Genomic DNA, 72,089 nt, shown 5'->3' on the forward strand with positions numbered 1-72,089 from the left:
TTCAAAATATGCATTCCGGATTCAGAAATTCATAATTGAAAAAAATCATTTCGGATCCACCAATCCATAATAGAAATTAGGCTTCCGGATTCAACAATCCGGAAATCAATAATTTATGCAAACTTTGCTTCCGGAACATCCCCTTATCCAAAATGCAACATGATTCACTTCCGGATTGATGAATCCATAGCACACTCCCAGATCCCGAAATTGTGGGGTCAGTTTCGAAATTTACAAAATTGTGGGGTGCAGCAAGAAAAATGTAGGGGTGCAGGAAGAAACTGCCACAAATATCTGGTGGTTTCTTTCTTCACCCCATAGTTTTCATGTGCACCCTATTGGGTGATTAAAGGACAAAAGTGCCCCTTTACTGCATCATCGTTCCCCTGAATTATGTGATGTGGAAATATCTTTTAACAAATTAAAAACTATATTTCACACTGTTATGAAAAACTATTGAAATTAAATCTGTACATTCTTGTTTTAATTCCAAAACCATAAGTCAGTTACAAAACCTCTATTATTCTCACACTTAACTGCCTAAAAAGCATTAATTCAAAATAAAAATTTGATAACATAAAAATTGCATAAGTGCATTGCATTCTATGTATATGTTTCTTTCCTAGCAAAGTTGGTTCATCAAGATGTCCGCTTCAACTACTTGAGCTAAGAAAAAGAATTAAGTTTGAACATGTCAGTGAAAAAAATCTTTAATGGCTAATGAACCTTCAACACCAACATTTTTACCTTTTCAAAGAGCAAGAGTTGGTAACCTTTAAACTTTTATCACATCAAGGAGAAAATAGGTATGTTTTTTTAAGAGATGAGCGGGAAACACGTTAAGGTATCTAAAGATTTTCAAGTTCTCATGGTTAAAGGAAGAAAAACTTAGAGATATGAGGAAACTATTGCAACTCCAAAAGTTACAAACATTTATGGAATGATAGGTCGAATATATCTTGATTTGGCTAGAGTATTTTTCACAAACTCGAACTTTGAAGGTTTTACTATGAGATATCAAGTTAAAGGCATAGACATTAAGATCACTCTTGAAATTTTGAAAGTTTTTTCTAGTCTGAAATATGAGGGTGTTTAAGTTAGCAAGGGAAACACCGAAACTGTTGAAAACTTCAAGAAGGTTTAGTACTTTAAAAGTTGTTTGTGGAATCTTCCTGTCTCTATCAAGGACTTCCATGCAAAAGGACTCAAACTAGAGGAAATGTTATTTGCTTTCATTATGGCATAGCAGATTATACCTAGGGGAGCAAACAATCATGTTATGCTAAATGAAGAATATTTTATTTTAATGTACGACATTCAGAACATGATCAAGGTAAACTGGATTTATGTTATCAAGATCATATCCTGAAATCTAAACACTTGACAAATTATATATTTCCCTATGTTGTTCTTATTTTAAAATTTCTAAAATATTTGGTGTGGATCTTGATGGAGAGCCATTTGAGGTGATCAAATGAATAAATGGCATCAACAATGTCACTTTTCATAAGATGAGATTCATTAAGGTTGATGATCACTTGGCAAGCAAAGAAGATGATGAAGGTTTCACAATACCTGAAGCAAATGCTTATGATGAAGTTGGTCAAAGTAACACTCAAGAGGTTGAAACAAGAGTTATTGATATCTTACCTTATGTTCCTCGTGTTGATCATGGTATTCCCCTATCTCCATTTGAGAAGTTGCTCTTGATAAGAATGGACAATATGGAAAACTAGACAGAAGGAACACTATGAGTTGTGTGTTGCATTCTTTCAATATTTGGATTATCGAAGTTCAAGAATAACTTGATGAACTTAATTTTGTAAGGGAATACTAGGTTTTTCATGCTACATTTTTTCATTTTTATTTTATTATTTCTTAGTTTGAACTTTTGAATGTGTTTGAAACAATGGTTTGTTTATGTTGTTTTTGTTTCTACCGTTTTTTGAAGACATCAAACTGTGAGAAAATGATATTAATTGTGTGATGTTATTCATTGCTACTATACCAGTTGTGCTATTTACCATTATGATGGTGTGTTGTTTTCTTGTAATTTTCTTTATTCTGCCTTGGTATAGGTTCTTTGTATCAATACAAATCCATACACACAAACTCAATTGTTTTCAAATATGGAGATTTTTTTGGAGTGGTGCCAAGTGTGATAAACTGTATGATATGACTTGCATTGAACATAGACACTTTAGAACTCTTAAAAACAACATTATAGGAAAAGGATAACAACAATTAAAGGATCAAAGAGTGCTTGAATAAAGGAAAACGAAATCAGAACCACAAAAACAACAAGCTGAAAACAGAATGGTTGCAAAGAAGCTTAAGGAGTCATCAATGGAGACCAAGCCTTCCAAAATGATGATCCAAACTCATTATGAGTGCTATTTCCTTGTACACAACCTTAAAACAAGATACAAGACGTAATTGAAAACAGAAACACCAAGAATTGAACAGAAATTGAAGAATAAGCTAAGAAACACAAATTCAAACGGTGAAAAGGATGAAGAACACTAAAACATTGGAAACTACCGATTGAAATTGCAAGAGATGAAAGAATGAACACTTATTGAATGAAGCTTGCTGGATTTGAGAATTTGGAATTGCATTCACGCCACTTGGAGTCTTGTTCCAAGATAAGTGAAAGGTTGCCGCCACTTGAAGCTCACCATTGGCACACAAGATAAGGCAAAGGAAGAAGAAGACAACAAGACTCACAATTTCTCTCTAAACTTGAGTATAGTTTCTCTACTTCTAATTTCCAATTCTGAATTTTACAAAGGCAAGCACCTTATTTATAGCCTAAGAGGTGCTGAAAAATAGGTGGGAAAATTCAAATGAAACTCATTTGAAATTCCCATAAAAAACAAGTCACATGGGAGGTGTGACCTTTTTCTACTATGACACCTCCTAAAAACTACACCTACACCCCCTACTAAGTCACATGAACAATGTGACTCTCTCTAATACATTCACACCTATTTATTTAATATCCACACCTCCTACAAGAGTCATTCAAATGATGCTATTTTATTTAATGCCTGGCCTTGCCCCTCATGGTTTGGACTTGGGCTTCTTGGGCTTGGGCCTTCTTGGACTTTGGGCTTGACCCTTGTCCATTTCTTCTATTGATAACATCCTTTTGATTCTCATCACTGTATTTGATGAATTCATCTCTCAAAGCATTTAAAAAGAAGATTGAAGACTTAAATGTATCTCAGTGTGTGTTTATATCTTGATATGTATGTAAGTTTTCCTCTCTAGAGTTGTTTGATCTTTATTATGGTAAAGAATGTTGTTTTCAAAAAACTGTTTAAAACTTATCTTTGACAATATAACTTTAATTGATTAAAAAATATATTAATCCATTAAAATGTTATTATTTAAAGTCTGAAATAACTGTAATGAATATTTTAATAAATTACTTTATCATATCAATCTGTTAACGTTATTTAAAAATCTTGAATTATTATGAAGGTTTATTTCAATATGTTAAAATGAGTTTTTAATAGGTAAAACTTTCTTGTGATTTCAAAACAATGTTATAAATATTTTAACATATTAAAAGTGCGATTTAATCCAATATTTCATTATTAAGTGAAATCTACAAATTAAAAAGTAGTTTTAATATTAAATCTAACAAGATATATTTTATGTAATTCTCTGATCTTCATCTCATTCGACACAATTTTTTTAAATATGAGTTTCAAATCATTTTAAATACTGATAGAGGGTTTGCATTGAGAAAAAAAAAAGTTATAAATGTTTGATTATAGTGTGAACTTCAAATAAATGGATGTAGTTTTAAAAAAAGAGTAAATCAATATAAATTTTGAGTCTTTCTTATTCCTCCACTCTTTTATTTTTCCAAATCTTTCTTTTGTTCTTCTTATCTTATAGTTTTAACGCATTAAAAGAACAACAACTAAATATTTAATTATAAAAGTTTTTGATTTTTTTTTATAATTTAATTTATCTTCTCTTAAACTTAGTCTTTAATTCTAACCATATATAAAGAGTTGAGTTTAAAAATAATTCTCCTTTTTCATAAACATAAATATAACTTGATGTAAATTTTAACTAAGACTACAACGTAAATAACTTCATATAATAAAATTAATTTATTATTATCACTCTCAAAATTATAATTTTATATTATTACACTAATTCATATTAAATTTAATAAGTGATTAAATTATTTATATTTTAAAAAGTATATATTCCATTAATTTTAAATATATATATATATATATATATATATATATATATATATATATATATATATATATATATATGAGATATCAAATTATGTAAATTTGTGTATATATAATTTATATAAAAAGAACTTTTAACCTAAAAATGAGTTTTTAAAAATATGAGTTAATAATTAAAACATGTTAAATGATTTACACTTATGTAACTAGTATGCATGGTGTAACTTTTACTACTAAACATTACACAATTAATAACTTCATAAATATATTCTTTTCAATCTAACCCTTAAATTGTAATTGATATTTTTCTACATTTTGGAACCTCTCTCTCTCTATATATATATAAATAAAGATTGGGTTTTTATTTATTTTTTCTTTGCCCAACTTTGGTTTTTGCAATGAACAATGAATAAAGCAGCAAAAAGTGCAATCCATCTCCAAAAGCTGCAAATGTGACAAGAGGGTGATGACAAAAATGCCAAATTTCTTTGTCAACAAACACTATAATGGGAAAAAGGACATTATTCTTGATGAAGGACCTTATGAGTCCTAGTCAACCCTAAGTTGGTCTCACACTTACACTTTCTCATTGGTCCATTGCAACACACACCAATGCTACCTCATTTTTTTTTAATTTTTTTTACACAAATATATAGAGTTTCTCTCATCAAAATAAATATTTCCTTCATTTCTTATTTTTTTCAAAGATGCTTATTTTGTTTTATTATAATTTTCAAAGTTCAAGATATTTGTTTATGATTTATATTCTTGTTTTTTTACCTACTTTTTAATTAATTTGCATATTTATTAGAATGCATGACCTAGTTTGTCATTTAATTGCAAATACATCCATGAATTTTACACCAATAATTAAAAATATATTATAATTATAATTATTATATTATTTTAAAGATAATATATCATAATATTACATCGTTTAAGAATTGAGATGATGATAAATTAAATATATTTTCTCTCCTAATTCATCACAACTTTAAACTAAATAATATCTAAAATACCTAAAATGGATGATTCACATTAATAATTTTTAATAATTTCTGATTTCATGTAGAAATTATTATTATTATTATTATTATTCATTATCTAATACTTTTATTTCTAAATCATTATAACCAACCAAGACATTGATTGTTTTTTTTGTGTCTTCATGTGTGCAACTGCTACAGTGAAGAAACAGGGACCCTTTTGGTTTTTTAGAGAGAGAAAGCAAAAAGCACAACACAGAAACAAAGAAAAGCGAAACGATTTGCGTTTTGGAGAAGCCATCACAAAGAAATAGAGGCACACACATACTCTATCTCTCTCTCTTACTCTTCTCGCGTATGTGTTTTGTGATCGTGCATGCTTCCTTGCGATTCTCCTCCCCTATTACCATAGATCTTTCAACGCCCATTTCCCTCTGAGATCTTTCCTTTCACAAATGATGAGAATTTTTTGCATTCTTCAAGTCGCAGGTATCAACACTCCGTTTTTCAATTCTCACTGCGTGTGTGAGAGAGAAAGTTTTTGTTTTGAAACGTTTGGGGTGTTGGGTGCGGAAGATTTGAAAACAGTGAAGGAGGGAAGGGGATGCTTTTTTTTGGGTGAATTAATTAATGAGATTGTGTAGTGTTTTTCTAGATAATTCAATTTCAATCTCTAAGGCTGTTTGGTGTTTTTCTGGTAAATTAACCAACGAAATCGTGTAGTGTTTTTGCAAGATAATTTAATTTCAACGTGGAAGTTTTTTTTTTCTTCGATGAGTTTTTGTGTTTGAATTTTCACGTGGTGTTGGTATGGGTGGATACTTGTGTGTTACTTGTAGAAGTGCCCCCTTTGAATTGGAAATGAAAAAAACGTTGAATTGATCAGTTGTGTTAATTTATGAGATGTAATAAATGCTCATACTTTTCACGCTCGTGTGTTTTTTTTTTTTTCTCTCTGGGACATTCCTTTTTTCTGATTCCTTAATGTTATTATCGTGTTTGGTTGTACTAGCAAGGTGTGGTGCAATGGAAATAGATTTGTTTTATGATTTTAGATTTTTAGAGTTACATCCCTTTCCCACCTGATCATGGGTTTTGTTGTATATTTACGTAATCTCTCTAATGATTGAGGAACTGGGACTTTGTGGGATCAGATTGGAGTGTGTGGGATATGTTATGTTGTGTAAATATTTTCTTTTTTCATTTATAAATTGCCTTAAGAAAATTTCTTTTGACTTTGGGTTCAATCTTACACATATTAGTTCCTCCCTCTTCCTCACAATTTGTTGGTTAGGATTGTTTAATCTTTAACATATATTAAGATATTTTGATTTCGGCATCCCTATCTTAAAGTTTGGAATTTTTGACCGAGTTATTTTCATTGGACAGTAAGTTATTATGGGGGTTGAAAAATGTATCAAAAGTTAGCCTTTGATCACATTTTGAGCTATTGTAGTTAATTTTGTGGCGAACCTTAGCATGCACTGTGCATATTATTTTGGGTCCAGATGCTGGTTTCTGAACCTTAGTGGATTTAAATGGCCGAGTTGTTTGCTAATGTATCTTTGTTTTGTGTTTTTATTTCAGATTTTTCTGCATCAACCTGTTGAAGATTTCTTTTTGGCCATTGATCTTGATTTATTATTTTAGAGTGGTGCAGAATATGAATGAAAAGGAAATTGGTTGGAAGTGGTGAAAATTGTGATTCAAGTGCTAGATGAAGACAGCAAAAGATTTGCGCCTAGGCATGGGCGATTTGCAGATCTTTCCTGGGTCTCGTCATCGTCCTCCTATGAAGAAGCCAATGTGGATTATTGTCTTGGTTTTATTCGTGTGCGTGTTTCTAATATGTGCTTATATCTACCCACCAAAAAGCAGTTCTGCTTGTTACATCTTTTCTTCTGGAAGTTGCCGGTCAATTTCTGATTGGCTTCCACCAGCTCCCGCAAGGCAGTACACAGATGAAGAGATTGCATCGCATGCTGTTGTTAGGGATATTTTGAAAACACCTACAGTTCTTTCAAAGAATCCAAAAATTGCCTTCATGTTTTTGTCACCTGGTTCTCTACCATTTGAAAGATTGTGGGATAAATTTTTCCAAGTAAGGAATTGTTACGTGTTATCTGTAACTGATTATTTTTTGATGCATTGTTTTAGTTCATGTACACATGTCTTAAAATAATCTCTTTTACAAACAAATATGTGAGCAAGTCAAGCATAGCAATTGTTTTAGCCAGGACAAGACAAGGACAGATGGCTAGCTTGTACAAGAGTTAGGATGTGCAAGCTCTTATTTCTCTCTTACTAAATCAACTAATGTGTTTTCCTTTCTAAAATATATTTAATACTTACTTTTTAAAACATTTGTGATTCTTCTAAAACATATGATCCTTGGGAATATAGCAGTCTGTAATAGTATAGTCAATGTTTAGTTTCATCTTTACTTTGACGAGTTAGAGAAATAACCTGCTGTTCTCTCCAATGACACTAGTGATTCCATTGGTTGTGAAACACTTTTGGGTTTTATCATTCTTGTTTTAAAAGTGCTAGGATGAGGGAGAAACATCAGGATGTCGGGAATTGATAGAATTTGGAAAATTTATTCCTACTGTTGGGATGGTGAGACTAAACTGGAATGACAAACTAGGGTAGTTGTTTATTGTACACTTATCTGAATACTGAACAAGTGCTTTGCATGAAATTTGTCAATGGTCTTTCGGGTCCTAACAGAATGCAATGAATAATGGGTTTACAGTTAGGTTAAGTGTTTGGAACTTAACCTATTAATATATAATAAATGTACGCCACAAGATGTAAAATATGTTTGATTCATAAATTCTTGATACATGCATATGGGAGAATGGACAGTTACAGTTTGTAGTTGTAAATCTGTTGGTTAATTGTCTTTGCTTCTGAACCATGCTAATTCAGTGTGTGCTTAACCTGGAATAATGCTTTTCTCTCTCATTTTTGGTAGGGACATGAAGGGAAATTCTCAGTATATGTGCATGCATCTAAGACTAAACCAATTCACGTGAGCCGTTATTTTGTTAATCGGGATGTACGAAGTAATCAGGTGCGTAACCAGTGTCACAATTGTTCTGTTTACTATCATCTGTTATTTTATTAATCAGGATATACATAGTGACCATGTGTGTAACAGGTCTCATCATGATTATTCTGTTTCCTATCACCTATCAATTGTTTTGCTCATGTTTATGTATTTAATTTAAATCGTTGTTTAATGTTGTTACCTCTTGTTTTTCTTCTTCAGTTTCCTTTTAAGTTCTTTACATGAGTCGGCTTTTGTTAATGTAGTGATCAAAACAAATCTCCTACTTTAGAGTACCCAAATATATGAAACCATCTCCTTTGGACCTATTATCAACGCTAGAGATTAACTGATGCTGTAACTATTTAATAGACATCGTGCATAGGAATGTAGTGCTGACTCTGTCAATCTGGCTGTCTGAAATGGCAATATCTTGCATTGGTAACATAAGCCCCCAATTTCACACTTTACTTCCTCTTAAGAGATTATAGTGTGCATGTGTTTACTTATATGAATAATGTTACAAGTCTAGGATAACATTATATATAAGCTAGGAAGTTCAGTCTAGTTTTACTTCTGTGACTTTACTATTTTTGAGAATGCCTTAGCAACATATCATTATTAGTTGGAATTTTGTTTATAATAAGTTATGAATTCAATTTGAAGTTAGACTATCTGTTCTAAAAGTAGCTGTTATGGTAGCTAGTGTAATTATCAGTTGTTTATGATAATCTTGTTTTGTAGTTAGCGCTATGTTAATAGTTGGTTACTTTATTGCAGGTGGTGTGGGGTAAAATATCTATGGTTAATGCAGAACGGCGACTACTGGCAAATGCTTTACAAGATCCCGATAACCAGCAATTTGTTTTACTTTCTGATAGGTAAATATGTATCATGATATTGCTTTTAATTCTGTTCTTATTTCCAGGTAACTTACGTTATGTATATATATTTATTTTAGTTTCTAATCCTTTTGTACTGGTTTTGCAGCTGTGTGCCATTGTATACTTTTGATTATATTTTTGATTATCTGATGTACACAAACGTCAGCTTTGTTGATTGGTATGTCATGCTTTACATAGAGTATACTACCGTGTGTTCATCTGTAGTGTGGGTTGTTCTTCTAATTTCTGTTTTCTACCACCAATTTGGTGTCCTCAACTGATCCACCCTTTTCTTTTTCTTCTTAGCTTTAAGGATCCTGGTCCTCATGGCAATGGCAGGTATTCGCAACGCATGTTACCCGAAGTTGAGATAAAGAACTTTAGAAAGGGTGCACAGGTATATTACCCCAAAATAGGCTGCTTGCAGGAAATTCTTTATTTCAAATAGAAACTTTGTTTGCTTACTAGAATACATGGAATGTGAAATTTGAACTTAGTATTTGGGCTACTTAATTTTGCAATTGCCCTTTTCAAAGAATATCAATTGGATAAAGGAGGTGGCCATGATTTATGTCAATAGGCTTTACTAAAGCATCAATTACAAGATACGGCCGTAGTCCAGTCTTTTAGCTTAAAATATAGTGGTGAATAGATTATCAATAACAGAAGTATTCTTTGTTCTTGCCTGAAATCACCCCTTTTTCTTTTTACTTTTCTGTAGTCCTATTTGCCTCCTGTTGTGCTTTAATATCACCACACATGATGTGATGGAGCACAATTGTTTTTATACAATATAAATTCTGGCTCAATTCATTATGTCATCTGTTTAGATGTCTCTGCCTAATTGTTAGATTCCTGATGCAGTGGTTTTCAATGAAGCGGCAGCATGCTGTTATAGTTATGGCTGACAGCCTGTATTACTCAAAATTTAAGTCTTACTGTCAGGTGCAGTTCTTAAATACTGTTTCCATTAAAATTTTGAGCAATTTCTTTTATTTATCATTATTGAATATTTTCTTAATTTGCTTTGAACTGGCATGGTCATCGAACCAAGCAAGTTTAAGAATTTCACTTTTAGGGTAAAATACATTATCGTTGATTATGTGCCTCTGGCATATGGTTTACATGAAATGTTCTTTTATACAATATATGTATTCTGCCGTAAGTTCCTTCTCATAGCGATGGGTATTTAGAGCTGGTTTGTAAACTTTTCAACAAACAATTGCACCAATAGGAAAATAAGATGAATCAAGGAAATGAAAAGAATAAAACTTCCTGCAAAGTTATGGTCAACTTGTGCGTCTTAATTCTTTAGGAAACTCCCTCCCTCGTGTAACTTCTTTACAAACACCTATTTAATTTAACCAAGCTTCGCATTCTTGTCTTAAAAGTTTTAATAGTAGGTTTTAATGTTGAAAACGTTCCATAAGCTAGAAGCTATCCTAAGCTAGGCTCTCATTCATTTTTCTCCTAAATTTGAAATGAAAACTTGATGCCAGGAGTAATTTAATATCTTAGCTCTTTCCCCCTTACAAAAGGAAAAGCATCAGTGGTATAAGAGAAAATGATAATAGAGATATTATGGTTTCTGATACAATTGGACCTATATTAAAGACAAAGCTAGTTGATTTATCAGTTGAACACTTCCAACAGAATTTAAGTCGGTCAGGCTTGGTAGCTTGGATCAAAAGTAACCGGGCAGGAGAAATACCTATCATGGGATCCTTGCTAAAGAGTATAAAGCTATGTGATAGAATATCTAGTGCACAAACAAACAATCTCCCACTTGAATATTAACATCAGCAATACTGAGGGATATCTAGCAACACATCACTGTTACCCAATATTGAGAATGTGTTGTGATTAGACATAAAGTTTTCATGACATATGTCTTTGTGCAACCTAATTCCCTTGTCCAAATATCATAATTGAACACACGGCAATGATCATGTCATCCTTGTATAGTTCAATTATTTGTTTTCTTAATACCAAAGGAAGAGATTAAAACAAATGAGATCAATATCCCATATTGATTCATTTAGCATGGCCATGCATAATTGTTCACTCTATCCAGATGGTTCACAGATATTACCTTGTTATGAAGCAGGAACAAATCCCATCTAGACTTCAGAACATAAATATTAGTTGAGTTTGCATTCTTCGTTTTAGCCAAAGTCTTGCATAATCGCGTGCATCTACTCTACAAAATTAAGCTTTATACCTCCTGTTATATTCCTTTCCTTGAAAGAGATGTTTGTTTCGTTTTCTTCAAATATAAATAATTGCATTCTATGGAGAAAACATTTCTGCCTTTCAAGTGTAACTATGAATAGTGAGAAAATTCACAATGCTGAAAAATACATTTGAAAAATTCAAGTTTTCAGTTCTTAATAAAACTGTTATTAATTTTTTGAAGTAAAATGGATGCTCCACTTGCGCTTCTTCTATTGTTACTCAGAATGTTTAATCATAGAGACCAGTTCTGGAATTCAAACTTGAAACGGAGCATCTTATTGTGGCAAGTAACACAATATCTGTGGAAATATATATACACGCACACACACATACACGTGCCCATTCAAATGTATGACGAAGTATGAATTTGATCATTTTTAAATTTGGCTATGCTCAATTATTAACGTGAATATTATGATATTGCAGCCTGGTTTTGAAGGGAAAAATTGCATTGCAGATGAGCATTACTTACCTACATTCTTCCAGGTGAGAATTTCTATCTGTAATCTTGGCCTGTTCTAAGAGTTTAAGACTATTAACTAACGAGATTCTGTTTTAGATTGTTGATCCTGGTGGAATTGCAAATTGGTCAACAACTCATGTTGACTGGTCTGAGAGAAAGTGGCATCCAAAATCTTATAGGGTTCGAGATGTTACATATGAGCTTTTGAAGAATATTACGGTACAGTGCTATGCTATGATACATTTATTTTTCAATACAGAAACAGGCACCTGTGATGTGGGTGTAAAGAGAATATCCAATCTTATGTACCATGTTTTCCTTGAAATCCAAACAATGAAATTTTTTATTAGAAAAACTTTGAAAATATCCTTAGGTACATGCACCTGGCACTATATATGATTTATCTTTATTTTTTTATGAAGTTGCCGCAGAGGTATTGGAAGTAGTCTCTGTAAAGTTGGCATATTTTGATTTTAGTGTCTGGTCTCATCGTCTTCTCTATATCTTGCTGCCATCAATTGTCTTTATGTATTGCAATCATGTCTTTTTTGAGCAACCTTTTTCTGTGTTGTGGGAAAAAATTTACTTGTCTACTTTACTCATTGAACTGCTCTTTCAATATATTTTGTAACTGAGATCATGGATATTCATTACTCCATATGATATTCGCAGTCCATTGATGTTAGTGTGCATGTCTCCAGTGATGAGAAGGTATGTTCTCTGAGACCTTTCTTGATATCCTTGATTGATTGAGAATGAATAATGCATTGAGTGACTTAACAAGTTATCACAAATTGCTACAGAGAAAAGCACAAAGTTGGCCTTGCTTATGGAATGGGATTCAGAAGCCATGTTATCTATTTGCTAGGAAATTCAACCCTGGAACACTGGACACTTTGTTGCAGCTTTTTTCTAATTACTCAGCACCTTGAGCCAGCCATTTTTGACCCATTCTTTGGTGGGATTTAGCTGTTGCTTTCCACCTCCTTCTTCTTGGTCTCTCACTCATAGGGTAACAGTTGTAAATTACAACATTTTTATTTATACTGAGTGCAAGGTGTACTGGCATCACAGTTCCCAGTGGCTTAATGCATGTTGGGTAGGAGGCTAACATTTTAGTGTTGCTTCCCTTAGGGATAGGGATCAATGGCTTGATTCATTCCCCTCTGCCCCTTATTTTCATTTTGGGTTGTGTAACTTTTCTGATTTTGGGGGAATCATATCAACTCATTTTGTGATTGCTCTTCTTTGTAAAACTTTGCAAATGCAAATTGTTAGTTAAAATACAAATGTTACCATTCATTCAAGAAATTCATGCTTTACTTTACTCCTTCATGCAATCTTCATAGCTTCTTCATCAGGCTTATGCTGTTAAATTAGGGGTTTGAAATGTATCATCAAGATCTGTAATTTTAACTTTATTGATATAGCTTCAGAAGTTTTATATACCAGTAATGGTACTTTCTGGTTTGTATAACTGAAACTTTATATCTTAATTTTCCATCTTATTAATGGGTCATTTGTCATGTCCACATTACTCTCTCTCTCTCTCTATCAATATATATAATAATAATAAAGGATTTTTTTAATTAATATTCACAATTTTTTTAAGTTAATTTCAAGTGACTTTTTTTAGGTATCAAAAGTTTATTATTTGCATAACTACATACAATATTTCACTATTATCATTTTAAATTTTTACATTATTTTTTCTTAAAAGAAGAGTTAAATAAAAAATAATGTGTTATTTCAATAATTCATGTTAAACGAAAACCATATTTTTTATAAAATTATTAAAATGAAAATGAAAATTTATTTTAATAATATATTTCATTTATATATTTTATATTCATATTTACATTTAAGTATATTATAAAATTATAATATTTTGAATATTATAATTATCTTATGTATCTTTAGTAGAAGATAATAAAAGAAAGGCACATAAACTCTTTCATCATATTCACAATTATTTTACTTTTCTTTTACCTTCAATGTTAATCTTTATTTTTAATATATTATAAAGAGGAGAGAAAAATTAGAATAATTCTGGACAAAATTGACAAGAGATAACTTATTGTTTCTGTAGAAGGATAATTAATATCTACTAATAAAACCCAAACTTATTAATGGAAGATAAATGGAAGGTTGAGATTGAGAATAATTCATTTCATTTTAATATTAGATGAAAAGTAAATGTATGATTATTAGAAAAATAATTATATTTTTAACTAAAAAAAATAATTAAATTGTCATAAACTCTAAAAGGACTATTAAAGAGAAATAAAAGTCTTTAGCATTACTATTAAGTAAAATGTATTTTCTGTGCCTAATTTGTGCTTGAAAGGTATTTTTTTTTCTTAATAATATTTTTTTCGTGTGATTATTGTTATTTGAGGTATTAGTATAACTGATATGTGAAGTTGCATAATGATACCTAGCATGAAAACTTTATAAAAAAAAAGTATTTTTTTCTAGCTATTACTAGTTTTTTTTTTCTTTTTTTAATAATATTTTTTTTTTTCATGTGATTGTTGTTACTTGAAATGTCAACCTGATATGTCAAGTTGTATAATAATACCTAACATGAAAGTTTTATAAATAAAAGTATTTTCTAATTTCTTTCTTTCTTTAGCATTTATTGTTGCAAAAAATTATTCAATTAACACTCCATAAATAACATTTAATACTATTTAAGCTAAAATTTAATGCGCATTAATTTTATTCCATTCAGAAATTATTAAAACAAATAAATATTTAAGTGATGTTTTTTTTTAAAGTAAAGCTCATTTTAATTTCCATATGTATTCTTAGTTTTCTAGTATATAATTTGTTTCCTTTTTTTTTTTAACTTTTCACCACTTCATTTACTTTTTCATGACTAGTTTTATTTTCACCATTTTTTTATTAAATAACAACTAATTTTAAAAAAGAAAAGTAGTCCTTATATTAATTAAGTTGGATACTATTTTATAAATAAAAAAATATTGGTTTTTGAAATAATTTCTATTATAAATATAAATTTATAAAATAATTTCTAAACTGATATTTAACATTAGCTATTAAGGTTTTAATTACTAATTACTTTAGATTCTAAATTAGTCATTAATTATAAATTAGTGATTAATTTAGAATATAACGTCGTCAGATACCAATTTAAAAACTACTTTATAATTTTTTTATTAATAATAAAAATTATATTACATATCAATAATATTTTTTAGTTTATAAAATAATATCCAACTTAGTTAATATATAATAACTAACTATTTTTTGTCTCTTAAATTAGTTGCTATTTAATTATTTTATTGTAGTGTTTCTTCTTATTTTTCTTATTTCTCTTTAAAAAGTACACCAATAATTCTTTAAAAAATTATCAATAACTTAATTTTTCAAACAAATAATGTTCATAAAATTCCATTTTAATTTTTTTTTGTTATATTGATCTTTAGTGAAAACAAATATTTTAAAATGTCAAACTAAACTAAGCTTGAATTTTTTACTATTATATTAATCATTATTAAAAAAAAGTTGTGATAAACTATTTTATCAATTATCTTAATGACATTCATTATTTTAAATACTGAAAAATATTTAAATAAAAAAATCCAAAGATCAATTGATAACGAAAGTTTTAAAAATTATAAGATAATAATATAATATAATTGTTTTATCATGAATACGACTGTGACTAACAGAAAATCATGAAAAAAAACCAAATTTTAGAGACAAAAAATAATTAGTTGCTATAATAACTAAATTAGAGAGACCATTTTAGGGACTAAAAAAATTTGGTTTCTAAATTAGTTTCTATTACTGTTAAATAATTTATAAATTAATATCTAATTAGCTACCAAAGTTTTAACTGTCAATTATTTAGATTCTAAATTTGATAGCAAAAACCTTGGTTGCTAATTAGATATCAATTTAGAAACCATTTAATAATAATAGAAACTAATTGAGAAATCAAATATTTGTTTAGTCTCTAAAATCGTTTCTAATTTAGTTACTATAACAATTAATTATTTTTTTCTCTAAAATTAATTTCTATTTCATGATTTTCTTGTAGTGTATTTATACAATAAGCATGAAATTCTTTTGTTTTGTTTAGGAATAAAGCCAAATAACTTATTCCATCATTCAAATATTCATCATTTTGTAATGTTTTAATTCATTAAAAATATCAATAATTAAGAGCAATAATAGTATATTTGTGCTTTAGCCAAACTGTCATTAAATTAGTTTTTAATAACCCTAATGTTGCTAGCCTCGAGTCAATGCACAATAACTCTTATTTATAGAGTTATCATCCTTAATGCATATCACATCAAAGTCATAAACAAAGAATACTTCTTTTTTATCAGAATGGTGAACCACATCTCTTGTTATTTTCTTCTCTTTACCATTTTCATTCTGCTGGTAACAGGTTAGTCTCTTTCTTAATCATCATTATGATTCTATTAAAGCTCTTTATTATAATTCTATTAAAGGACTCAACAGGCTCAATAGTTGGAGAACATTTGAATTTTGGTGTCACACAAATAAAATTATTTTTAAAGATGAAGTGTTACATCACTTAGAGATATATAAAATTATTTTTAAAGATGAAGTGTTACATCACTTAGAGATATTTTTGGTTCAGTTGAAATTTTGATATTGGATTATACTTCTAAATTATACTTTGTATGTTTATCTTATTCTAATTGGTGTCTTGATCATTTGACTTGTCTTTTCTCGATTTAGTTTGTTTTTGTTATTGTTAGTTAGACGGAAATTGATACGTAGTTATTTGGAAGATTTTGTGATGCACGATACATTTCGTATTTTGTATGAGTTGGATCATCGTTCATATGTATACAATTTTTTCTTGATAATTTTTTTTTTCATTATTCTTAGGGCAAAAAGAAGTGAAAGAAGATTCAAATGGTGGTTCTAGAGATTTGGATTCATCTGAGTCTGTGATAGAAGATGAAACTATAAGGAAGTGCACTGGTTCTCAGGGACTCTGCAAAGAACAATGTGATGAAGATTGTTGCAATTCAAAATGTGCTGCCAAATACAATATGGGTGTTGGAACTTGTAAACTCTATTCTAAGAATTACAACATGTGTATTTGTAAATATGTTTGTCAACCAAATTAGGGCAAATTTTATATCTTTGGGATCAATGTCTCATCAACTAAATTAAATAACTATATTTTGTTTTCTTTTTCAAAACTGCTTGCTTTATAATCTTCTCTTCTTTTATGATCTTTTAAGGAATTAATTTAAGTTTATATTTTTAATGTATTTTTAAATGGGTTACTTATGATATTAGTTTTTATTTTATTTTTTTAATGCATATTTATGTGTTATTATATTTTTTTAATCTTTATTAATTAATTAAATGTGTAATTAGAAAAACAATATTATCTTGGTAAACTTTGAAAATTAACCGATGGAAAGGAATAATATTTTTATCAAAGATACAGAGGAAATAGTTATTACATAAAGGGCTAAGATGAAAAGAATGCCAATTTAACATCTAATTTGAAATTAATGAAAACCCACCAAATACTATTTTTTTTTAAAAATAACAATCAAATTTAGAAAAAAAAAACTAGTCAATATACTAACTTTAGTTAATTATTATTTTAAAAATTAAAAATTATTGAAATTTAAAACATTTTTATTATTAATAAAAAATTATAAAATAAATTCTAAATTAATATTTAACAATTAATTATATCAACATTTTAACTACTAATTATTTTATATTCTAAATTATACTAATAAATTTTTAATTTATAAAATGACCTATAATTTAGTAAATATATTTTTATTGATATTACACTTTTTCTATCCACATTGAATGTAATAATTTATCTTTTTGTACAGATTAACCATTAGTATGTGTGACCTTTGAAACAATTTTGCTAAAATCTTATTTAAAAAAATAAAAAAAATACTCACTTCATCTTGGAATGACTGAAATTTTAGTCTTGTGAAATAAATTAAAATTAAAAGATTAATTGTTCAGTTCCTAATATATCCTTAAATTAAGGGTTTTATTCGTTTCAGTACAAAATGCATCATCAAAACAGTAGAGTTATTTTGTAAACCGATTCAATAATGAAATATTTATCACTATTATTAATGTATGTGAAAACAAATCTTAAATTGCACTAATTATTAAACGGATAAAACGCATTAATTTAACACAAACAAATAATTAATTTTTTTAAAAATAATACTTTAAATTAAACGGTAAGATCATATATATTTTTTTTAGTTCTAAGAGTTCTCTCTCTCTCTCTATATATATATTTGGTGATTTTTTCTTAATGAGTTAGTTGATAGAAAGAAACTTCTTGGAGAGATTTTAAATCGCAAAACACTAAGGTTTTTGAAATTTTAAAATTTTTATTTAAGAAATATTTCCTTTAGAAGATACAAATTTTCAAGTAAAACTAAACAAATTTCTAACTGAAATTTATTTGAAACATAACTAAATAAAAAAAATATAAAAGTATGATTTTTTTTTTAAGTTTCTTGAAACTGTTTACCATTGAAACAAAATTGAATGTGTTTCTTAAACATAATATGACACTTTGATGATAGAAAAAAATAGTACAAACATCACAAAAGATAGTTTAAGAAACTATTGGAGATGTCATATATTTATTGAATTTAATAAATATAATAATAATAATATATTTTGTAAAGATCTATTTTATAAGTTTAAAAAAGAAAGTTTAAGTTAAATGAAAAATTATATATCAATATCAGAAAATCATTAACTAGAAACTAAACTTAGATACAAAAAAATAGTTAGCTGACTAAATTAGATACTATTTTATAGACTAAAAAAATTAGTGTTATCTAAATTGGTATCTAATCAACCAAGATTTTAATTATCAACTTTAGAATCAAAATTAATTAATAGCTAAAACTATGATAGCTAATTAGATACCAATTTAAAAATTAATTTAATTTTTTTTATTAATAATAGAAATTACTTTAGATATCAATAAATTTTTAGTTTATAAGATAATATTTAATTTATTTAATATAGTACCTAATTATTTTTTCTAAAATTAATTTTTATTTAATAATTTTTTTAGTGTATATTCATTTCTCACTTATCTAAAATATTTTCCTTTTTTAAAATATAAAATCTTTCATCTTTTCTTTAGATTTCTAAACTCATTTCTTATATTAGATAAAAGTAAAATGAGAGAAGAAAAATAAATATTAGATTATGAAGGTTTTTAATGATGCTTTCGCTATTTTTGTCTGTAAATATAACTTTTGTCCCATTCATGCATTGGGCTCAAGATTGACACTTTCCGGATTTTTAATTCTGCACCTCCATAATTACTAAGTGCATCTCATTTAAGAGAAAAATATTAAAATAATCTTCCTGTTCTATCTTTGATTTTTTTTAAAATAGATAATCCGAAAATCACTTTCACAAAAAGTAAAATATTAATTAAAAAATTATAGAGACGACTTACAAATTATGGAAATACAAAAAGAAAAAACTCACTTTTAGACTTTTGCTTATTCCACCCCATTATCTGTTCAGGACAAGAAAATAAACATTGATGCAACATCCTCATACATAATTAAAATTTGTAAAACTGTGTTCCAAATTCCTACATGTTTATATAAAGCTTAGTACATAATATGTCCCTATTTCACCTTGTAAGAAATAAGAAATCTCTACCCTTTCACTTGTCTTATAATCATATCATGGTTAAAATAAATCACTGTATTTGAACTTTTATCCGTTTTAGAAGTTAGTGTCCCGTCACAGTTTTATCTTTAAAATGCGTCTCGATGGATTGAAGGAGAAAAAAGTATATAACTACCATTAATCTCAAATTCTGAATGATGTGAGATTATATTGAACATACTGGATACTACTATAGAAACACACTCTTTAAGTGCATAGAAAGGAGTAGCACCATTACTCACAGAAAACTCACTTAATCAACTTGTCAAAATCTAACACAGAAGTAGTTGATCTCACTTTTTTGACAACACACAAGAGTTCTTCTCGTCCCTGATGTATATAGCCACGATAAAACCTCACTCACCCATGTAAAAAAACCTGCATGACATGACATAACAAAAGACGTGTAAAAGACTATATCAGCAGTGTTATTCACCAAATGATCTTCATCTGTGTAATATAATAGTGAAATACACACACAAAAAAGTATCATCATCATCGTCCAATAAATTGTTAGCAATTTTTTGTAGTCTGACTTGTATAAATTGTTGTAAGATGAAGTTTGGCGTTGAAAGAATAAACATAGTTTTGAATATTTTTATAAAAGCAATGTTTTTAACAAACAGAAGTCCTGAAATAGAATCTTAAGAGTTAAATTGAGGAGCTTCTACTCTTTAAGAAGATAAGTTAGAAATAATAAAAACTATTATAATAAACAGATAGTCTAATAAGGCCAACAAACACTCACTACAATAAATTCAACAATTAAGAAGTGAACTTTAAGTCTAACTCAACCTCATAAAACCAACTTATGAGATCGCACCCACCTATATATTATGAAATGTTTTAATCTATAGTTGATGATGAATCTTCAACCAGATATATATTTGACTTTTGACAGCTTAATCAAATTTGCTGATATTTTTCCAACATCCAACATGGAATTCTAGTAATATCTAAGAACTCTTGAAACTATATGAGAGAAAGTCATGAGAGTCTCACATGAGAGGAAAAAAGCGAAATATAGCCAAAGATAACCTGCCGGAAAAACCAGGAAATGAAACCACCTAACTTGCTATAGTTTGGTAGGAAATCAATGCCGGCAAGTCATCCTTGGCTTCATTCCACTTTCAACCTCTCCATGAAAGACTCTTAGACCAAAGGGACTTCTCAAAACTTGTTTTTTCCTTGGCATATGAATTTGGATCCATAGCCAATTCAAGCTCTATATGTTGCTGTAATCAGTGAGTTAGTGTGGTCTTTTATAGTGGCAAAAGTTGATGCTCTCATGCAATGAACAATATTTTCATTTTGACTTTGTTAAATCTTTTGGAGAAAATTGATAGGTATTACAACTCAACAATTCTATCTGTTTGATAAAAGCATTCCATTTGAAAAAGTATGCTGAGATTTTCTTCCAAAAGCTTTCCTTCAGCATTTGGGTCGGCCACTTCTGCACAATCAAGATTGCTGGGGTCTCCACCATCCTTTCAAGTTTCAATCAATTGACCTCAAAATTGATTTTCTTTTTGTGGGTATAGCATCTTTCATAAAAGGGACGGCAATGAGGATTTGTGCCACTACATGCCCATGCTTTTTTCTTATCTGTGTCATGATCATTGCATATATAGCATATGCTATTTGACAAGTTTTTTTTTTTTTTTTTTTTTTTTTTTTTTTTTTTTAAATTTCATTTGCAAATGGACATGGATTGATTTAGCTGAAAGACTAGACATAAGTTATCATAGACATTAGATACGACATGAATATTTCGACTCGTGTAATCTTTAAAATCTAAAACATCGTCGGAACACAAATATATATATATATATATATATTATGAATTATATATATTGACAATCAAGATTTACATAAAGAAATATGATTGAGTTTTTTTCTTTGTGGTAAAAAGATGTTTTCCATAACTGATTCAATTTTTTTTATGATTATAATAAAAATTTATACAATAAATTTGAATAAAAGATTATTATTTTATCTTACAACCGTATTAAAATTATTAGATATCTAATAAATATTTTTTAGTTCAGACATTAATATATAACTAGGAGTTCATATACGTGTCCGATATATATGTTGGACGATATTTAAGAGGGTGGACATGAGTTGTGAAATGATATCTTAATGATTAGTATATAGGTGGTAAGGAATAATATAATTCATATATAGCGCAGAAAAGGGTTGTAAAAGAAGGTGAGAACTTTGACTTTGGAGATTTTCCAGTTAAGAAGATGTTGCAGCAATAATGGAATAACATCTCAGCCAATAAAAACTGAACAAAAGTTGCAGGCTATTCAGAAGTCAATCCCATCATGGAACAATCTGTCAATATTTTGGTCAAGAGAGATTTAACGTGTTAAAAACCGATTGCTTCCTAAAATTATTGTTCTATTCTCGAATCACTATTGTTCCTTATGTGTGGTAAGAGTACCTTTATGTTCACTTTTACAATGATGGAGACGGACTTTATAATATTATATTCATAATGCATTTAGTTTTGAAAATATATTGAATTAGTAGCACAAAAAATTATTTATCATTGGAAATTAGACGAAGTTTAAATTAACTATTATTTCATGCATTTCATAAGCATATTCTGTAGTTAATAGAGGGTTTATCAAATGTTATCTTAAGAAGTTTGATTTGAGGTTTTCTTAGAATTTTTCATGAATTTAAAATAAGGAGAAACTACAAAAACGAAGTTAAGGTGAACTACAATATGTCAAGTGAACTATGGTGAGATCTTAAATGTATAGTGAATTTTGTCTATGTTCTATTAAGGAGGGATCGTGAAGAGGAAGAGTTTTCTGTGTACAGAAAGTTGTAGAGGTGTAAAACTTTACCTTCTGCACAATTTACAGCTTGGAAGGTGTTAAAGAATATAGAAGATTGCTACTAGGGTCAATTTGGTAAGGCGTGGAGTAGTGGTTGAAAATTCTGTGTGCAGTTTTTGTGGGAAGGAGGAGGAGTCTTACCGCCATTTATTTTTTGATTACAAATTTGTTTGACTTGTTTGGAGTCAATGTTTTGAGTGGCTTGGTGTGATGTTTGTGTTTTACAACGATCCTGTGTCAAGTTCAGTCAATAATGTTTGGAGTGTTATTTGGGTCTGCGTGGTGAGTGAAATTAGGAAACATAAGAACAATGTCATTTTTTTTAAAGGAGGGTGGGTGGCTGACAAGTCAAAAGTAAAGGTTTGGTTATGAATTTTTTCAAAATCTAGTTTTGTTTTTTTTTTTCTTATTCTAATTGGTGTTTGTACCCTTTGACTTGTATGAGATTGATCTCTTGATGTCTTTTATCTGTTTTGTGTTTGAGTTTAGGTATGTGGCTTTGTCAGTATGGTAGATGTTTCTTGGTAGGATGAGAAGAAAGAGAAACTTTGTATAAGGGTTGAACCACTCCTAAAGTTGTTCATATTTATTGATTTTTGATTGCTGATAAAAAAAAAAAAAATATTTTTAAACTCTAAACTTTAAATCTATTTAATATATAAGTTGGTTCAATAAAAATATAATTTCATTTAAATTTTAATGATTTAACTCTAAAAAATTGAAAGAATTCAAATTATTATAATTTACTATTAAAAAATTATTAAATAAAAAATATTTAATTACTATATTTATTAAATTAAATAGTATTTTAAAGACTAAGAAAATATTAATATCTGAAATAATTTTTATTATGAATTAAAATTATAAATTTATTTATAAATTAATATTTAATTAATTATTAATATTTTAGCTACTAACAAAAATCTTGATAACTAGTTAGATAATAATTTTAAAATTAATTTATAAATTTTATTAATAATAGAAATAATTTTTAATTTTTAAAATATTATTTAATTAGTTAATATAATAATTAATTATTTTTTATTTTTAATATTTATTTTTATTTAATAATTTTATTGTAGTATGTATTAATTGTTCTCAGATATCTTCCATGGCTGCAGCTGCTTTTATGAATTTTTTCAAACATATTCATTATTTATAACAAGAATAAAAATCAAATCAGTCAGATATTAAACCTAATTAAGTTATATATATTCACCTTCAAAGAAAATAAAATAAAAAACATAGAAATAAAAGATAATATAAGGCAACAAGTAATCTTATTGCGAAACCTAATCTCTTGGAAGTTTTATATTATCAATTTCATCTTAAATATATTGTTTTCTTATTTCAATTTTTGATTTTCTTCTTTATTTTTATTTAACAAACAATTTCCACCAATATTATTATTTGGCCACGTGGACTTACAGTTTTCAGACATGAGTTGTTTAGTCATTGACATGTGTTAAACATGTTTAATCCACAAAAATTACGAATCAGATGCACCCATAGTCAAAGTCAATTCCATAATATTATATTATAGACAAATTTTCTAATAGTAGAAATCTGGAAAGAGAAATTATGTGATCAAACATTATTAATTAAAAAAATTATTTGTTTTTTAATTAGTTTTAATCACCACAAAAAGTTATTAAATTTAAAAATTAAATTAAATTAGTTACTATATTAATTGATATATTTTAAAACTAAAAAAAATTATTCAAATTTAAAATAACAATTTTTATATTATTAACATAAAAATTATTTATAAATAATAAAAACTAGTGTAAATATTAATAATTTTTTAACCTTTAAAATAATATCTAATTTAATTATTGTAATAATAACAATTATTTATTTTTAAAATTAGTTTCTATTTATATTTAATAATTTTTTTTAAAGAAGATAATCGCTCTTTAAAAAAGTAAAAAGTAAAAGAAAAAGTTGTCTTTATACTTTTTTTTTCCCCAAGGGACAGGATTACACAGCATTTTCTGACACACTATCGTCATTTAACTTTAAAGTTTTGCAAAATATTTATACAAGAATTTTAAAATTTAAATAAAATTTATCAATAAAATTAAATTTTTACAATTTAAAAGTAAATAATATTTTATTAGATAAGATAAATTAACAGTAATACTTAAAATTGAAAAATAAATTGTTTTGATGAAGATATTATTGTACTTTATATGATGTGGATAAAGTATAATTTAAAAAGTATACTTAATTCTATAATAGTTAAGATGACAACAATTTTAAAATTTAGTTCATCTAGCTATAAAAAAATATAATTTCAATTTGTTAAAGTTTTTCAAGGTTCAATTTTTAAAATTTGAATTAAATTTAAAGAGAAATTAGTTTAAATGATTAAATATAAAACACCAAAAACTAAAATAAAATGAGATAAAAAATTCATGGAGTTTAATACAAAAGAAAACAACTAATAAAAAATTCTTATTTATAAGTAAAATAGTATATTTATTCATCAATTTTAAAGTGCTCTTCCATTATGGACAAATAGGAAGGAAAAAAGAAATAAGTAATGATGAACTTTAACAAAGGCATCACCCTAATGTTGTTTACTTTTTAATTAGCAAAAACTGTAGTACAAAATGCATGAAACAATTTGGCAAGTGAACTAACAGGATTTTGTTTTTCTGAGAAATTAACTTTTAAAACACGACATGTACTAAATTGAAATCAATATTTTCATTATTATTTGTTGTTTATTTAATGTGTATTTTCTCAGTTCTTTATTTTTGTCTAATTAATAGTACAATTAACCACTTTTTTACTGTTGAATGAATACTATTTTATATGAATTCAGAGTAGTTTATGTTGTAGAATCATTCCAACACATGTTACCAATTTTGCAGTCAAATTTGTGAAATGAGATTCATAATAGCACATGGCTCATATATTAAAGCATTTAACTGTCATTGCTGATACATTCCTAGACTTGTTTCAATCTTTCCCCGTCTCTCTGAGTTCAAGTGGATCAAAAGGGTTATAAGGAAGAAAGAGAGAAAATGGATATTCTAAAACAACAGAAAAACAGAAAACTCAAGTACTCAACTAAACAACTTGATTATATATGTTATTGCACCGGTCGAACCCGATGTTATTGCACCGGTCGAACCCGATGTTATTGCACCGGTCGAACCCGTACGACACTCGGAGACCCAACATCCGATTAAGATCGATCCATACGACAAAAATCATTATCTAAACAGATGATTAAGGAGACTAATCAGTGATCAAACATCAGGTAATACAATCTTAATCATAATCTAAAATCCTAATTCGGTCCAATAACAAAAGGGGTCATCATAATCATATAAATAAACACAAATTTCAAGAATCATGTACGTTATCATCCAGTACTAATAGCATCGAGTGTTGAACACCGAATACTCTCTTGAGCATCAGAGTACCTTTTTCAAATACTATCCAAACTTAGAATTCACGAAGACAAGAAGTAGAGCAGCAAAAGAAAAGCACGGAGATCGTTCGAGAGGAAGGAGGAAAGAAAAGACCGACCGAAAAGAAAGACAATCATTGTCGAAAACAGTTATCATCAGAAACCTTAATTAACATCCAGTTGCATACATGTTTCACAATTTTCCCTCTCAAATTAATATTATGATCCAACATTCTAATTGCAGTGTAAATGTTTTTAATTCATTATAATCACAAAAACTTTCATCAGCTGCACATTTCAGGAATTCTTGTCAGCATATATAAAAAATCATGACAAAACTGCAACCACATTTTAGAATATGATTATATATATACACTTCAAGTCACATTCTTAGTATAGCTAATGTAGTATTTCTTCAACATGACACATTATCAAATATCATTCTTTCAATATGAAAGCTCTTTTCCAAGTCTCATATGAGAGGAAAGGGAGCACAAGTGAGCCAAGATGTCTTGCGAACAAAACCGTAAACCGTAAATCCTAAGAAGAGATCACAGTTATTAGTTTAGCCGGCAAGTCATCCTTGGCTCAAAAGCACTCTCTCTACCTCTTCATGCAAGACATTTGAGCAAACAACACTACTCTTCCAAACCCACATTTCAAACCCTTTGGTACCATGTGTATTTATATCCATAAAAAGAAACATCCCAAAACACTTTTACTTACTACAAATTCACCCTTCTTCCTTATCCAACACTCTTTTCAAATCTGCTACGTGTAGCTTTGAGAAATAAGCAAAAGTTGACTTTGGCTCATTTTCCTCCGAAAGGCCGAAACTGTTTGATAATTGTTGTGGGAATAGAATAATATGTGAAAAGTGAAGGCAAGGAGATAGTAGTATAGTGGTTAGTGGCTACACATGTTTCTGCAATCATGTGAATTTGTTCTCAGATTTTTGGTTCATCAGAAGAGTATGCGATAAGATTTTGACTTAATTGCGTACTATAGAAGTATGGACAGAGAGGAATGTATAAATTTGTTTGCTTCTGTTCTAGATATCATGTCCCTCTTATTATGCTGCAAATTCATCATGCAGATTCTCTATTACACTGATCTGTTCTTATCTGCTTTAAAATTTTGATAAAGAAATTACTTTTGTCTTCCCTTATCATTTTGTTGGCTTACTCGATTAGATGTACCAAGAAGAGTCACTCATATAGGTTTGGCTGGCCTTCTAATGTGGGATTTAGAGTAGAGTAAGGGCCATTATTTTATATGCAGGGAAATGGCTAATAACCCCACTTAATATAGAACAACATTTGTTCCTTTTTTTTAAGAGGTTGGAAAACCCTTAATATTTCAAATTTATTAATTTGTTTGCTGATTAAAAAAAATATGGGACAGTCAGTACTTCATCGGAAATATGTGGGTACGATGAGTCCGAGTAATGAATCAATCACTATTTACGATAAGTATACAGAGTTAGAAATAATAAGTTGTTCCTAAAGACGAATATCGAACTCACAAGGAACTATTTTAAAATCTTTCAAGTATAATATTCATTAAATATGAAAAGATGTGTCAAAGTTTGTTTGAAAGGTTGTTTGTATAATGAATTTGTAAGAACTTATATTAAAGGATACGGATACCAGAGTTACAAAAAGATTCTAATATTAACTGGGAGTCTTTTCTAATTATCAGTTATTTCTCTTTTATAGAAGGGAATAACCTTTATTTTATCTTTGTGAATTATGATTCTAGTATTTAATATTGATTATTTCCTTCTTTAGTTAAACCCTAGAATGAGTGTACTACTTGTATATATTCAGATCATTTGTTTTGATTTGAACAATAAGAAAGAAAAGATATTCATTCTCATATCCTTTGTCTTCAGTTTACTCTTTTGTTCATCTGTTCCCTTTTGTTCATCTCTGTTCTATTTTGTAATAAATTAAATAAAAGCAAAGAAAATTATTTGGATGAGTCAATTGGGAAAATTAGGACTGAGGTTCATTTGTCTCACTCGTTTGTATTTTCAATGAATAAAAACATATAACATTCCATCTTGATTGATATTGATGCACATATAAAAATTATTCATATCGATTCCTCGCAAGCAAAAATATTAAGAATGTCTTATAAATATCGATTCCTTGCATATTTATAAAAATGTCTTATCATTACGAACATATGTTATAAAACAATTAACATTTCAAATCTAAGGATCAAAATCATGAATAAAGATTCAAACTTTAATAATAAAATGATAATATCAATCATCAATTAAGAACAAAATATTATAAATAAATTTCACCTCAATACATAAGACTTTGAACATATTACTCCCAATTCCAAAGGAAAGAATTAACCACTCATATTGGTCATTACATGGAAATCAAGAAAATAAAATTCAAGTGGTTTCTCCTTGACGGGTAACTCCTTTAGGTTTTTCTATCTCTCAATATCCTTTCACTACAAGAAAAACGCGAATTACATACAGATTATTACATACGGATCAAAATCCGTATGTAAAATCAACATTACATACGGATTTTTACATACGGATCAAAATCCGTATATAAAATCAACATTACATACGGATTAAATTCCGTATGTAAACAGGTATTACATACGGATTTTTTCCATATGTAATTACATACGGATTATATCCGTATGTAATTTTTGGCGCCATGGAGCGGGAATCAAAATCCGTATGTAAACTGTTTACATACGGATTTTTTCCGTATGTAATTACATACGGATATAATCCGTATGTAAATATTAGCACCATAAAATAAAATTAGCAGTGAATGGGATTCAAAGCCAGGTTCCTTCAGCAATCTTTCAACAACCAAGTAAAATTTAACCACTACACTAAGCAAATTCTTTAGTTTTATTATGATTTTTATTATACTTATTATTATTAATAATACTAAGAATATTAATAATACTAAGAATATTAATAATATTAATAATACTAAGAATATTAATAATATTAATAATACTAAGAATATTAATAATATTAATAATACTAAGAATATTAATAATACTAACAATATTAATAATACTAATAATACTAACAATATTAATAATACTAACAATATTAATAATACTAACAATATTAATAATACTAACAATATTAACAATATTAATAATACTAATAATATTAATAATACTAACAATATTAATAATACTAAAAATATTAATAATACTAAAAATATTAATAATACTAATAATACTAATAATAATAATAATACTAACAATATTAATGATACCTATATAGCCATCTAACAAAAACTTCACAACTACCTATAATAACCTATATTTGAAAATAAGATATCAAATAATTTTATATTAATATATATATATATATATATATATATATATATAATATGAAAGTAAATTTAAATTTAACCATGAGTTTTAAAAAATTAATGATTAAATAAAGAAATATATTAATCAATATATATATGTATTTATAGTATTAAAGTTATATTAATATTATATAATTTCTTCCTTTTTCTCTCTATCTATCTATATCCGGATAAAAGTAATATTACTCAAGTCAAATAAAACTACTATACACACACAATAAATATCTAAATGTATATTTATATCAAAATTAATATTAATAATATGAATATAATATTGATAATATGAATATAATATTGATAATATGAATATAATATTAATAATATGAATATTAATACTAATAATATTAATACTAATAATATTAATAATAATATGAATATTAATACTAATAATAATAATATTAATAATAATTTTAATAATAATATTAATAAATATTAATAATAATATGAATATTAATACTAATAATAATAATATTAATAATAATATTAATATTAATAATAATGTTAATAATAATATTAATAATAATATTAATAAATATTAATAATATGAATATAATGTTAATAATAATATTAATTATAACATTAATAAATATTAATAAATATTAATAATATGAATATAATGTTAATAATAATATTAATTATAACATTAATAAATATTAATAATAATATTAATAAATAATAATAATATAAATATAATTTATTTTATTATTATTATTAATAATAATTATATTAATATGTATAAATTATATTAATATGTATAAATTATATTATATGTATAAATTATATTAATATGTATAAATTATATTAATATGTATAAATTATATTAAATGTATAAATTATATTAAATGTATAAATTATATTAATATGTATAAATTATATTAATATGTATAAGTATAATAAAAATGATAATATGACCAAAGAACTTGTCTGGTCTAGTGGTCAATGCTCTTGTAACATTATTTGGGGTTTGGTTTCGAGTCCTATGGGCTCGGGCTCGAGTCCCAGCCAGTGCAAAATGCCTCTAGGATTAATAAAAAATATAGATAGTGATATATAATAATTTGTAATAATGAAAAATTAATTTTTTTTTTACTTACATACGGATAAATCCGTATGTAATATCCGTATGTAAATTACCTACGACAGTTTTACATACGGATAAAAATCCGTATGTAAACCTGTTTTATATACGGATTTTGGGTCTTACATACGGATTTTGACTGTATGTAATTCCAATTTTTCTTGTAGTGTTTCAATAATGTCTAGGGTTATGTCTCATGCATTCTATTTAACCTAATTGGACTTGTGTTAAGTGACATTTAGCTTAAGTAAGATATTACTTGCTTAAGCGAGTTTTATGAGAAAAAAACCCAACTTCATTGAGTCTTGGGCGAGTTCCTCAAGAATAATCTTGTTTGGGTGAATTTTCAATGTTTCAACTTTGTTTTTTCATCTTGTCTTTAACTTGTCATTCTCCTTTAGTCATTTTATCTCAATTTTTCCATAAATTACTAAAATTAGCACAAATTTAGAAATAGATCATTCATATTCATCTTATAATCCAAAAACATCTTCAAAGGTTCAAATTCCTACATTAAGTGTTGAATGATAACTATTTTAACAATTAAACTCTATAACTATCTATCTTTTTTATGAAATATTATTGAATTATGATATTTATCAATTACTTACGAAATTTTCTGTGTGTAACACTAAAATAGTTTAACGACAAATTATTCTAGATACACTCTAAGGAAATTTATCCATGAATCTATATCATTAGATAATATTAATAACACTACTTTTATTAATAATATTTTTAATAATTTTATTAATTATAGTATTAATAAATGTTAATATAATTACTAATATTATTATTTTTATTAATACTACTAATGTTGTAACTAATATTAATAATATTTTCAATAATTTTTACGAGTGGTATTAGTATTATTATTAATATTATTACTATTATTAAATTTATTAATATTATTACTAATTTTATTATTAATATTATCATAATTGATATTAATATTATTTTTAATACTATTATTAATATTTATTATGGATAAAAATAAAATAATAATAATAATAATATAATCATTAATAATTATTATAAATAGTAAAAAAAGTTTAAAAAATATAAAAAATAATGATATTTATTTACGGATGGGTATGAAATGATATTATCTCTGAATAAAAATTCATGAAAATTTTGCCTACACCTTAGATTAGCTATAATTTTTAAGTCGTCGGTAATATGTAGGTAATGTATGACCATTTTTGTTATTTTTCTATAGATTTTTTTCATACATAGAGTCAATTTTTTTAGTATATATGATTAAATAATTCATTATTATTTTAATTTATAACTATTAGTTCTAAATAAATAACTTAGTTAAACATTTGAATGAAAAAATTGCGACTCAATAAGTTTCTCAATTTAAACATGATTAACCTCTTGTGGAAACTACTCGTGTAAAAAACTAAACTAATATTAATTCCTTCAAATTATAAGACTACCTTAAATAGGGAACACACTATATATAATGTTTTAAAAAATTTAGTTGTTATGATCTATTTTCTATATAATATAACTTAACGTTGATTTGTTTTTAAAAGTAAATACTTGAATGATTTCATTGAGAAAAGAAACTTAGTTAATGTCCCATTAATGGGGAGAAAATTTTCATGGTTTAGTGGTTTAGAGTAGAATTGATAGAATATTAATATAGTAAGATTGATAGAATATAAATAAGTAGTGGTTAATAGACAAGTCTTAGACAACTCTAATTTGAAGGACAAACAAAGTGGATATGGACCACATAGTTTAAAGTATTGGATGCTTGGTTATCTGTTAGATTATTATTAAGAATCAATGGGGCAAAAACTCTGATAAAGGAACAACATTATTTTATTTTTGAGAGAATTTAAAAAAATGAGACTACAAGAAAATTACTAAATAAAAATTAATTTTAGATAAAAAAATAATTAGTTATTATATTAATTAAATTAGATATTATTTCAGAGACTAAAAAAATTATTGATATCTAAATTAGTTTTGATTGTTAATAAAATATATCACTACAATAAAATCATGAAATATAAACCAATTTTTAGAGACAAAAAATAATTAGTTGCTATAGTGACTAAATTAGAGACTGACTAAAAAAAATAGTTTCTAAATTGGTGCCTTTTTTTTTTTTTTGATCAGCAAAGAATGAAATTAAATTAAGAGGGATACAAAAGGGATATCCCAACCCTTTTACATAAACCAAACCACATTAAGAATCTCCAAGAATAAAGAGATGAACAAACACCCCAAAAGCAATAGAAAGATAATGTTTGCTGCATAAGCTAGACATCCTATTCCAGCTAGCACCGTGCTTCTATTGGAATGCTATAAGCACTGCAAACTGCAGCTACAAAACCATCAAAAACACCAAAATATTGCCACCTCAATGACATTCCTTCTACCCGGTTTGCAGTGGCACGATTGTAGCACTTCTAAATTGGTGTCTAATTAACAACCAAGGTAATTAGATTCTAAATTTGGTAGCAAAACCCTTGATTGCTAATTAGACACCAATTTAGAAACCATTTAACAATAATAGAAACTAATTTAGAAACCAATTTTTTTTTAGTCTCTAGAACGGTGTCTAATTTAGTCACTATGACAACTAATTATTTTTTGCATCTAAAAATTGGTTTATATTACATGATTTTCTTAGAGTGTATAAACTAGTTTCTAAATTGGTATCTAATTAGATACTGAGATTTTAGCTACCAACTTTAGTAGCTAAAATCTTAGTAATTAATTAGATACCAATTTAGAAACTAATTTATAAATTTTATGAATAATAAAAACTACTTTAGATACCAATAATTTTTTTAGTCTTTAAAATAATATCTAATTTAATTAATGCATGGACTAATTATTTTTTTTCTCTAAAATTAGTTTATATTTAGTGATTGGAGAATTTAAAGCAATGGAATAAGGAAGGTTTGTGGATCTCAACTATCTGAAGCAAAATATTGTTTAAGGAGGTTTTGTTTGCCTAAATGGAAATGAAAAGAAATAAGGAACGTGGAACGCTATTTTAGATCTTGGTGTAACTTAAATGAAGCTAGATGATGTTCGCAATGGTGGTGGAGGGACTTTAGGAAGGTGTGTTGGGAAGATGAACATGATAATTCATTTGTCACTAATGTAGCATGAAAGGTTAGAATGGGTGCAAACATGAGGTTCTGGGAGGATAACCAAATAGGTTAAACTTCACTCAGTACAAGGTTTCCTAGGTTGTTTGCTGATTCTATATATAAAAAGGCAACAATACAAGAGTCAAGTAGATGAAATGATAATGGTGGAGAATTGGGTGGTTTGACTAGGATTTACCTTGATGAATCACTAAGTCATTTCTAAGGGTGTGACATATTTGGTGGGGTGAGGTAAATGTATTTGTAGGTCTCTGTATCCTGTCTGGATTTTTATCTTTGACCTGTAGTGCATTGTCTGTCGGATTTCCAGTTGGCAGAGTACTAGGAAACTTGGTGTTGGAGTTTTGTATAAGGGTTGAGACACTCCTGAAGTGTCTCGTTTTATTCTATTTATTATTTGCTGATAAAAAAAAATGAATCACTAAGTCATTTATTCTTTAGTTTTGTGATGATAATCATGAAATCTATATGTTATACATGAATGGGTATACCTACGATATAATATAATATAACTAATTTGAGTAAAATTTGTTTAGAATCAAGGTGATGAACTTGAATATCAATATAGTTTGGAGGCACTAGATTAATGTTTAATAACAAGTAGATAGGTTATTCAGGGTATAATTTCTTGGTTAGGATGCATGAAATATGTTCATAGGTGACTACAGAGAGTATAAAAAGTGTTTCACTTCCATCAATATAGTTTTATATCGCTTTGGAATCGACATCAAAGTAGTTTATATATACTTAGCTGATACAAAATTTTAGTGGTAATGTAGTTCTCATATATTCTCAAGCTTGCAGATTCTATTCTTAGGATCAATGTATGCAGAAGGTGTGTAGATCGGGTTGTTTCAGAGATGGATTGTGGCCAGAGGAATCCAACCGAAACAAATCTGAGGACACAAAGAAAGCATGTGTTAGTGATGGTGGATTCAAGAAGATTGTGCTGTTGTTGGATGTACAAAATGTGAAGGACTTTGTTTGCTGCATGAAGCAATGCAAAAACCACCACCAAAGCCTGTAGAGACATACACAAATAAAGTTGATGGAGTTTAAGTATACATATACATATATATTTATATTGATATATATGTACAAGTTGAGCAACATGCAATTGAAAAACCTAGTATTTTAAGAATTTAGGTTAAGTGCACAGTAAAATTGGGTTGTAGATTATTTGGTGAGTAATCAGAAAGGCTCACCTTTTAAAATATAATGCCAGAAACTAAACCTTTACCTTAACATTCAAACATTATGTAACAAAACAATGAAACATAATGTACATTTTAACAAGCCATAATTGAAATCTGCAACAACAAGGAAAGCAAGCTCTTTCTAGAGACTCATATGAGAGAAAAGAGAGCAGAAATGAACAAGAATATCTTGCCGGCAAGACTGTGAAAAGGAATCAGAGTTTTTCCAAATGCCGGCAAGCCATCCTTGGCTCAAATCCTACTCTCTCTTCATCTTCATGCAAGTCATTTGAGCACACAATATTCAACTTCACTCACACACTCTTCTGTGCTTACATTTCAAACTCTATGCTCTTATGCATCAATGTTAATTAACTTTGCATTTATAAGAAGAGGATGTCAAAGGCTGAAATTCCTAGCCAGGAACATTTGACATGCTGTTCCTGATCCAAAACCCTTTTTTGTTTGGAATCATTATTGTTCTTGCTACTTGCAGCGTTGAGAATGAATTGGCAAGGAACAAGCCAAAGTTGACTTTGCGCCATTAATTTTTGAGAACTGTTTGTTGATTGACTCATTAGTACTGTTGTTGTGGGAATAGAATAACGCAAGGGAGTGCAATCATAGTACCCATGTTTGTGTTATGGCATTGTCAATGAGAATTTGTTATCTCTTCTCCCAAATACGTGGATCAGAAGAGTATCTGATAAGATTTTGAAATTGGTTTCCAAAGCAACATTGACAAAGTGGCTAATTAACCTTTCTAATCTTTTCTTGCATATCTTGTTTTGTGTTGGTGCTTTTCTTGGTAACTCTCCACTAGAGTTACATACAAATTCTTCACTTTACACTCTACTTTTATCTTTATGCCTCAAAAGAAAACTTTACTTTTCCAGCTGTGAAGAGTTTTTGAATCATTCGGGTGATTATATATATATATATATATATATATATATATATATAATATGGATTTTTCATGCGTGTAGGAAAATGGTTGGATCCCTCTTTCATGCTTCAGTGCTTTGCCTTTGTATCAGAATTCCTGTTAATATACGTGAAACACCTAATTTAATTTTGAAAAGTGTGTGAATTGCGATAATAAGTGAGATTTGGAAACATAGGAGTAAACATATTTTTAGAGGTGAAAAAATTGATTATTCTTTCATAGTTCAACTTTTTGTAATTGGTGTCTGGATTTTCTCGTTTGTATGTATTCGATTAAATATAAGTGATCTATTTAAGTTAGTCAAACTCTATTTGTTCTAGTAAAAAGTTAGTGGTAAACTTTTAAAAAATGAATTGTTTGTTTCTGTTTGATTTTGTACATATGCTAGATCATCTTTAAATAATTTTTATTTATTTATTTTTTATTGCCGATAAAAAAAAATTATATTATGGTGTTTGAATTTTCAAGAGTCTCTTCTTCAAACAGATAAAATGTTTTTCTATATGTAACTCACGAAATAATATTTCTCTATTGACAGGAATGTTTGACATCATTTGATGACAAACACACTGTGCTTTGTTAATTTAGTTTAACGAAACATACAACAACCTCACTTTTAGCTACAGAATAACAAAGTAGTAACTTTTTTTTTGATAAACAATGACAAAGTAGTAACTTAATAAATCCATATACGGATTCGCTTAAAACATGGATAAATTAGTGAAATATTTCAAATTTATTTTAATTTCGATTTCTTCCTAATTTTTCTACCTAGTAAAACATTTTTTAATATAAAATATTTTTAAGTTATTTTAGAACAGGGAAGTACTGTCTTAGTAGAATTTTTTTATAAGTATTTTACTGATAGAGTCGTAAACTTATAGAAGCTCACTCTTAATTTCAATTTCTTCACAATTTTTCTATATAGTCAAATTTAAGAAATGAGACTTTATTTATATTATTAATTAAGTATATAATTATTTTTTTAATATTCCTTTAGTGTCTAAGATTGAGTATAAAACTAAAAAAAATGAATATAAGTGGATATATTGACCAAGAAGTACATAGAAGTTAGAATGTAATTCAATCCTAATACAATAAAGTTTAGCTAGCTACTCTAGCTTCTTTTGCTGCACCAAAATATGTAAAATTAAATCATGAGATTCGTAACTTCTAGTTGTATATGAGTTGAAATGTTCACAATTCTTTTTTTATCGGCAAGAAAGAATAAATGCGAACCACTTCAGGAGTAATCCTATTCTTATATAAATCGAAAATGAAACTCTTAGTCTTTCCCTAACAAAAACTTTAATCTCCTACCAACAATTAACAAAACTCCTACAAACACCCAAAAAACAATAAAGGGAGAAATCAATAATGCAAAACATCATTTAACCAATCTCATACATAACAAAGGATCAAAACAACATTCAGAATAACAACAAAATATATAAAAATGTTTTGAAACTAACCCAAAACCAAATCTTTAACTGAACAAGTGAACATTTTGAATACCCACAATTCTTAACTTATATAATATTATATTTGTTCTTTATTAATAAAAAAAAATATTCAAAGATTTTACATTGAAAAAAAAATAGTAAATAAGAGCCAAAAAGGACTTTAGCCGATTGTTGTTACACAACCGGCAAGTCATCCTTGGCTCATATTTACTATTCAATCTTCCATGAAAATCACCTTTGAACAACTAAATTGCATGAATACTAATCAACCTTCTGTTTTTTTTCCTTCTTTTGTTTATCAGAGGGTATTCTGCTTCAGCAATCCATAACTAGTTAACATATTTATAGCTAACTTAGAGCATTGAAGTCAAAGATTAGCATGGAAGGTTGAGATAGATTTGGCTTATGGGAATAGAACTTAGGAGATAGATTCTGTCATCTAGAATTTGTTCCAAGTGTTACAAAAAAGGGTGAAGCGCGTTTGAAGCGTGTCATGATTATCCTTCTAGGTTAATTATTAGCAACAGCAACTACTTTTTTTTACTGTTTCAATGCTAATCTCACTTTTGTTTTATGATGTTCATAGTCACTGTTTTAAAACATGCTATATTTTAGCATTTCAAAAAAGAAACTTTTATTTTTAAGATATCTTTTCAATGTCCGAGATAATATTTTTAGTTACTATAATTACAACATAGTTAAGTAATTTATATTTATATTTCAACATAGTTAATATTTTGCATACTTGCTCAACTCAAAGTTTACGTTGAGTTACTCTCATTAAAGCTTTGAGATACAGATATGAGAATTTTGAAAATGTATGCAAATAAAAAATCTCAACCTACATACTCAAGTTTCACTTAAAAAAAAATCATTAAATAAAAATTAATTTTAGTGACAATAAATACTTTTTTTATCAGCAAAAAATAATAAATAAATATGAATCACTTAAGGAGTGATCTAATCCTTATACAGAAAATAAGAAAAGAAAATATGATCTCAAGTCAGTAACTAGGGAACTATTGAAGTCTTCGTCTTCCTTCTTCGGTCGGGCAGGTTGCTAGGGCTCTGCTGGGATCCTTCTCGCCTTCGTGTCTCTCCTTCGACTCTCAGTCTTGGGTGAATGCCGAATGGGGGAGGTACCTGCAGAAGGCACTCCGACACTCAAGTCAGTAAAACGGGTGATCGACACTCAGGTAGGTGCACAACAATAAATGACGTACCTTTTCCTTGAAAATCGCGCTATTTATATTATTTTAATGGGCTTACCTTATTGGACTTGATTAATGGAATGGATCACACTTAGGGTTGCATTACCTAATTCTTAATGATAATTTAGCTTCACTGACCTTGGTTTGAGCGTAAATGGTTATACGTGTCGGTCGGTCTGACCGTGCGTGGTGTCTTGGCCAGCTCGGTCAGAGAGACCGAACCACGTCAGTGTGTGTCTCGATCAACTTGGTCAGGGAGACCAAGCCACGTCATCATGTCGGTCAGCCATATCGGTACACTATCCAAACACCCAACAATAACTACCTACAAGTTCTTACTCCAAAGACAATAAAAAAGGTCTGCCCTTGGGAACAACCAGGTATATCAACATATATTAGTTTTTAATCAATATTAAAAATTAAATATTGTAGGTTTAATATCTAATAACTATGGCTATATCAAGATCAGCACACACTACTCCATAACTTATAATTTGCAGATAGAATTCCTCAAACCACAGATACCATTTATTCCTTTACACCCTACAAGTATGTCTAAACCAAGAGAGAGACATGTGGTGTTCCATGAGGAACAATTTATTTATGATAATGTTGAAAGAATTGGAAAAGGGTTGACCATGATGAAGCTTATTCCATCATAGTTCTGTCATCATCAAAAGATTATCTCCCTAACCAATCAGAACTTATTCCATACAACATTCAATCAATAACTCCAAACCACTAAATCACAAAATCTCCCTTCAAGATCTCAAATCTCTTCACTCAATTTATATTGTTCGCCATCTATAAATGTTTTTTTTTATCAGAAAAAAGATTCAATAACAGGAACGTCATCTATAAATATATTATTTGGAATTTAAAAAAGTAAAAATTGTAGTCACTATTAAAAAAAAAAAGTAGACAATTGAATTTGGAAGTGTAAAGTGCAGTATTTTCATGATTCAGTTTGTAAATATAGAGCTAGATAATTAATTTAGAAAAAAAAATATAAGATTAATCTACATGGATAATAGATTTTTTTTTTATAAAGTTTTCGTGTTAGGCATCACTATGCAACTTGACATCTCAGCTAAGCTGACACCTCAAGTAACAACAATCATCTGCCATCACATGAAAAAATATTATTAAAAAAAGAAAAAAGAAAGAAAATACAAAAATATGGGGGGACTAGACCAAAACCCATATGTTAACACAAACGATACATAGGTAGATTATACCTATTCATAAAGAATTCTAAGAACAGACTAGTTGGGAGTCTATTATACCAATGAAAAGATTCTCTATGAATAAATCCTAAATTAGCCAACTTATCAGTACACGCATTCCCTTCACGAAAAATATGAGTTACCCTAAACCTGATTGTCCCACAAAAATTAAGACAAGTATTCCATCGATTCTGAAGCATCCACGGAACATTAGTCCTAGCAGTAAACGCAGCACAAACCAAGGCAGAATCACATTCAAGCCAGACATTAGTAAGTCCCATTTTTTGAGCTTCCTCCATAGCATGTATAACTCCATAAAACTCAGCAACCAAAGCAGTTTGAACTTCAAGAAACGCTGAAAAAGCACCAATAAATTCTCCCATACTCCCACGAAAAATACCTCCACAAGTAGCAAGACCAGGATACCCCCTAGCAGCCCCATCAGTATTAATTTTGACCCAGCCTGGTGAAGGAAATTCCCATCTAATAGGAAGAGGACGAAGAACTTTACCACTACGAGTCTTAATACCGAAAAACTTAATCACGTTGAAGTCCAACATATCATTCTTCATTGAAGCTTTAGACGAATTTCCCACTAGGCAAGTTAAATCTTTAATTATCGAAATAGCCTTAGAAACCCCAATATCCTGAAATCTAGCATAATTCCTCATACGCCATATCATCCATATAGAAAAGGTTATCACCGCAAGCTTAATCAATTTAACCAAAGGACTACCATCACTCTTAATAAAAGAAAGTATATCATCCTTATTAGAGAAATGAGAAGTAAGAAAAATTTGTCGTACCCAACTCCAAATATGCAATGCGTTAGAACATTCAAAAAATAGATGTTGAATAGATTCCTCTTGCTTTTCACAAAGCGAACACATAGAACATATATGCAAACCCTTATTCTGAATATGTTGATCTGTAGGAAGTCGCCCATGAAAATTTTTCTAGAGTACTAGAGTTTTGGAAGGCGGAATAGATGCAGACCAAATGAATTTACCCCAACCACCTGGAACTCCTGGTTCCAAGAAAAAAGTCCTAGCCGATTTAAGAGTGAAACGACCAGACTCATTTAGAATCCAATTAGGAATATCCTGTTCCTCTCTAATCATGATATGATTAAAAAAAAGAGGCATCTGCTGTAAAGAGAAGGGAATATTCCAATCACAACCTGTCCAAAATTGAGAGACTGTATCCGGAATGCTAACACCATCAGATAACCCTGCAATATTTGCTAAAGAAGTAGTAGAGCACCATTTATCATTCCAGAAATTAATAAAAGAACCTGTACCAACAGTCCAATAAGTATAGTCAAGTATGGTAGAATAAAATTGCTTAATTCCAGGCCAAAGAGAGAAAGATCTATAAACCATTCGAAATTCATATTTTGATTTAAGAACCCTGGCTTTCAAGAGTAAAGACCAAGGTTTGTCTCTATAAGCAAAGTTCCAAGCAAGCTTAAGAAGATATGCATTATTTTCATGATGAAGATTAATGATATTCAAGCCTCCATCCTCAAGAGGTGAACAAATTTTCCCCCAATTAACGGTAGCAATACCTTTTTTCAGAATATCACCAGTCCAAATAAAATTCCCACACCACTGCTCAACTTGCTTAATAAGTGAAACAGGTCACTTATACATATTAAAACTATAAGCTAGAGATCTAGTAATCACTGTATTGACCAGCTGAATTCGACCCATCATGCTAAGAGATTTACCTTTCCAAGATGCGAGCTTCAATTTAACTTTATCAGCCAAAGGTTGAAGAAACCGACACTTTGGAGCACCAACAAAGATAGACACTCCTAAATAATGGAAAGACAAACAACCATGACTACAGGAAAGAATATTTTAAATTTTGGTGACAAATCTTGGAGAATTCATGGATAATAGATTCATTACTAGAATATTATTAGAAATTAAACTTAAAAAAAATAAAAATTAGTCATTATATTAATAAAATTAAATCTTATTTAAAAAATAAAATTATTGATATAAAAATTAAAACTTTGAAACAAATTTAAAAACTAGTTTATAAATTAGTGTTTAACTTTATTAATATATTATTAATTATTTTTTATCTTTAAAATTAATTTATATTTAAGGATTTTGTTTATAATGATTATGAATGTGTACTTGCATATCTTTGTCAGACCACGGATATAAATCTTTGTGATGAAAATATTTATGTATAATTTAAGCTTTTTTTTGCTGTTATCCAGGTTTCGATTAAAGGGGTAGATTTTTTTTTTTTATATATGAATTGGAGTATCTAATACTCCTATTTATTAAAAAATTTATTTTCCATAAAAAAAAAAAACAAGAAAAAATATAGATATTAAATAAATGAAATTAATAAAGTCAATGGTATTATAGCTTATTTTGATGATTTTTGAAGAAATATTTAATTTTTTTATTAATAATCTAAATTATTTTAAAAAAATTTAATATAGTAATTAATTATTATTTTTAAATTAATTTTAATTTAGTAATTTTATTATAATAATATTATTTTTTATCAATAAATAAATAATGAATTAATATAAAACAACACATAAGTGTTTCAATCTTTCAAAAAAATCCTATTAAAACCTACACACTGCACCAACCCAGAAAAAGGAAAACAGTAAAAAATAACTGGGTACAAAATAATAGTCCCATACTAACTACAAAACAGTCCTTCCAAAAAAAAAACTATGCTTTATTAAAGTAATTATTGCAATATATACTCATCCGTAACGAGATAGTGTAGAAAAAAATATTTTATAATGTCAATGTATTCTAATTTTAATTTAGAAAATTTTCTCTCATGTAAGTGATGAATTGAAAATGATACACTAAAAAAAATTATTAAATAGAAATTAGTTTTAGATAAAAATAATAATTAATTGTTATAGTGACTAAATTAGAATTATTTTAAAAATTAAAAAAATTATTGATTTTTAAATTAGTTCTTATTATTGATAAATAGTTTTTAAATTGGTATCTAACCAATGTTTTAACTACCAATTATTTAGATTTTAAATTTGGTAGAAAAACCTTGGTAATTAATTAAATATCAATTTAGAAACTACTTATCAAGAATAGACACTAATTTAAAAAACAATAATTTTTTTAGTTTCTAAATTTAGTTTTTATTTAATTATTTTTTTTAGTGGTAGTTTATATTTGATTTGAATTCTTATAATTTTTTATTTTCATCATTTTAAAAGTAAATTTTTCTCAATATTAGGTCACACTTATCAATCTATCTTTGTTTAAAAATTTGAGTGACCATTTTAGATAATATATTTACGGTCTACAGTATAATGTCGATCGTGATACTTCATTCCTTGTTATATAATGTCCACATTTTAAATTTTAGATCAAATAAATAAATATTATAAAAAAATTCAGTCATATTAAACCAAGAGTTCAAAAGATGAGATTTACCAATGTATAAGTTAAACGTGATTCTGTCTTGATTTGTGCTGCGTTTACTGTTATGACTACTATTCCGTAGATGTTTTGTAATCAATAGAATACTTATTTTAATTATTGTGGGAAGATCTGATTTAGGGTTGCTCGTATTTTTCGTGAAGGAAATGCGTGCGTTGATAATTTGACTAATTTAAGATTATTCATAGAGAATTATTTCATTGGTATAATAGGTTTCCATCTAATCTGTTCTTATAATTATTTATGAATAGGTATAGTCTACCTATGTATCGTTTTTGTTAACATATAGATTTTGATATTGTCCTCCTATAATTTTATTGTATTTTTTTAATAATTTTTTTTGTAATGACAGATGATTGTTGTTACTTGAGGTGTCATGAGATGTCAAGTTTAGAATGAAAACTTTATAAAAAAAACTATATCAAGCGTTATAAACGTATATAGTTAAATATGTCTAGAAAAACCTTGTCTCTAAAAAATTTTAGAAAACGAAAACTTGAGGAATCTACTATGCATTCTTGCAACCACGAATATCTCTTTGATGTTGTTATGCATTTATTTTTTTTATCATTGTTCTCTCAAAATATCATAATCAAGTGATTTATGGTTTATGGTGAAAGAAAATGACAAATGAGATTTGTGGGTTGACCATGTTGGAGTTGGTGCATGCATGAATAATGTTAATACAGTGATGATCAAAAGATTACGTACCTTATCTAATGGAAACTTGTTCCATAGAATATGATCAGTATTTTGTGGAGGTCAAAAAGTCCAAAGCACATATTCAAACTAATTTATTTATTGATGCATATACCTACATGATGAATTCGAATGTGCTATTTATAAGGTAACCATAAATTTCTAAATTAGATATAGACGAATAAAATAAAAAAACCTTAATTATCTTTTTCTTCTTCTTTATATTAAGGACTAAAACTTAATTTTATAGATGGTTCCAATTTCTTTTTAAATATTCAATATAATAATAAAACAAATATGATGATAATATAAGAAAAAGAACCACATTGAATATTTAAAATAAAATAAAATTACATTCAACTTTTTAAAAATTCTGGCACTAAATTGACTTTTAGTCTTTAATATAAAAATTAAAAGAGTAATTAAGTTAATAAGTAATATATAAATAAATTATTAACAAAATTTAAATTTAAGATTTTGAGTTGAAAATAATATTGTGATTATTTATATTAAAAAAATGTGATGTTTATTAATTACTCTTTCTTTAATAATCTCTTTTTATTTAAATTAAACATTAAACAATTTAAATTATGATAAAATTAAATGTGTTTAATAAATTTTGATACCACTTAAAATTTCAATAACTTATTTCGTAATTAACCTATTAAAGTACTCTAATCCATAAAGCATAATATTTTATAAGTAGTATAATATATTTGACTCCCCTTAAAGTGAATCTGACTTGATTTGTTATCACATTGTCCAACTCACCTAACTTGATATGATTCAACTCAACTAGATTCGACTCAACTTAATCAGAAATAGACCTAATTGAATTCAGTTTAAGGTGGGTCAATCTGACTCTCCCCAAGATGGGTCCTACTCGACTCAGTCCGAGGTGGGTTCAACCTAGCTTGCCCTAAAGTAGACCCAACTTAGCTTGAGATGGGTGAACATGACTCAACCGATATGAGATGAGTTTAACTCGAATTTGCCTCATTTGGACTTGACTTAAGATATGTCCGACTCAACTCGGTCCAAGATTGGGCCCAACACTACTTAGACTTAGGTGGGCTTGACACTTGGTCCTAGGAGATCCTGATACTACTTCACCTGACGATTACACAACTCTTTTATGGCAGTTTCTTCCTGCACCCCCACAATTTTGTAAATTCTGAAACTGACCCCCACAATTTTGGGATCTGGGAGTGTGTTACGGATTCATCAATCCGGAAGTGAATCATGTTGCTTTCCGGATGAGGGGGTGTTCCGGAAGCAAATTTTGCATAAATTATTGATTTCCAGATTGCTAAATCCGGAAACCTAATTTCTATTACGGATTGGTGGATCCGGAATGATTTTTTTTTTCAATTATGAATTTCTGAATCCGGAATGCATATTTTGAATTACGGATTGACGGATCCGGAATGGTTTTTTCAATTATGGATGTTTTGCATTTTTCTATTTTGGATTAACACTATCATTCATGTACTACCGGAAGCATCAATCCGGAAGATTACCAGATGCGCCAATCCAAAAATTTACCGAATTTCATAATCCGGAATACAAAAAAAAAATGTACAGTTCATATAGGGACAATTTTGTCTTTGCGCAACCTTGTGGGGGTGCAGGAAGAAAAATGTAGGGGTGCAGGAAGAAACTGCCCTCTTTTATATTCTCGGTAAGTCCTACATAACTCGACTCGAAGTTGGCCCAATTTGACTTGGCCCAATAAGGGATAAACTTAACTCGACTCAATGTAGACTCAACCCACTTGATATGGACCTGACTCGACTCAATTCGAGGTGGACCTGACTCGACTTGATAAGAGATTAACTTAACTCTACTCAATCTAATAAGGATCCAACTAAACTCGACTCAGGTAAATCCAACTCAACTCTATTTAGTCTATTGTTTACCTAATTATACTTGACCTAACATGAACTTGAGTCTACTCGACCATTGTAGATTCAATATGACTCAACTAGGGTCAACGATGAATCTACTCTACTCGATGTGAACTCAATACATTTATCCTGAAACTAACTCAACTTGATTAAATATGTGTTTCAACTTGGTTAAATATCTGTCTGAATTGAAAGTTTGGACTTACAGTTTACTTAATATGTTTTCTTTTTCCCTCTAAAATTTTAAAGCCCAAAATATTAAAGCCCACATTCAGAGTCATAATGAACATTTAGAGGAAAACAATGCAGGGGGCTGATATACTCTTCATCATACAGAACAATGTTTTGCTAAAAGAATGCATTGAACAGCATTTTTTAGTTGTGTGGACCTGCACTCTTATGCAGTCTTGGTTTTAAGTTTGCCTTGCATATTCATAATTTTTCTTAAGAAACTAATGGAGCTTCATGTATTCAAGCTCTTTCTAGTCTCATATGAGAGGAAAGAGAACAAAAGTGAGCCAAGATGTCTCGCCAGCAACACCCTCAAAAGAGTAAAACCCTCAAATTAACTAGTCCTCATGAACTCAAATATTTTTTGAAGACTAGAATTTGAAGGTTTACTCTCCATAGAGCCTTTTGCCGGCAAGTCATCCTTGGCTCAAATGTATTCTCTTTGCCTCTTCATGCAAGACATTTGAGCAAACAAAATTCTATGCTCTTCTGCATCGTTGCATGTTTGCATTTGTCTTCTTTATATAAGGAAAAGAAGGTCAAAGGGTTAGTGCTAGAAATTGGCCCCACTTAACTATACACATTTCTTCATGGTGCTCTTAAGCCTTATCCAAAACCATTGTCAAAATCTATATTTGGAATCAAATTTTGTAGATTTTGCTACGTGTTTGTTTAAGAATTAGCCACGAGTAGCTAAAGTTGACTTGCCCTTTTTCTTCTTAAATCTGTTTGTTAAGGGTAATCATGCTGTTGTTGTGGGAATAGAATATGAAGGAGGGAAGGCATGAGAGAGAGACTAGTGGTTACCCATGTTTCTGCTATGGCATTGTCGACCAGAATTTGTTCTCAGAATAGTGTGCTAAGTTTTTTTCTTAGTTTTTTTTATAATCATAAATAAATAAATATAAATATTTTAGGAATTAATTTTTATACAATGTATAAAAAATAATTAGCCAACAAAATATTAACTAAACTACTATAAAGTCAACTATATTACTCTAAACAAGAATCTCCAAAATCAGAAATCAACAAACAAAAAATAAAATGAGTTTAAGCAAACCAAAGATTCATTTAAAATCAAACTTTGAATTGAGTGAAAGAGAAAGTTTCTAAATAATTCATTCCACTACCTTTAAAAATGACTTTATTTCTACCACACTAGATTTTACTAACTATAAACAATTCAGATATTTTCTAAAATTAAATTAACAAGATCTAAGTACATTACACATGTTAAACTGCAACAAATAAATATGAGTTAAAAGAATCAACCCTCACATTTGTTAAGTATTACTTTCATTCATGCACATATTTAGAAGTTCATGCTAAATACAAAACGAAATTCACTTGCAGGGCTATATTTGTTCATCTTTAAAAGCTGCAAATGTCTGTTCCATGTCAGGCAATGAATTAGATCCATGGATCATGAAAAAAAAGTAAAACTATTATCATAGTGTTGCACTATAAGAAAATCATGAAATAAAAACCAATTTTTAGAAACCAATTAGTTGTAATAGTAACTAAATTAGAGATCATTATAGAAACTAAAAAAAAAATTGGTTTCTAAATTAGTTTCTATTATTGTTAAATAGTTTCTAAATTGGTATCTAATTAGCAATCAAGGTTTTAGAAATCAAATTTAAAAACTAAATAATTGGTAGTTAAAACCTTGGTTGCTAATTAGATACCAATTTAAAAACTATTTAACAATAATAGAAACTAATTTAGAAACTAATTTTTATTTAATTTATAAAATGGTCTATAATTTAGTTACTATTGTAACTAATTATTTTGATATCTAAAATTTGGTTCCTATTTCATGATTTTTTTTTAGTGTTGGTAAAGGTAAGCTGGAATACAAATACGATGATATTTATTCCTTCATATAAAAAGCAAGTGATGTGTTAATAAGATGTTTACTTCATTGCATTCATAATTTCTCAGTTCTGATATTTTCAGATAAAAAATATTTATTTCTTATTAAATCTATTAATTTATCTTTCTCTTTCTAATTGTATATATCCATGATTGTGTATATAAAATTATTATTTCTTTTTATGAAGATAGATATTATTATATAAGAATGGAGATTGGAGGAAAACATATAGAATACAAAAGCAAAGGCATAAATTAATATGGTCCAGTGATCCAAAAAGAAGTATATGGTAATTATGATTAAAATTGGCTAAAAAATAATATTAAGTGGTGTTTAAGAAAGGGTGAAGATGTTGGGTTCTGAACTGATAGGAGGCATAGTAATATAAATATGGTTGAAAAATACCCAAGGCAATAAAAAACTCAAAGTTAATGAGAAAAACCTCAACTACTAACACTTATTTTCATGTGTGTCAACCAATTTAATTTTTCAGGTTTAAAAAAAAAAAAAATCTTTTATAGAAAACTACGTGGGTAGTTATTATGAGAGAGATTTTGGACCACATAAATAAAGTGGTATTCAAGATGACAGTCTATAATGGAGAAGAAAGTTTTGACATTAGTAAAATTGAAATGTTGGACATGAATTACAAACCTGAATAAAAAAATAGTTGTTTTCTTAACAAATTGGTGCATTTGTTCGAAGATCTGCTTACATATTGTTTAATTTTTCTTGCTCTGAGTTCTATGCTTGTTTGAAAAGCTTGATATTTCTTCTAACGCCAGTTATGGACTTACAACCTACTCAACATAATCCATTCTTCTAGCTTTATTTTCCCTCTTAATAGGAAAAATGGATATTACAAAGAACACCATTAAACAAAAATCAATTTTAGAGACAATCGATAATTAGTCATTATATTGGTTTGGTTGGGTAGCTTGGCTGGTGGTTTGGTCAAAATGTTATGAATGAGTGGATGTGGCATCGACGGTTTGTCATAACCAAAAAAGCACTTTGTACAATTCGGATGACTAAGGAAAGTGAAGTTGTCAATAACATATGATTTTGTGTGTGGATAACAGTCATAAGAGAACTATGAAAACAAAGGAATAAGAAAATTTTTAGGAATGAAACTATAGATCATAATAAAATTTTCACGATAGTTAAGTTGAAGGTTTGATGATCGTGGGTAATCGCAAATGTTAGACTAGCATGTTTTTCTTATTCTGATTGGTGTCTTAAACCATTAGTTTGTATGAGGTTCGTTATTAGAAACACAGGTTAGTTATGCGAGTGTTAATGTTCTTGAGGGTTTGTGAGTGATTTAGGTTTCTTGTATAAGGATTGAGATATCCCTAAAATACCTTCATTAATTATTCTTTATTTTGCTGATAATTTTTTTTTACTAAATTAGATACTGTTTTAGAGATTAAAAAAATTATTGATATCTAAATTAGTTTATATTACTAATAAATAGTTTCTAAATTAATTTCTAACTACCAATATTTTAATTATCAATTATTTAAGTTTAAGTTCACCGTAAAAAAAACACAAAAAAAAGGGCTACACACTCTGCAAACTAGTTTTCACTCATGATTCTCCAAAACAACCATTGAGGATCCAATCAACATATCCTACTTATCATATTGTTGTATATATCAATTATCGAACACGAGAACATAATTACCCAAAAACCAAAACGATCTATTTAAGAGTTGAGAAATCTCTAAAATATTTTTATCTATTTATCTTTTTTACTGATAAAAAAAATTACAAATATTAAGTCCTCATGTGTCTACCACAAAAATCAAACTTGGTGTGGATAGATGGTATAAAGATTCATCATTCCTAGATATGCAATTGTACATTTGTGAGGCTATAGTTATCATCAAGATTCCCAAACTGCAGCTATCCTTATCCTAATTACTTTTACAAGAATTTGCTTTGTTGTCATGTAATATTCTGTTAATTGTGTGGTTCAAAATTGCCTTGTGCAGAATTTCTATGTTTGGACAAAAAAATTCTAATTAGAAAAAAAGTTAATGTTGTCTTTGGATGCAATTAATGACTGTGTTATTAGAGTACTATTGTTTGTAATATTATCTTTCCTTAAAAAATAAAATAGTGTGTAGTGTGAATTTGGAATAGAATGCATCTCTTTTACCATCTTCAACTCTCGTCCTACTTAAGAGAGGTATCCCTAACCATATTGAGAATCTATATAGTTACTCTCTTTTTGTGAATGAAAAAAAGTTCAAAATATGTCCTTAATTAATAGGAATTTTTTTTTTTTTAAGGACATGATTAGAAAGCATATTTGTCTGGCTAATATACCTCATTCAGTGTAACCATACAAAAGAGAATAATTGGTTGGACTATATCCTCAAAATAAAGAAAATAATTAATTGAATATATTAAAATTATTATTGGTTAATAAACTCTTATCTTATTATCTTAATTAATTTTAATATTGTTGAATCAACTAGACATTACGATATTTAATAATACATAAGTGGGCACAAATTTTAAGGTTGTGGGGGCAGCTGAGTATGTCTAAAATAAGACTTCTTAGCATATGGTTCTTCATGAAATTATTAGTGGAGCAGGATTTTGGATAAACATTTATGATGATGTTGATCTTGGGACGATCTCGAGTCTTGTAGGTTTGGTTGGAGACCATCTTTATACGATCTTCTCTTTGTAATAGAGTTGTAACTTCCTTAAAGTGTTTCATATTATTTTAATTATTTTTTGTCAATATACAAACAAAATAATTATAATTAATGTGAAGTAACTTATTAAACCCAAAAGTAAATATCTATATATGATATAAGATTACTAAAAATAATTGATAATGTACTAAAAATAAAAATTTTAGTATTATATTAAGAAGTGAATTAAAACCTAATTCATTTTCACAAAACTTGCTTGTAAAGTGAGGATTCTCCTCACTTATATACTATAAGGTCTTATTTTTAGTTATTGTGAGATCTCTACCACATCCCTCTCATACCTAGAAACATACATTATGTACATAAGATTATATATTTGTGGATTATCCGATAGCAATTTAATAGTGAATGATACGATAGACTCATCAAACCTCATTATAATAAACTCTGATATTATGAATTTAAGTCTAATTCAACTTTATAATATCAACTTGTAAGATGAGGTTTGCATCTACTTATATATTATTGACATTTATCTTTAGTTGATAATGATCTCTAACATAATAAATTTGTATTTTCCTTTTGAAGAGAGATATAAACAATTTTAAAATGTTTATTTGCACTACAAGAAAATCATAAAATAAAAACCAATTTTATAAACAAAAAATAATTAGTTGCTATAGTGACTAAATTAGATACTAAAAAAATTTTGGTTTCTAAATTAGTTTCTATTATTGTTAAATAGTTTCTAAATTGGTATCTAATTAACTACCAAGGTTTTAACTACCAATTATTTAGATTCTAAATTTGGTAGCAAAAACCTTGGTAGCTAAATTAGATACCACCAATTTAGAAACCATTTAACAATAATATAAACTAATTTAGAAACACAAAAAATTTGTAGTTTCTAAAATGGTCTCTAATTTAGTCACTATGGCAACTAATTATTTTTTATCTCTAAAATTGGTTTCTATTTCATGATTTTCTTGTAGTGTTGCATGCTCTATCTGACCCCATAATAAATTTGTATTTTTCTTTTGAAGAGAGATATAAACAAATTCAAAATGTTTATTTGCATGCTCTATCTGACCCTCCGTCACAAAATCATATTACCTATGTCCATTCTTTATTTTATCAGCAATAAAGAATCAATAAATATAAACCATTTTAGGGGTGGTCAAACCCTTATACAAAAAGTGTGTATTAATCTCACCTAACAACCAAAAACACCTTCAGCGGCCCACAGAGCAACTCTCCAGTCAAAAATCTCAAAAACCAACAAAAGTAGAAACCCGCAAGGTACATCATCAAGAAATCAACCTCATACACACCAAAGGGTGGAGACACCAGTCAGAGTAAGAGAACGAAACGAAGTGTGACTTAGAAGTAATACAAGACTAAACCTTTCCTTAAACCCACGCAAACAATTGAAACTCATCCGTCACCACCTTATTAAATATACCTATGTCCATTCTACATTATCATTAAACCAAAATTAATTATAATTTGTTAAAATTACAAATTGTTATCTCATTGTGAGCGTTTTGGATTAAAAGTAAAATTGATAAAAACATTGCATTTTTTCATGCATGAACATAAAGATGGCAAGGCAAGGCAAGGGATTGAGGCAACCCTAATGACCCCATTTAAACTTTAGTAGAAGTATCATAAAAAGGTTGAAATATTCTATCCATTATGCATAAAGGAAAATAAAATTATTCTATACACTTTATATTCAAAGGTTGAGAAGATATAAAATGGAATAAGTTGGAAAGACGGAGCACTAATTATGTAGAACAAATCATAATTGACTTTGAAAATTATAAATTGATTGAACATTGCTTATCAATCAATTCATAAACATGAACGTCAATGATAAGGACACCTTTGGGGATCATTTTCTACAAAAGTTCTAATTTATACTCATCAATTATTCTACATTACGGCTCTGTACTCCAAATTTAATGCTTATTAAATTCAATTTCCTTACAATATTGACCATCACATCAACCATGAAATCTTATGGCCGTGTGATCCTTTTCTATTATTCATGATCGCTGACTAGCTTTTTTTTTATATTTTAATATGGTTTGCAGTAAACTTTATTAATTTATATTTATAATTACTTTGTTAGATACACATTTTATTAAACTATTTAATGAAACACTTCCTACAATGGTTTCCAGGACCTCTGTCGAAAAATGGGAAAAATAAAAAGAACGAGAGATTTATTATTAGAAACTTATGTGCGAACATATACACATGTGTTAATACTAGTTGAAACATGTGTTAATACTAGTTGAAGATACGTAAATGCAATAAATAAAATTAATTAAATGTTAAGGATAGAATTATAAAAGTAAAAATTAATTAAGAAAAAATAAATAAAAGTTTTAATCTGAAGTGACAGGTCCAATAGTAAATAGTATAAATAAATTAAACATTTAATTCAGTAGTTAGATTTTAATGAATGATTAAGATAAAAGATTGACTTAAGTTTCGAAAAATATCTACAAACACTACACTTCATATCGAGAGACCAAGAGACAATTCCAGAAACACTAGTGACCGAAATAAGGAGAGTTGATGAAGAAAAGGAAAATAGGGAGTAAGCAAGAGTGAAAGATGAAAACACTCGCCTCATAGATGATAAAAAAAAAAAAACACTCGCCTGCAAAGTTTGTGTAAGTGAAATATATTTGAAATTTTAAATGATTAAATAAATTGTTTTATAAAGAAATTATCATAAATTAAATTTTTAAAATTTTATGAGAACAATTAAATTTTATGAGAAGAATTAAATTTTATGATTGCTCTACTAAAATATGATTGACCTGCTCTACACATCTAGGGGAATATAATAAATGTTCTCACAATTTGAGTGGTAGACATAGAATCTTATTCAACAATTCCACCTATAAACATAAGTATTTATTTTATATAAATGTCACATCAAGTCAGATATGGATCAATAAATCCTTCTACCCTGCCTATTAAATTGTCTACGCATTACAAAGAATATATATAATAGGGATGGGACGGGCTCCTTATAAAAAAGTGTGAAATACACTCATTAAGCTAATTTGTTGAAGTGTTTATATATCTGTTCTGCATAATTCATAGCTTTCGTGGATCAATACCGGGGCGGGACAGAGCGATTGGTCCACTGATTCGTATAAATAAGAAAATAGTTATTTTTTTTTTTTGAAAAAAAAAAATCATACCTCACTCATTCATTAGTTAGTGTAGTGAGACCTTTATTTTATTTTATTTTTAAAAAAATGAATTTAGTGTACTAAAAAATGAAATGTTTTATTTTAATCACCTAAAAGAATTAATATTAAGAGTGAAAGTGAATTGAGTATTAAGTAAAGTCTTATATTTAAAATTTGTTAATAAAAAAATAATATAAAGAAGAGATTCCAATAAAATACTTTTTAACAAATTAGTCATCTTCATTAAAATATTTTGTAGCAAAACTTTGATATATTTACATACATATAGAGGGGAAATAGATGCAAAATAGAACTTTAATTACTTTTAATCAAGTCTTCTAACAACCCTCATACTTGAATTCATATTTTTATATTAATCGAATGAATTGAAACATGGATAAAATTTAAATTTTTCAGTAGAAGAAAAATATTTTTTTTATAATTAATGAAATTTTAACTTTTTTATAAAAATATTTTATTTATGTGGGTTGGCCTGCATGTTATCTCTTATGCGGGGCGAGCCAGTGAAATGAGTCCACATTCCTTGCATGGGGCGGATCAATCCGATCTGCATTTTACAAGCCAAACACAGGATGAACCTATGCGAGGCGGGTCAGCCTGCATTGTCATCCCTAATATATAATACATAAATTAGAATTTCAAAAAATGAAGCATTTAATTCTTATACAAGCAACAAACAATTTCTTTCTATGACATATAAAATCAAGATTATCAATAAATTGTAATTATAATATATACTTGTTTACCTTTCTTATATTGTTTAGTAATGTTGCATTCTAAAATGGTTTATAAAGTTTCACAAAAGAAGAAGAAAGACAAATGTAGCCAAAAACAACTTGCCGAAATTATGAAACAACATTTCAAGTATGTATTCCGGCAAGTCATTCTTGGCTGCAAATAACTCTCTGCCTCTTCTTGCAAACACTCTAAAACCAAATGTGTAGAGATGGTTGAGGAATGGAAGTTGATATTTGTGTATGAACTAATGGTGTTCAAGTTTTTGTGGTACAAAATGAGGTCTTGGTTGCATGCTTATATAGAGAGGGATTGTAGTGCCAATGGTCATTATAATGGAGTGCTTCTATATTTTATATATTCTCTTATTTATCTTGTAGCTAACTTTTGGTAAGAAAGTGTTTGCATGCAAACCAAGAGAGACTTGACACATAGAGAATAAATCCTTTTAGTTATGGGCGGTTACAACATGTAGAATAAAGATGTCTCAAATTGATTTGTTTTTGTATGTATTAAATTGGTATAGAATATAATCTTAATGTGTGTCGACGAGAGAGAGATTGAGCAAAAGGGTATGGTGGAATTAAATGCTTCACCCATATTCATTTTCATAAAATTAATTCTTAATAGTGAAATGTAATCACAAAAGGTAAATCATTGTGAAAAATATCGAAAAGAACTCTAAATTTACCTCCATCGATCCGACATTTTCCTTGGACTAGGAGATGAGAAACGTGACATTTCAAGCATATTCTTTGAAAGTGGTTTCAACTTTTTGATGATTATGGCATTTTCTGAATATATGCAAAACTCTACGGCATTGTAAAATAAATTAACATAGCCCAACAAAGAATATTTCACTTAGTTGAATAATTGGAATACAAAAATCAAAGAAAAGAAGCAAAAAAATTATAGAATAAATCATACAAAAGAAAGTTAGGTCGACCTATAATAAGGTTAGAAATAATTTAGTGGGAGAAGAGCTTTGGAGCATTAAGACTATCTCATATGCACAAACAACACATTTAATCAAGCAATATATGAACTTAACATCTCTTCAAAAACCCTCAAAAGATTTTCAATATGCAAAACACTACTGCAAACAATACACCTTAAGATGTATCAAAGAGTGCTAAAAGTAATAGTATTATTTGTCTCTAATTGATTTTCGAAGATTTAGAATAAAAAAATAAGAGAGAAATTTTACCACACAAGCCTTCATGTAAAACTTTTCTCAAAATATATCTAAAAATTTTAAGCTTCTTGAAAAGTTTCTTAAACATATAAAATAAGTACCATTGAAAGTAAGTGATATTTTCAAGACAAAATTTAGAAAATAAAACATCATTTATGAAGAAGTTTAATCATGTTAAGTGATTATTTTGTTCTATGTTGCTTCTGGAAATATAGTAGGAACAATTTCATCAATTGTATCCCATTTAATTGATTAATTGCACAAGCAATAATACTAATCCTTTATTTTAAAGTTTAATCAATTATTAGTGCAAACACGCTTTTAAAACAATTTGATCTAATAGGTTATTACGGATGATAATCGATTCAAATTAAGTTAATCCATTATGTTAATTATTAATCAATTAATATATTCTAAAATCCCTTTTAAGCCATTTTAAAAAATATTTAAGGGATTATCAAGGCCAATAATGTTTATGTTTCATAGTCTAAGATGAATTTTTTTCTATATGTATGACTCATTCAAGCATGAAAGCTATAAACACTTAATACAAAGTTTGTTGCTTTATCATGAAAACATTATTTAGAGAAATCTAATCTTCAATCTTGTTCTACAATCTCTTCTTTTTCTTATAATCACTTAGAATGTGAAGAAATATGCATCAAATATAATATACCTCTCTCTCTCTCTTTGGACATTAGAAAAAAATAAAAATAAAAGTATTTAAAAACCATAACCTTACTACACCATTTTTTAATTTAAACAACAACTTGAACACATGTGTATAACTATTGTTTAAACATAGAAAAAGACAACAATTTTACAAGTGAGGTTCAAAGACTACCAAAGACCCATTGGTACAATCGTTGCTTATTTATACGATATTTTTTTAGGTTGTCTTTTTTACTATGTATAAGGGTTAGATCATCCTTTAAGTGTGACAATTTAATTTTATTGTTTCTTGCTGATAAAAAATGACATTTTTTTAAGTGTTTCTTTTAGAATGTGTGCACTAAACAATAAAACTGTGGTCTAAAAAGTGGTCATACAGAGACCCTGTTCAGATTCTAAAATTGGTAGCTAAAACTTTGATAACTAATTAGATATCAATTTAGAAACTATTATCAATAATAGAAACTAATTTATATATCAATAATTTTTTTAGTCTCTAAAACACTATCTAATTTAATCTATATAGTGACTAATTATTTTTTGTCTCTAAAATTGGTTTCTATTTAATATTTTTCTTGTAGTGAAAGTGGAAAATGCAACACTTTTATTACAAGCGGGTAACTAAAATATTGGAAGCTAATTATATATCAATTTAGAAACTAATTTATAAATTTTATTAATAATAGAAATGACTTTAGATACTAATAATTATTTTAATCTCTAAAATAGTATCTAATTTAACCAATATAGTGATTAATTATTTTTTGTCTCTAAAATTAGTTTCTATTTAAAAATTCTAGTAGTGTATTATTATTATTTTTAATGTTGTTAATAATGTTAATATTACTAATATTATTATTATTATTATTATCGTTAATAATACTAATAATATCAATAATAATAATAATAATTTATAAAAAATAATTATTTGATGTAGTGGCCACAAGTGTTATGTTTACTCATGGAGACCTATGTTTCATTCCTTCTAACAAACAAACTATTAATATTAATGATATTAATAATAATAATAAAATTAAAAATTATAATAATAATAAGAAGAAGAAATGCAATCACCACAAATAAATGGTCTAAATATAAATAAAATAGTTAAAACCTTTAGGTCAATTATCTTGTTGATGTTGTCTAAAGTGATATTTATTGTTCTTGAAGTTTTATTAATGATTCAAGGGAAATTACATTATGATCTATAACAAGTCAAAATATTAAGAAAACACAACTTTTTAGTTTTTTCTTCTTTGTTGTATAGTGTTTATCTTGTTCATCTCTATATCTATGATTTTTATACAAGAATTATGAATAGATCTTAAGCTTGAGTTAACTGAATAACAATTGATAGAAGAAATAATACAATGAATAGAGAAAGAAATCTAAATGGCATGTATATGGAGAAGCTAAAGAAAAAAATCTTGAGCTCGACGAAAAATGTGAACCTTTAGGTTGTGTGACTTTGAAGTTTGGGTAAGGAGGTGGGTTTTTCGCTTGATGGGGAAGAAGAATAGGTTATTGAAACTATAGGGTTGTTGGAGGTAAGGGAAAAAAAGAGTTTATTAATGAAAATAATTAGTATCAATATTATAGGAATGGGTGGGAGTGTTAAACGTCAATATATTAAGGATATTATTTGGAAAGAGCAGGTTGATATGGTATGTATTCAAGAAACTAAGAGTAGGAACTTGGAATTGGCTTTGATTTCCTCTCTTTGGGGAAGTAATGGGTGGAAAATGAGGCACATCAAAATGTTAGAAGTCTTTCAACTATGTGGTGTTGTAATAGTTTTGAATTGACTAGTTTTATTAATGGGGCAAACTATAGTATTTTCGAAGGCTTATGGAAGGAAAGGAGAAGAAAACCAGTTACAGTCATAAATGTATATGGGTGTAGAACTTTATGCGAAAAGTCAAAGGCGTGAGATGAAATTGTGGATGTCAGGGTTAATCAAGCTTTGAAATCTTGGTGCATTTTAGGATATTTTAACGCAATTCGGTCAATTGAGGAAAGAAAAGGAGTTGGTTCTCAGATGAATTATGGGTTAGAAATATCAAAGTTTAACTTCTTCATTCGGTAGGCAGGGTTATTAGACATACATATGATCGGTAGGAAATATATGTGGTATAAGCCAAATGGAACGTGCAAGAGCAGAATTGACAAAATCATGGTTCTTCAAGATGCCTTGTTTTTTGTGTCTATCTTCAAGATGCCTTTGTATGTTGTTCTTATTATTAAGAAAATACATAGGAATTTCATATGGGGTTGGAGGAAGGACGATAAGAAGATTGCTTGGGTAGTGTGGGAGAAGGTGTGCAACTCTAGAAAGAAAGGTGGCTTGGGTGGTATAAAAGATACAAGGCACTTTAATGATGCACTTTTAGGAAAATGGATTTGACGTCTTCAGTCGGAAGAGGGTGGGTTGTGGAAAGAGATCATCAAATCTAAGGAGTCACTTTGGTGGAAGGACCTGAAGAAAGTCTGGGCGTCGCAGGAGTGGGGTATTAACTTTGAGGATAACATTGATTAGAAGTTGGGTCATGGGAATCGAATTAGGTTTTAGGAAGATAATTGGGTTGGAAGCGAGGCTTAACGTAAGATTCCCAAGGCTTTACTCTATTACTAAGGATAAAAGTGTTGTTGTGTCACAAGTTGGGAGTTAGGTCAACAACAAGTGGTCTTGGAAGGCAGAGTGGAGGCCTTCCCTTTTTGCGTGGGAAGTGGAAGAGGAAGTTCGTTTAATGTTTCCATTGGAGGACAAGGCTTTGTCTTTAGGGGTTATGGATAAATTAGTACGGAAGTAGGATGAAAGATCTGGTTACTCTGTTAGTTCGACGTACAATAAGTTAAGGTTGGTTGAGGATGGTACATATGATTCTATTTATGAGGTATTCTGGAGCCTTAAGGCGTTGCCTTTGTCAATGATTATTGCTTGGAGATTCTTGACTAATAGGTTACCAACACGGGTGATTTTGGAGAAAAAAGGATTGTTATGGAAAGTAGTATGTGTGTCTTGTGCAGGGAAGAGGAGGAATCGATGAGTCATGTTTTATTCAAGTGTAAGGTAGCTTGGAAAGTGTGGAGTATGTGCAGTAAGTGGGTTGGGGAGGTCTTCGTATACCATTGGTGTACTGGTACTGGGCGAGGCTAGGACCTGCCTGGCTGCCCGATACCCAGTCGGTCTAGCCGATAGATTTGGATGCTTGGCCGAGAGACCGGGTGGCCGAGACCTTTGGGGACTCGACCGAGGGTCCGAGACCTTAGAAGACCTAGCTGGGACGGTCGAAGACCACATGGATTTGGCCGATGGCTGACCCTCACCATGAGAAGGTGGCCGATGGCCGAACCCCGTCACAATTAATTCCCAAACCAAGATCAATGAACCTAATCCACCATCAAGGATTAGGTAATGCAACCCTAAGCGGTATCCACCTCGATAAACGGGCCCAACAAGGTAGGCCCATTAGAATAATATAAATAGCACACATTCCAAGGAGTAAGGTATGTCATTTATTACTGTTCACCTACTTGAGAGCTGACCACCCGCTTTACTGACTTGAGCGTCGGAGTGCCTTCGCAGGTACCCCCACCATCCGGTGTTCAGCCGAGGCTGAGGGCCGAAGGAGAAGCAGGAGGACGAAGAGAATCCCAGCTCACCACCCAGTCACCTGACTGACCGAAGGAAGGAGAAGAAGACTTCAATAGTTCTCTAGGTCCCATCTCCCTAGCAGGAACAATTGGGATGCTTGTTCCCATTTCAATCAGTTTTACCTTGGTTGGGCGTCTCAAAAGATTAACATATATTGGAGGTGTATGTGGATTGCTGTTATTGGGGAAATTTAAAAACAGAGAAACCTTGTCATCTTTAAGAATGGTAGAGTGGATTGTTTGGAGATCTTGACCTTGGCCCAACTCAAGGTGTGGTCTTGGCTCACGAATAGAGTAAATGGTGTTTGGACCCTTTGGTTTGTTTGAAGTCAATTAAAAAGTAAGGGTGGAATTGGGGTCTTTGTGGGTGTAAGTGCCTGAGAACTCGACATGTATGGTCTTTTGTATGGTTTATATTTTATTGTTTTGTTTTCGAGTTGGATGCAACTAATGTTGGCCTTTGGTCAACAATGGAGTTTGGTATGTGTTGTAGGTTCATTAGGTGGTTCCAGGGTTTTGAAGGATTGAAGTTTATTGTTTTAGTTCCCTGTATTGTTTTACTTTGTTCCTTTTGGGTGGAAGAACTTGATAGGCTTTTGTTAGGTTTTTGGTGGGCTCTCAACCTACTAGGGTAATGAGTCTTTAAAATGGAAGATGTCGGGCGGTGCTAGTGGGGGGAATCTTTTGTGGGTTGGTAGGTAAGCTTAAATAACTTTGTTATATTTTGTTTATGGTTTGGGTACTACTAACCTTTGTCTTTGGCCAACAAAGGGATTTGTTTTTGGTTGAAGATTGTGAGTTAGATTATGGTGTATTGAAGGTAAGCTTCCTTTTTTTTTGTCTTTTTTCTTATGGTGGGCTTTGAAAAAGTTTTACGACCAGGCATGTTGGTAGGAAGGTAAGGGTATTTTAGGTATTGAAGAATAGTGGGTTCTTTTTGGCATGATGTTGTGGGTCTAGTTGTGGGTGAGGGATTTTGATTTGTATTAGTTTTTATATTTTTAACCGTGTTTGTTGTCTTTTGGTTGTAGTATAGTTTGTTTTGTGTGTATTATTTAGACTAAAAACTAGTTGTATGAACCTGGTTAGGGTAGCATGGATTGTCTTTTGGTGTGGTTTGTCATTCCTTTTTTTTGAGGTTTGGGTTGGAGGTCTGTAGAGTCTGAATGGTCAGATGTTGAGCAGGTTCACTTTGACTATTTTATTTATAAGGGTTGGGACACCCCTAAAATATATGTATAAGGGTTGAAAGATTCCTAAAATATCTCATTTTATTTTATTTATTTATTGTTGATAAAAATAAAAATAAAAACTAGACTCGTGAATCACAATTTTTTTTTTCAAAGTTTAAGTCTAGGCGTTTAGCTTGTGATTATTTACAATTCGTACTCTAAGTCACAGAAATTCACCGATTTATAACATATATAGATGGTATAAATTAAACTAATACTAAAATAAATATTAAAAAATATAAATTATTATCTATTAGATCAACATTAGCTAGTTTAAATAAGTAAAATTAAATTAAATTGAAATTGAGTTAAATGAATATAAGAAAATAAATTTACACTAATTTAAATAAATATTAAAATTAAATTAATATTAATTTAATGTATATTATTTTAAATATACATTAAAAATAAATAAAATTAGTGTAAATTAAACTAATAATAACTTAATTAAATATAAATATTAAAATGAAATAATACTAGTGTCTATTAACTCACATTTACTCTAAGATAAATTATTTACTTTCGACTTATATAAGTTAATATATTTAATTTTATCATAATGTATGACACTTGTGACTTGTGGCTGGAAATGATTTTTTAGGTTTGTGGTCATACTGCCTTTAGCAGCTTATGTAATTTGCCATCATGTTTTTTCAGTGTTCTTTCTATTCTATGATACCTTGTATCTTATAATTAAATTTTTTTATCAATAAATAATAAATAATAAAATAGAATATTTAGAAAATATTTCACTATGTATAAAAAAAATTAAAAATTATTCAACTCTTCATCCTTGTGTCAAAGTCATGATTTGGAGAATTTTCATTCTTTCCACTAAAAAAATAATTAAATAATAACTAAATTTTGAGAAAAAATAATTAATCACTATATTATTTAAATTAGATACTAAAAAAATATTTTTTATTTAAAATATTTTTTATTATTAATAAAAAATTATAAAAAAAATTAAATTATATCTAAATTAACTACCTAAATTTTAGTTACTAATATTTTAGATCTTAGATTGGTATCTAAAACACTAATAGAGACTAATTTATAATATAAAAGAATGAATACTAAAAATCTTGATAACTAAGGTTAAATAATAATTTAAAAATTTATTTTATAAATTACTTTAAAAACAAAAATTTATTTTGTTTATAAAATAATCTCTAATTTAATTAAATAATAATTAATTATTTTAATCTCCAAAATTATTTTTTATTTAATAAGTTTTTTTAATGTTTGCTGAACAAATCTTTACCACAATCTTTTCGGTTTTCCCACAGTTTTTGGACATGTGAGTGATCATAAAAAAAATATTTACCATGAACAGGGGTGACAATACGGGCTGGCCCGCATAGGTCTGTCCCGCATTTAACCTGCAAAAAAATAGGTCGGGTTGGCCCGCATCACATAGAATTTATGGGCTGATTTTTCTAATCCGCCTTGCATAAGGACTGTTCCGCGGGCTTGGGAACCAGCCCGCATAAGAAATATTTATTAAAAAAATAAATTTTTAAATAAATTTTTTGAATTTTTTTTATTTAGATTCATTAGGTAAATGGTCTCATAATATTATTTTCATGAAACATGCGTAATAAGATGTTATTAAAAAATTTGAAATGTAAAATATGAGGTTACATGAAGAAAATATGGGATTGTAAAAAAAATTATACATTTTAAAGTTATGTGGACCAACCCGCCCCGCCCCACACTGAACCCGCGCAGGCTGCGGGTTATACGGAGCGGGCCTAAACGAACCGACAAATTGAAATAAGCAACTCGTCCCGCGTTTTTTTCAGCGGGTCGCGGACCAGCCTGCATGACCCGCCCGACTTTGCCACCCCTAGCCATAAACATGAACAAATCCAAAATGGCCAAACTCTACCTTGATTCTTCCAACTTAAATTATTTCTGTCTAAAAAAAAATCTCTTCCATAATTAGAACATTAAATATCATCATATGTTACAGGTTGTTTATGAACGATGGTGCTGCAACAATGCAAGTGATTTATAAGGAGAGAATCTTGAGATAGCATCACAGGAGAAGAAAAAAGCGATATGTAGCCAAGAGAAACTTGCCGGAAACTGAAAACATATGAAACAACAGAACTGAACTAGTTGCCGGCAAATCACCCTTGGCTGCACTCCACTTTCTGCTTCTTGGTGTGAGCTTTAGAAGATGAACAAAATGCATATTCATTACGTGACCATGCAAGTTCAATCCCTTCAACTTCATCTGCTATTATATAGCCATGGAAGATTATAGAGACACATAAATTAGAATATTCTCTTGCAACTTGCATTGTTTGCATCTCACTCTTCATTCTGACTCTTAGTAGCCACATAAGGACACTGTCACTCTGTGGTTTTGAGGTCATCCACGATTGCTGATTCTTTTTTATAATCTACACGAAGTTCTAGTTTCATTATTTACAAAACCTGCACAAAACTCCACCTAAAATACCTAATTTTTTTACTCGGGAATGAAATATATATCTATTACTTCATTTTATTTAAAATTATTAAAAAATATTCTTAATTTATTTAATACTTATTTTAAAATATTTTATATTACTTTAAAAGAATAAATATTTGGATGGGTTTTAGTGCGCCTCTTATTTATAATAGACTGATTCTACTTGGATCATATCAATTCAGACTTGCACTCAACACATTGACGTGAAATGTTTATTTTGTCTTCAATGAATTAAAATTTTTGTCTTCTAGATATTCATATCCATAAGTTATACAAATTCAGAAGTAATATGTCACTTATGGATTTCATCATCCGGAAGTTTACTTGGACAGCATAAATGACCTTCTGAATGTCAAGATTTGTAAGCAAACATAAATGAGTTTTGGATCTCAATCATCAGCATCATTTACAGTACACCATTCCGGATATAAAAATTTGAAACTCATAACTTACTTCAAGATATGACCATTTAAAAACTTAAATGAAATACAAAAATCACCTTTCAAATTTCGAAATCTGAAATATATAAAAGTCACTTCCGAGTTTGTGCATCCATAAACATAAACAAAACTGAAATGAAGGACAAAACTGAAATGAAGGACAATATTGAATTTTAAATTTTACTTTGGGTGCGGTGCATGTGATAAATGATATGTTGCAGGAAGAAATTGCCTTATATTATCTTTCCTTTAGCCCAATAACTGTTTCTTAGGTTTCATTATATTTCTTTCTTATTTTTTTTTGGCATTCAGCAGAAGCAGTTTTTCTTTTCTTTTATTTTCCTCGAATTTATCCAAACACAAATTCTCATCGGGTGAAGACATTGGTTAATATCATTTGGCATGAGATGTTGCTTTGATTATATTGTCCTTCCTTCATAGTACATGATAGTACAGAGGAGAGAATGGTTGCATAAGATAACTTTTGCACATGAAAATAATTTCATTTCTGAATATGTTCATTTATTTGTTCGTTCTATCATTTTGTTATTTGTTTGGTTGTATAGAATTATTTTATAGAATAGTTTGATTAAAAAAAAAATATCTCAGATTAATCTGTGAATAACTCTACATTTCATTACACGAATTGCATCTTCTACTACTAGTATCAATGGATAATACAAACTTGAGAAAGTCAGAATTAATCAACTACATGCAAAATCCGCATTCCTTACGAATATACTATAAATTTTTACTTTGACACAACTGAAATCGAAGACTTGATCTTGGATAAAGTCTAAAGCTCGTGAGATATGTTTCTCATTTTCTTATTAGTATCTTGAATCATTGATTTGTATGAAATCTGTCAAAAAATTTTAGGATGTCTAAATTATAAGTAGAGGGACTATAATGACATTAGTTTTAAAGTTCTTTTTTACTTACTTTTACTTACTACTAAAATCAGTTTGATATCGAATAATAAATAGGATAAAGATATATTGACAATCCTACTTTTTATATCATCATATTACAACCCTCAATACTATTATTTTAATATTTTTCTATATCATTTAATTATAAATTTATTCTTTATTATATACATTTATATCTAGATCAATCACATCAAGAATTGTATACAACTTTCATAAGTTTAATTTCTCTAGTAAATATGAATAATATTTTTGCATATCCAAAATATGCTCTCAACTTGTGTTTTTAAGTTAAGAAGACCTCCAATATACAACATAAAAAGACCTCCAATATACGACATAAAAGTCACATGATCTGCAGCCATATTCATCACACAGTGCAAGTCATCTGCAAAAACCAGCAACCAATATGCCAACTCCTGAAGCACAATGAGTAAAGAATAAAATTAATAAAATGGACCATATGATATGTTACATATAAAATAATGTTCAAGGCTAATTAGTCGACAAGACCCTACTCATCCCAAGGAGTGTTCCTGTACATCAAAACTACACAAAAACAACCAAAGCAGCTCAGTCCAGTCACAGTGGTTACTACAAAGTCCAGGGTTGTTGTTCCTGCAACATGAGTGTTTTGGCCCATTCTTGGATATGAACGATAGTGTGTAGAAACGTCTAGGTCCTCTCATAAGAGATTTCGAAGAATGATTAGACTTTAGACAAAAGAAACCTTTAGGTGGTTTCCGATTATACCAAAAACAAGAACAGAATTGAGAAAAGAAAACAAACTGCATATATTATTCATTTCTCAAATAATAGTTCAATACTCTATTTATAGAATATTAAAGATTATAAAATCCTAACTAATTAAATAAATGATAAAATCCTAATATCTAGTAATTAAATCTTAACAACCCAACAATAATATTAATCAAATCCCAAAAATTTAGGATACAACATTCTTTCTGCATCTCTTTCTCTACCCTTCTACACACAGCAGTAGTTATGGCATATAAGTTATTGGTTAACTCAAACGCTGCCTAAACAATGACTATGAGAATTGTGATTTGGGATGCTACTTCCTTATCCATGCCCATACCTTAACTTCTGGCTTCACACATGATTTGTTCGGCATCTACTATTTTGGTGCTGCATGCAAGTGAGCCTCACAAGCCAACATCACCATTAGCTTCTGCAGAATACTACTGAAAAACCATATTAGAACATTAAAACAAGACATTTCTCTAAGGCAATATAACCACAGGAAACCAATTAAATCAAGTAATTTTGGATACAGGAGAGACATTTAATAGGTGTAAGAAAAAAAATTAAGAATGCGAAAATCATCTTTAGAAATTTTATCAATGGCTTTTAGAACAAACACCCGAGAGAGAAATTTCACATATAATAATTGATAATGCAGTTCCAAAAGCAAGGATTTTAAAATGAAAGTAGATAGAATAATATACCTAGGAAATAAATAGCACACCAAGGCTGAGATAAAACCATTTCTCACATTATCATGCAAAGGCCTTAAGAATGATCTTCCAAAAGATATAAGAGATGAAGAAGGGGAAACAAAAGGGCACCATGATCCCATTTTTCTTGGTTCATGCAAGTAAAATGAAGTAATTGATTTGCTCAAAATAAAACGATCAATTCCTGTTTTTGTTGTTTTTGTTTCCTTTGGGTGCAAACTTATTTTTTGAGTTTCACTAACACAAGAACCAATATACAAATAAAAAAAATCAAAGAATAAAAATAATATGCTTGGTCTAGAGCTACAAAGATTTGTATCATCAATGGGAAGGAGTTATGTTTTTGTGTTTTTTATTTTGATGTTTTAGATTTCTAATGTACACATTTTTGGCAATGTCTACAGAAATTTCAAATGAGCAATTAATTCACAAATTTACAATAACATGGAAAATGCAATATTCTTTACCTATTCAACCTAAAACTTGTCCTTACACAAACCCTAAACCCAACACGCAGTTTGAGTTGGTCCCACCCAATGGATGCCTGCTGTCTATTGCAGACTGGTCATCACATGTAATTACTTTCTACATAATGGGAAATGTTGAATAAATGAAGTTAATGCATGCCTCAACCATTTTGTACGTTCACTCTTTAAGGTTGTTGAAAATATGTGGTGAACATCATAGTATCTATTATTTGTGTCCAATCACTGGTTTTCTTATCTCCTCAATTATTCATTTTTGGCCATAGAAAAGAAGAACCAAGCCAACATTGACTCCATCAATATCAATTACTGTACTTAGCCAACACCATACTTTGTTTAGTATCTGAGACGAAGAAAGATCCAGTGTGCACTTGTTCCAATCCAACACCATACTTTGGCCTGAGTTGTTTTGGAAATCCAATATGCTGCATTTCTTTATTTCTTGTTCATTTCTTTGTGTGATTTCTTACTTTGTCTTGTGGATAGTTAAAAGACAAAAGCCTGTTGAGGAAAAACATTTGTTAGACAACTGCACTCCTCAAACAAAGTATGATGTTTTTGTTAGTTTTAGAGGTGAGGACATCCGCGACGGGTTTCTTAGCCATTTGATCATGGATTTTGAGAGGAAGAAAATAAATGCATTCGTAGATGTTAAACTTGAGAGGGGAGATGAAGTATGGTCATCACTTGTTGGAGCAATTAAAGGGTCATCCATTTCATTGATCATATTCTCACAAGACTATGCTTCTTCTCATTGGTGTTTAGAAGAGCTTGTGACAATACTTGAATGTAGAGATAAGTATGGACAGATTCTAATCCCTGTTTTCTACAAAGTTGAACCCACAGATGTACGATATCAATCATCCAAGAGTTACCAAAATGCATTTGCTAAGCATCAAAGAAGATATGAGACCAACAAGGTGCAAATCTGGAGAGATTCTTTGAAGAAATCTACTCAAATATCAGGAATTGCATCATCAAAATATCCGTAAGTTCGTTTTCTTTTTTACATAAATCTTCAGAGTTTTCTTGTAGTCATATTGCTTAAACTGCATTTCTTTTGAAGTTGTTTTCAGCAGAATATATGTGGGCTTTAATAATCAAGAATTAACAACATTGATCTGAACACCCTTTTTGTTTCTTTGCATGCATGATGTAGGGTTGATGCTGAGCTGGTTAAAGAAATAGTGAAGGTTGTTCTTGAAAAGTTAGCTAAACCCTCAGTTAACTTGAAAAGATTGGTTGGAATTGACGAAAAAATTGCAACTGTTGAATCACTGATAGGAAAAGAACCAGAAGACACACGTCTTATTGGAATTTGGGGCATGGGAGGTATGGGAAAAACAACTCTCGTGGAAGAAGTGTTTAATAAACTGAAGTTTAAATACGATGCTTCTTGTTTTTTAGCCAATGAGAGAGACCAATCAAACAAACATGGAATAATTCCTTTGAAGAAAAGTATTTTTTCTAAACTATTAGGATATGAAGTGGATATTGACACACCAAATTCGTTGCCTGAAGATATTGTTAGGAGAATTGGTGGTATGAAGGTTCTTATTGTTCTTGATGATGTGAATGATTTAGAACACGTAGAGAAATTACTGGGATCTCTTGATAACTTTGAATCAGGTAGTAGAGTAATTGTGACAACCAGAAATAGGCAAGTGCTAAAGGCTAACAAATTTGATGAGGAGTATCAGCTTAGAAAATTCAGTTTCGATGAAGCACTTCAACTTTTCAATTTGAATGTCTTTAAAAATAGTGATCATCAAAGGGAGTACAATGAGCTTTCAGAAAGGGTGGTGAATTATTCCCAAGGTGTTCCTTTAGTGGTTAAAGTTTTGGCTGCTCGTCTACGTGGAAACGAAAAGGAAGTATGGGAAAGTGAGTTAGACAGGCTTAAAAAAATGCCTCTTAGAGAAGTTTATGATGTCCTAAAATGGAGTTATGATGATCTAGATCGTAAAGAGCAACAAGTTTTTCTAGATTTGGCATGTTTCTTTCTTAGACTGCGAAAATCAGTGAATGTGGGTTCTATAAAATCGTTATTGAAAGATGGAGAAAGAGATAATTCAGTGGCTGTTGATTTGAAAAGGCTTGAAGATAGAGCTCTCATAACAATTTCTAACGAGCACAGTTTACATGAAATGGTTTTGGAGATTGTTCAATGTAAGTCAAGTGAGGATAATGTTGTTTTTATGCATGATAGTGTTCAAGAAATGGCTTGGGAGATTGTTCGTAGAGAGTCTAGCAGACCTGCAAGTCGTAGCAGATTGTGGGATCCTGATGATGTTTATGAAGCATTGAAAGATAACAAGGTTAAAGCCAAACTAATATTTGAGTTTTGTGTTTTGTGTGTGAGAAATGTGGCATTCAATGATGTTTGATTCTTTTTTTTTTCTGATGGCAGGGAAATGAGTCCATTAGAAGCATACGAATTCAATTGTCAACAATTAAGAAGCAAAAGTTAAGCCCTCAAATATTTGCCAAGATGAGCATGCTACAATTTCTGGAAATTTCTGGGAACTGCAATGATGATTTATTCCATCAACATTATATTCTTGCTGAAGGGCTTCAACTTTTGGCCACTGAGCTAAAATTTCTTTACTGGGATCATTACCCTCTAAAATCCTTGCCAGAAAATTTTTCTACAGAAAAGCTTGTAATATTGTCATTGCAGCAAGGCAGTGTGGAAAAACTTTGGGATGGTGTGAAGGTAAATTTGTTTATTTCAATTTTATCATTTTTAGTAAACTGAATACACCAAAATTTACTCAGTTGGTGTGATATCTTCATTTTGTTTAATTCTGTTGCAGAATTTGGTAAATTTAAGAGAACTTGACCTCAATAGTTCTCTCAAATTAAAGGAGGTACCAGATTTATGGAAAGCCACAAATCTTGAAGTAGTGGATCTCATGTGTTGTTCTATGGTAAAAGCACTTCCCTCATTTGAACATCAAAGCAAGCTTAGAATTTTAGATTTAAGCTATTGCAACAAGCTTGAAGCAATACCAGAGCTTCCCTTGTTACTAAAGACTCTAGATGTTCATAGTTGCAAATCCCTTCAAACTCTACCAGAGTTTCCTATGTCCCTTGAAACTTTAGATGTTAGAGGTTGCCATTCTCTTCAAACTCTACCCGAGCTCCCCCTATCCCTTGAAATTCTAGACACAGAATTTTGCACTTCACTTCTATCTCTGCCAAAGCTTCCTCGGTCCCTCAAGACTCTCAAAGCAACAAAATGTGAATCTCTTCAAGTTCTACCAAAGCTCCCCCTAACCTTGGAAACACTAGAAGCCACAAAATGTGGATCTCTTCAAACTCTACCAGAGCTTCCCCAATTCCTTACAACTCTAGATGTCAATGGTTGCAAATCTCTGCAAACTTTACCAAAACTTCCCATGACCCTTAAAAATCTGGATGTTAGACACTGTGAGCATCTTCAAACTCTTCCAAATCTTCCACTCTCCCTTGAAAGTCTAGATTTTAAAGGTTGTGAATCTCTCCGAGCTCTACCAAAGCTTCCCCAGTTCCTTAATACCCTAGATGTCAGTGGTTGCATGTCTCTTCAAACTTTACCAGAATTTCCCTTGTTCCTTGAAACTCTAGATGCCAGGGGTTGTGAATCTCTTCAAACTTTACCAGAGCTTCCCATGTGCCTTAAATCTCTAGATGTTAGTGGTTGTGTATCCCTTCAAACTTTACCTGAGCTTCCTCTATCCCTTGAAACTTTAGATGTTAGAGGTTGTGAATCTCTTCAAATTCTACCAAAACTTCCCCTATCCTTAGGAACTCTAGATGTCAAAGGCTTTGAACCTCTCCAAACTTTACCAGAACTTCCCCTATCCCTTGAGACTTTAGAGGTAAGAGGTTGTGAATTTGTTCAAGAAGTAGTAGATCTTCCATTGTCAGTTGAAACTCTAGATACAAAATTATGCATTTCACTTAAGAATGCAAAAACTCTTCCTTCATCTCTTAAAACACTACAAGTCACTGACTGTGAGTCTCTTCAAACCTTGCCTGAGCTTCCTCATTCCCTCATAACACTAAATACCCAATATTGCTCTTCACTTCAAACACTTCCTGAGCTTCCACAGTACCTTAAAACCCTAAATGTCATACGTTGTCAGTCACTTCTTTGTCTACCTGATCTTCCATTATGCCTTGAAACACTAGAAGTCACAGAATGTGAATCTCTTCAAAATTTTCCAGAACTTCCCCAATTCCTTAAAACTCTAGATGTCAATGGTTGCAAATCTCTTCAAACATTACCAGATCTTCCCTTGAGGCTTGAAACTCTAGATGTCAGAGGTTGTGAATCTCTTCAAACCATACCTAAGCTTCCCTTGTCCCTTGAAACTTTGGATGTGAGAGGATGTGAATCTCTTCAAAAGCTACAAAACCTTCCTTTGTCCCTTGAAACTCTAGATGTCACAGGTTGTGAATCTCTTCAAATTATAATAGAGTTTCCCCAATCTCTTAAAACTCTACAAGCCACAAATTGTGAATCTCTTCAAACTTTACCGAAGTTTCCCCATTCACTTAAAACTTTAGATCTTAATGGTTGCAAATCTCTTCAAACTCTACCAGAGCTTCCCCTATCCCTTGAGACTTTAGATGTTAGATGTTGTGATTCTCTTCTAACTCTACCTGAGCTTCCTCTTTCACTTCAAAATCTAGATATCAGAGGTTGTGAATCTCTTGAAACTCTACCAGAGCTTCCCATGTCCCTTAAATCATTAGATTTCAGAGCTTGTGAATCTCTTGAAGCTCTACCAGAACTCCCCTTGTCCCTTGAAAATCTAGATGTTCGAGGTTGTGAAACTCTTCAAAGTCTACCAAAGCTTCCATTTTCATTGAAAATTCTACAAGCTACAGAATGTGAATCTCTTCAAACTCTTCCAGAGCTGCCCCCATTCCTTAAAATTCTAGATGTCAATGGTTGTAAGTCTCTTCAATTTCTACCACATCTTCCCCTATCCATTGAAACTCTAGATATCAGAGGTTGTGAATCTCTTGAAGCTCTACCAGAACTCCCCTTGTCCCTTGAAACTCTAGATACAGAACTATGCACTTCACTTCAAACTTTTGCAAAGTTTCCTCCTTCCCTTAAAACTCTTGAAGCCACAGTTTGTGAATCTCTTCAAACTTTACCAGAGCTTCCTTGGACCCTTCAAACTCTTAATGTCCAATATTGTTCTTCACTTCAAAATTTACCAAAGCTTCCCTTATCCCTTAAAACACTAAATGT

At 29.2% G+C, this 72,089-nt stretch overlaps 3 protein-coding genes and 1 long non-coding RNA gene across 6 annotated transcripts in view; 3 read left to right on the forward strand and 1 right to left on the reverse strand.

Annotated features, from left to right (window-relative positions):
• The first annotated feature begins 5,362 nt into the window (after positions 1 to 5,362).
• LOC137821544 (glycosyltransferase BC10-like) lies at positions 5,363 to 13,154 on the forward strand. 3 transcript variants are annotated; one of them, XM_068626185.1, is made up of 11 exons: positions 5,363 to 5,698; positions 6,797 to 7,310; positions 8,187 to 8,285; positions 9,042 to 9,142; positions 9,252 to 9,323; positions 9,452 to 9,542; positions 10,010 to 10,090; positions 11,807 to 11,866; positions 11,940 to 12,062; positions 12,516 to 12,554; positions 12,647 to 13,154. In XM_068626185.1, the coding sequence occupies exons 2-11, from the start codon at positions 6,927 to 6,929 to the stop codon at positions 12,773 to 12,775; spliced, it is 1,179 nt and encodes a 392-aa protein (XP_068482286.1). In that variant the 5' UTR covers positions 5,363 to 5,698; positions 6,797 to 6,926; the 3' UTR covers positions 12,776 to 13,154. The 3 variants fall into 3 exon arrangements, with proteins under 3 accessions (XP_068482286.1, XP_068482287.1, XP_068482288.1); XM_068626186.1 differs by having other exon boundaries at positions 5,384 to 5,698; positions 6,860 to 7,310; XM_068626187.1 differs by having other exon boundaries at positions 5,460 to 5,698; positions 6,870 to 7,310.
• Positions 13,155 to 16,178: 3,024 nt separating this feature from the next.
• On the forward strand, positions 16,179 to 16,984 carry LOC137822445 (uncharacterized). The gene is made up of 2 exons (XM_068627332.1): positions 16,179 to 16,269; positions 16,740 to 16,984. Exons 1-2 carry the CDS (start codon positions 16,209 to 16,211, stop codon positions 16,982 to 16,984), a joined length of 306 nt encoding a protein of 101 aa, XP_068483433.1. The 5' UTR covers positions 16,179 to 16,208.
• A 2,684-nt stretch (positions 16,985 to 19,668) lies between these two features.
• LOC137821267 (uncharacterized) lies at positions 19,669 to 20,790 on the reverse strand. The gene is made up of 2 exons (XR_011082772.1): positions 20,387 to 20,790; positions 19,669 to 19,937 (listed from the first exon to the last, which is right to left on the reverse strand). It is a non-coding gene; the product is annotated as an uncharacterized lncRNA (long non-coding RNA).
• A 46,202-nt stretch (positions 20,791 to 66,992) lies between these two features.
• LOC137821005 (disease resistance-like protein DSC1) overlaps positions 66,993 to 72,089 on the forward strand; it is a 6,386-nt gene continuing 1,289 nt past the window's right edge. Inside the window, exons 1-4 of the mRNA XM_068625390.1 lie at positions 66,993 to 67,826; positions 67,998 to 69,156; positions 69,249 to 69,554; positions 69,655 to 72,089. The exon at positions 69,655 to 72,089 is cut by the window's right edge and continues 1,289 nt beyond it. Of these exons, the coding sequence (XP_068481491.1) occupies positions 67,261 to 67,826; positions 67,998 to 69,156; positions 69,249 to 69,554; positions 69,655 to 72,089 (4,466 nt within the window). The 5' untranslated portion in view covers positions 66,993 to 67,260. The remainder of the gene's footprint in view (positions 67,827 to 67,997; positions 69,157 to 69,248; positions 69,555 to 69,654) is intronic.

This window comes from Phaseolus vulgaris, chromosome 9 (assembly GCF_000499845.2).
Source record: "Phaseolus vulgaris cultivar G19833 chromosome 9, P. vulgaris v2.0, whole genome shotgun sequence".
Lineage (NCBI taxonomy): Eukaryota > Viridiplantae > Streptophyta > Magnoliopsida > Fabales > Fabaceae > Phaseolus > Phaseolus vulgaris.

Bases quoted from the DNA above. Each gene is read 5' to 3' on its own strand.
- LOC137821544 (XM_068626185.1), top strand. From the start codon at position 6,927: ATGAAGACAGCAAAAGATTTGCGCCTAGGCATGGGCGATTTGCAGATC. The intron at 8,286-9,041 runs GTGCGTAACCAG...ACTTTATTGCAG, and splicing joins GGGATGTACGAAGTAATCAG to GTGGTGTGGGGTAAAATATC. The intron at 12,063-12,515 runs GTACAGTGCTAT...TGATATTCGCAG, and splicing joins AGCTTTTGAAGAATATTACG to TCCATTGATGTTAGTGTGCA.
- LOC137822445 (XM_068627332.1), top strand. From the start codon at position 16,209: ATGGTGAACCACATCTCTTGTTATTTTCTTCTCTTTACCATTTTCATT. The intron at 16,270-16,739 runs GTTAGTCTCTTT...CATTATTCTTAG, and splicing joins TTTCATTCTGCTGGTAACAG to GGCAAAAAGAAGTGAAAGAA.